The sequence below is a fragment of the Lathyrus oleraceus genome, chromosome 6, assembly GCF_024323335.1.
Source record: "Lathyrus oleraceus cultivar Zhongwan6 chromosome 6, CAAS_Psat_ZW6_1.0, whole genome shotgun sequence".
Taxonomy (NCBI): Eukaryota; Viridiplantae; Streptophyta; class Magnoliopsida; order Fabales; family Fabaceae; genus Lathyrus; species Lathyrus oleraceus.
In genome coordinates, this window is record NC_066584.1 from 187074618 (window position 1) to 187146706 (window position 72089).

A 72089-nucleotide genomic window follows, 5' to 3' on the forward strand; every position below is an offset into this window, starting at 1 on the left:
CAAAGACCTGTGCATCAGACTTCAAAGGGAAAAGGACAGCTGTGTTGTCCGAATTAGGAGTGATCATGGTACGGAGTTCAAAAATTCCAAGTTTGATGAGTTTTGCTCGTCTGAAGGAATAAGTCATGAGTTCTCCTCTCCTATAACTCCTCAGCAGAATGGGATAGTTGAAAGGAAAAATAGAACTATTCAAGAATCTGCCAGAGCCATGATTCATGCAAAGAAGCTCCCTATGCACTTTTGGGTTGAAGCTATGAATACCGCGTGCTATGTTCACAACAGAGTCACCTTGAGAAAAGGAACCTCCTCCACTCTGTATGAAATATGGAAAGGTAGAAAACCCACTGTAAAGTACTTTCATATCTTTGGAAGTAAATGCTACATTCTCACAGATCGTGAACAGAGAAGGAAACTGGATCCCAAAAGTGATGAGGGTATATTTCTAGGATACTCCACTAATAGCAGAGCGTACAAAGTGTTCAACTACAGGACCAATGTCCTGATGGAATCCATAAAAGTTATTGTGGATGATAAAGAGGAAGGAATCGATGTCATAGAGGATGTTGAAACATTCCTTGACATTTCAACAGACATTCTAGTCAAGTCTGAAGAAGTACAGGAACCTCCTCCTGAATGTGAAGTAGATGCAACCACCAAAATGCCATCTATCAGAATTCAGAAAGACCACCCTAAGGATCTTATCATAGGGGATCCCAATAGTGGTGTGACTACCAGGTCAAGGGGAATAAGCTCAAATTCCTATTTTGTATCCAAGGTTGAACCAAAGAATGTGAAAGAAGCCCTGACTGACGAATATTGGATCAATGCCATGCAAGAGGAACTTGAGCAGTTTAAAAGGAATTAAGTATGGGAGCTAGTTCCAAGACCTGAAGGGACCAACATCATTGGTACCAAGTGGATCTACAAAAACAAGTATGATGAGAAAGGAGTAATTACTAGGAATAAAGCAAGACTAGTAGCTCAAGGATATACTCAAGTTGAAGGGGTTGATTTTGATGAGACGTTTGCACCCGTTGCCAGGCTTGAGTCCATCAGATTGCTGTTAGGTGTAGCATGCATTCTGAAGTTTAAACTGTTCCAAATGGATGTGAAGAGTGCATTCTTAAACGGCTACTTGAATGAAGAAGTATATGTGGAACAACCTAAAGGGTTCTGTGATCCTAACCAACCTAAGCATGTGTACAAGTTGAGGAAAGCCTTGTATGGGTTGAAGCAAGCACCTAGAGCATGGTATGAAAGGTTGACTGAATTTCTGACCTCAAATGGATACAGAAAAGGTGGGATAGATAAAACCTTGTTTGTGAAGGATGAAGACGGCAAAATCATGATTGCTCAAATCTATGTGGATGATATAGTCTTCGGTGGAATGTCAGAACAAATGGTAAAACTTTTTGTTCACCAAATGCAATCTGAGTTTGAAATGAGTCTGGTTGGGGAACTGACTTATTTTCTTGGAATGCAAGTAAACCAAATGGAGGACTCTATGTTTCTCTCCCAAAGCAAGTATGCCAAAAACATAGTTAAGAAGTTTGGTATGGATAGTGCTAGGCACAAGAGAACTCCTGCTCCTACTCATCTAAAGTTAACCAAAGATGATGGAGGGCCTAGTGTTGATCAATGCTTGTATAGAAGCATGATAGGCAGTCTGCTATACCTAACTGCAAGTAGACCTGACATTTCCTATGCAGTTGGAGTGTGTGCTAGATACCAAGCAGAGCCCAAAGTGAGCCACTTGAATCAAGTCAAAAGGATTCTCAAGTACATCAATGGGACTTGTGACTATGGGATGCTGTACTCACATGGTTCTGAACCTGTACTATCTGGGTGCTGTGATGCTGACTGGGCTGGGAGTGCTGATGACAGAAAAAGCACATCAGGAGGATGTTTCTTCTTGGGAGACAATCTCATATCTTGGTTCAGCAAGAAGCAGAATTGTGTATCTCTGTCCATTGCAGAGGCTGAATACATAGCTGCTGGAAGCAGTTGTTCCCAACTGGTTTGGATGAAACAGATGCTCACTGAGTACAATGTCACTCAAAATGTCATGACGTTGTTCTGTGATAATCTCAGTGCCATCAATATTTCCAAGAATCCCATCCAACACAGCAGGACCAAACATATTGACATTAGACATCACTTCATCAGAGATCTGGTGGAAGACAAGGTGATTACCTTGGAACATGTAGCCACTGAACTCCAACTGGCTGACATATTTACAAAGGCTCTGGATGCTACTCAGTTTGAAAACTTAAGGGGAAAACTGGGAATATGTCTCTCTGAGAACTTATAGCAACCAATGATGTTTGGGATGTATTGTTTAATATCTCTGCCTATTAAACAATTGGAACTATGCTCTGATTGGTCAACAGATCATAGCTATGCCACTTGCAACAAGTGTGGCAACAAGATGTTAAGGAGATATCCTATCGTGAGGCGGCCTATGCACCTACAGGAGTTCAAGGACACTGTTCATGCAGGAGTGGTTCTGGATGTCAGACACAAAGTCATGGCATCTGATATGGCGGTACCTACTGTAAAGCAAAAGTGGGTGATTACTTGATCAAAGCTGTGAAGCAAGATCAAGTGGGTGCTAACTTAGTTGAAATTGTGAAGTAAAACCAAGTCTGTAATTCTGTCAGTTATGTGTAATTTTGTTTAAGTTATGGTGGTTCTGTAATTTAAAGTGTTGCTTTGGCAACATTTTTGACAAAAAGGGGGAGTAACAAACAGGTGATACCCCAGGACAACAGATTATTTTGTTAATACAGATATTCATGACAGAGTCAAGATTCCCTCCCCTGCAGCTGATGTGTGATGAAGTTTTTATTTAACTTCTGTTTGTGTGCTGATGTGTGTGTGAAGTTTTATTTAACTTCCATGTGTGTGAGTGTGCTACCACTCCAAGTGTATTAGCTAGGTCTATTTCCTGCTAGATGTGTGATTTCCGCTGCTATGAACTCTGTTGTGGGATCAAAGTGTTTTAGCCAAAAATTTGCCAAAGGGGGAGTTTGTAGGTGTTTAATTGGCTGCATTGTATGGTAAAACACTAGCTGGATTCTAAGGTCTTGACTGATGTCATGACATGCTGTGAAGGTGGTGTGTGACTGCATTGTAGGTTAGAATATCTAACTGTACTCTGATGTCTTGACTGATGTCATGACACACGTGAGTAGTTTACTACAGGATTAGCTAATACAGGATTTATTGAATGTCAAATTGGATGTGGTGACATTCATCCCTGTCAACAGATACTGAGGAATAGAACAGTTGGTGTTGTGTTAGAACTCAGTATTTATTTTCAGTCTGGTTATCAAGGAAATACCAGATCTGGCATAAGGCCTACTGTCTGAATGTCAAACTGGATGTTATGACATTCATCATTGATAGCATATACTGAACAATAGACAGAGTGGTGTTCTGCTACACTTCAGTATGTTTCTCAGTCTAATCTTCAAAAGGATAACAGAACTGACTGAAGGCTAAGTGTGTAAATGTCAAATTGGATGTTTTGACATTTATTAATGTAAGCTGTTACTTTAGAATGGACATATTGGTCCTATACAGTTCAGCAAATTTGTACAGTCTGTTTTCAGAAGAAAAAAAACAGACTTAGCATATGGTCCTTGATGTCAAGCTGAATGTTGTGACATTCATTCCTGACAGCATATGCTATATTGTAGGTTGTTTAGTTTTTCTGTTTCAGCTTTTTCTCAGGCTATTCTTCAAGGATTCAACAGCCGAGAGAAAATCCAGGAAATCAACAACCAAGCTACATTTAATGAACCTAACAAATAGCCTATTAGTTAGTAACCTAGATGTGGAATTTAGGGAAACTCGGGTGACCTTAAATTCAGGAGAATACAAGTGCAAGGCCCAAGTACTGCAATATAAAAGGAAGTCATTCCTTCATTCAGAACTGGGGATTTTGAGGCGTGAAGATTTAGTGTGTCCATCATACTTCACTGCTGTATTTTTGTGAGTCTTGTATTAGACATATCTTGTAAACCAAGCTATTATCACGTAGATGATTGCTTTGGTATAGGGTGTTCATTGAGTTGTAAGTGTTGTGTCACTCTAAGCTTTTAAGCGCGAGTGCTGTGTATCTTGATTAAAGTTGTTAAGCACAATCAAGAGTTGTTTGAAGTGTGACATCAAAATTTTCTTTAATATTGATTAAAGGTAGTAATCACTGAGGTGATTGAGGGGGAGTGAGTAGGAACTCTGATCTTAGTGTAAGATTGAAATTGCATTGGGTAGGGATTAAGTGAAGAGTTGTAAACGGGTGAGTTTAGCTTTGAATTAATACTACTAATAGTGGATTTCCTCCCTGGCTTGGTAGCCCCCAGACGTAGGTCATGTTGGACTGAACTGGGTAAACAATTACTTGTGTTATTTACTGCACTTACTTTTAAGTTCTGCATAATTCTTGTCTGTGCAGAATTGGATGTCATAACAACCCGTGTGACATCGAAAGTCTGATAACTAGAATTTCACTTACTATTTCAGTTGCAAATATATATGTTTATAACAACAATTGAAACAATTTGATATGACCATAAAAAATCTCTTTTATTCATATAATTGGAAGGATTACACTGAGTACAATTTCAGAAACCAAAATACAAAATGCAAGAGGAAAGGAGACTAGTCATCCTAAGGATCCCTAATAACAACATCAGAAGATCTGGCTGCAGGCACGTATTTCCTTCGGATGAGTCAAATCTCTGACTCAAAAGAAGTCTTCATCTGAGTCTTTTCAAGGACTAGCTGATAAACAATCTTCTTCCAAGCAACGGAAGGCCGAGGCATACTAGAGGAAGATGAAACCTCTGGTTCTCTCTGTCTCTTCATGACTCGATCTTCATGAAGCTCAATAAGTGCAACTCTATCCTTAGACTCAAGCTGCAACTCCTCATGTTTTCTGCTCAAAGCATGGAAACGCTCTTCCCACGTGTCCTTTTCTTGCTTCATCTTGGAGAGTTCGTCTTCCAACTCCTCTACATCTTGGTTAGGGAGAGTCGATGGCTCAGCCACAACCAAAGACATAGGTCTCTCACAAGCATAAGGCATCTTCAATTCCAAAGCTCTCTTCTTCACCCAAAGAGTGTAAGCTTCCAAAGTTACACAGTTGCATGGACCAAGCTCGGATCTTCCTTTCGTATGCATATTATACCAAGCATGCATAATCTTCTGCTTCAAATGTTGGGGGTGTTTACCCTCTTGATAGAAAAGACCTTCTAACAAAGTTTTATTAGGTTAGTCTCTCAAGGGGAACCCAAGTTGACGACGAGCCAAAGAAGGGTTGTAGTTGATTTCTCCTTGTGTACCAATGAGAGGCACATCAGAGAATTCACCATAAAAATCAATAATCTCCAAGCTATTCAATGAGGAATCATACCAAACTATATCATCATTAGTGAGAGACATAAGTCTCTGTGACCACCTTAGACATTGTTTGTTCTCCACAAAAGTAGGCGTTTGAGGCAAGTGCGAAATAAACCACTTGTATAGAAGAGGAATATATCACACAATCATTCCACCACCTTTAGAATTCCTTAGATGCAAAGAGAAGTACATATCACCCAACAGAGTAGGCACAGGATTTCCAATCAGGAAGATTCTAATGACGTTAACATCAACAAAACCGTCAATGTTACGGAAGAAAGCTAATCCATATATGAGCAACACAAAGATAGCTTCAAAAGCATCCACACTACCGGCTTGATCAAAGGAAGTAGCTTCCTTGATGAGGAACTCGGAAGTCAATCCAAACAATCCTCCTTTCTTCACCCAATGATCCTCAATCTCAGACTTCTTCAAGTGAAGAGCTTAAACAATGATGTGAGATCTGGGAATCTCCTCCAATCCACTAAAAGTTACTTTGCTAAAAACAGGTATTCCCAAGAAATGGGCATACTCCTCTAGCGTAGGCAAAAGCTGATAATCAGGAAAAGTGAAGCACCGATAGGGAGGGTGATAAAACTGAACCAACACACTCAAGAGTCCTTCAACCACATCAGCAGACAAAATAAACAGAAGCTTCCCATGGCGTTGCTTGAAGTCCAAGGGATCTAAAACAAAATATGCTAGCTTCCTTAACTCTTTCAAATCGGGACATCTAAAATTGCACTTCTTAGTGTTCCTTCGTCCACAATCCATGGTCTAAAAATATTTGCAAATAAGACCTCAGATCCTTGAAATTTTTGTGTAATGAATGTTATGATGCGCGTGAATGCATGAATGCAACAATCACAAATAAAGGATCACACACAAGGCAAATAACCAAAGGTCAAGGGATGACTCAAGTCATTGTCAAGATCAATCATCCATTTTGGTGGATTATGGCATTCACCTTATCAACACCCAAGTTCCATTGATATTGACAAGACTTAATTGGATCAACCAAGAATCAAGGGTTTGTTGTGAGTCACGAGCATGGAGTCTGGGTAAGAACCATCCCAAAGGAGTGAACTAAGGATAAAAACCTGTAGATCATGTTCTGAAAAGTTCCCAGAGTCTTAATTCCATCTATCAAATATTACAGGTTAGGATGACTGACTCATCAACCCGTAATATTCTCAAGAGAAACTCGTCTGAGTGTAGTATCGCGTAACAACTGTTATCAAGTTTATACTTGGACAGTCTCTGCATTACGTCCTAAATAGGCCAAAAGGGGTTAAGTGTTCTACGGTCCTCAGCTTCTCGGACCCCAAATCAGAGATAGTAATGCCTAACCACAAATGACGTATGTGACATTCATAACTCCAAAAGGGTTTCCACTGAGTAGATGGGTCTCAAGCCAACTTGTTAAGGACTACTCCGCACAAGTCGAGCATGACTATACTATCCTCTTATCTTAATTGCACTCATGTTCGGGTTAGAACTTATCTTACCACTCAGAGATCACCAAGCATAACAAGCAGATTATATCATATAAAAAAATATACAAACATCAAATATACAATTATATACACACAAAAATGTAGGCTAAACCCACTGGAGACTACTCCCCAGCAAAGTCACCATTTAATTTCTGTAGCGGTAAATTCATGACCATCAAGCTATGGATAAGCTAGACGTCAATAAAACCAGAGTCGCCACCGCACTTTTATTATTTCCACAGGAAAGGGAAAAGTACGAACAAAACCCAAAAATAAGAAGTTTTCAAATCAAAACTAATAAAATTCCAGAGATTACAGGTAAGGGGGTTGGTTACACATAGGGAAGGTGTTAGCACCCAAAGTGTCCTAGGTACTCCTAGAGAGCCCTTTCTTGTGTGCATATGTGTTTTTGTACAAAATGATGTTTGCAATAAATATAGTGGAGGGATGAGGAAAGAATTCATTAATTATATTTTTTTGTTTGACAAGACCTTCGAACTTGTGCCTACGTACCAACATATAATGAGGGATCAAAACCTCGTAGTTCGTGGTATAAATTTCAAAGTGAATGAGTTGCTTTTAACAAAGATTTAAGTTTAACAAAGGCACAAAAGGCCTAAAAAGATTTGAATGAGTGTTAGTTCTTTTTGTCTTTTGAAATTTTAAGTCAAATATAGTTAAGTTCATTTACATGTTTGATTAAGAAAAGAGTTTAAAAATTCAATGGCATAAGGCCAAAGTTTCTAATTTGCAAAATGGTATATGTTTAGAAAACAAACACAAGCAAATAAAATTTTAAAAGGGAGGGAGAGATTTGAAATTAAAGAAATGGGGAAGAGATGAAGAGACTAATCCTAAGCAAAAATTTAAAAGTCGAGAGTTGAAAAGATCTGACAAATGGGTTGCAATCCAATATACAAGAATGTCATATAGAAACCCATATTTCCCTTGGACTTTAGAATCAAGCAATATCAATACACAAATAGCAAGATGAAGAGCAAGGCATCAAATAAATATGGCCACATCCAAGCTTAGCAACTCCATGATCTTTCTTCATAATTCCCCATGTATCATGTGGCTTCAAAGAGGAGCATTAGACACAGGTTCAAAATAACAGCTTCAATATGATCATGTTGCAGATGAACTCAAATGGATCTTCAATATTTGCATCAGATGAAAGTTTTCTTCACAAGCACTTCGTTTCATAAAAGTTGGCATTGGCCAAGTCCTTTGCATAGGTAGTGTTGCCTAAGTCTAAGTCCAATGTCTCAGATCAATCCAACAATGCACACAAAATGTTTTTTGGGTTTTTGTTCTTATTATGTTCGTTAAGGTCAAAAGACCACAAATACAAACAAGTATATACAAACACAATATATTCACAAAGTATGGCTCAAATGAGCAAAGTGAAAATGACATTAAAGTAAACAAATTGAGTGGTGTGAATAAAAGCTTGAAATTAAATTGCATAAAGGTAAATGGATTAAAATTAAATGTTAGTTGTTAGTTGATTAGAAGTTAGTATTGCTTTTGTTTTTGTTTTGTTTAGGTCATTCTTTAGAGAACACTCAACCCACTTATCACAAGCATGGATCCTTGAACCAATACATCTTTCAATGGAAGGAAAAAAGGCCAAGTTTCCACAGAATACCATGAAAGAGGGGAGACTTACAATCTCACTTACTAGAATAATATGCCTTTTGTGTCAACAACTTAGCGCTATGTTAAGTAATCGTAATTGGACTTATGTAGAAGTCACAACAATTTGAGGTCGGGAAATAGATATTTTGGTGTTAATGCATGTTAGAGACATAATATAGTGAACTATGCTCATAAAACATACCACACACAGAAAGAATATGCAAAAAGGTGAACCTAATCTCATCCATACTAATGTTGATTTTGCAATCAACTAGTCTTGGGATCTAGAGATATCCTAGGCCCATTACACGAATGAATAAAGAAGGGGAATGAGATGAAGAGGGAGGGGAAATCGAATCAACACAAATTTATCAAAGGAGGACTTTTATCAAATTAAGATCATTCATTCATTTATTTTGCATTTAAATAATTAAAATCAACTAAAATATGCATTAAATTAAATTATGGTTTGTCAAATTCCTAAAGCCTCATCAAAACACCAAAGAAATGGCCATGAGATTTATCATAGGTCAAACAAGGTCAAAGGACCTTGGAGAAAAAAATTCATCTTTTTGGAAACTTAAAACTATTTTTAAACAATTAAAAATATTCACATAATCAATTAAATCATGAAAAATATTAATAATGATCAAAAAATTAATTTTAATTCAGAAAATGAAAGAGGAAATTATTTGAATTTTTTTTGTGAAACTCTCATATTTTTTGGATCAGTATTAAAATTAATATGAATTAATGAAAATAAAAACCAAATAATCAGAAAAAACGTGGACCACTTGATCTCCCTCATTAAATGAGGTGGCAGATCAAGTGGTCACAAGCGCGCAATCCACAATGGACTCTAGTCAACACGCTTTAAACTTGGTAATTCCAACCAACGCTTATGATTAAATCAATTCAAATGGATCATGTGGCTCTGAATACGCCAACTCACCACTAGAGCTACAGCTCCGGTCTCCTTCTCAGGCGAGCCTCACCGGACTGGTTCAGTCATAACCATCACCAAAATTAAAAAGAAGGACATGATTTTAAAGTAAAAATGGCACTAAGCTCGAATTTGGCCTCAATTCATCCTAACTCCAAGTATATTGAGAGATACAAGGAGTTGAAATTTGAGGTGCATGATCTGAGTTGCTTCGATTTGAACTCAAAGCAACTCAATCTTGTTGCCTACATTGGTAGGACTTCAGACAACCAAGGATCCAAGAGAATTATGAAGAATTGAATGAGAATCGAAGAGATGAAATTTTCTGGAAAGTACCTTCAATGTAGGTCCAAATTCAACTGTTCTTGCTTTGGTTCGTGCTTGATCCTGCTCAGAATGCTTGCAAGAGTAGATTGGAATGAACAAAAGGTCTTCGATCCCTGGAGATTTGAATCTCAAAACAATGAGATTCAAACTCAATTTCCAATGGAAATTCTCAGGTTTATCCTCTCAAATGGAAGGGTTTGGTGTTTGGGATCAAAGCTGGCGCCAAGGGGTCCTCATTTCTAATGCATAGGGTCTCTATTTATAGCTAATTGAAATGATATTTACACCCTTGAAGTGAACTTCCAAATTTTGCAATGAGTGATGCATGGGTGCATGGGCGTGTACAGGCCCATGAAATAATGTCATTTGGTCCATAATTGAATGTACACAAGTCTGAGATCATGTTGGAATGCTAGGCAAATGTGCATGGAAGTTTGAAGTTCAATCTTGCCAAATGATGATGCAATGTTCAAGCCATGCGCAGCCCATTCAAATCTTGTCCAAAATGGATGAAATTGGACTTTTTGGAAAGTCTAGATCAAGAGGAACAACTTTCGTGTTGGATACTTTTTCATTTGAAGATTGTATCATAATGAATTTTGAGGTGGAAGTTTGGAAAATTAAACATATCAAGCCATATGTTCACTTATTCCACCTTGGCTAACTTTTTATGTGAGTTAGAAATGAGAAACATTCCTTAATCAAAGTTGTAGCTCTCTCAAAGTCCTTCAAAATGCTCACAAATTTAAGGAAAATCACTTGTTCAATGGTATTGGTCCAAAATGACCTATAATGTATCTTCATATCACATGCTCATAAAAGTTGAATTAGATCTTCCTCTAAACATCAAAGTTTAAGTAGACATATTGAATTTGATTGTGAAACTTTGAAATCTTTCATCTCATACAAATTGAGCAAGTTATGGCCTTGGTAAGTTGACCTCTAAATTAGGGTTTAGACAAAATGACCTATAATCTTTCACCATAAAAAATGACTTTCCAAGCAAAACTAGCTCTATACCTCAACATGAAAGTTGTTTGGAATGTCATTTAGAGTAAATTTGATCTTGGAATCATTTTCATATGAAAAAATTGCAGGAGATAGGGTCTAGGGAACCCCAGTTTTGATCAGATTAATTTCTCTAGTCAACCACCATCAACCAACTTGCTAGCTTCCAATTCCCTTGACTTTGGTGACTCATTAGAGATCATATATGCATAAGATGATGAAATTTGAAGTATCCCTTGAAATATTTGATCAATTGGTGAAGAAGCTTGTTGAAGAAGTTACACAAGATACCCAGATGAATTAGGGTTTCCAAGGCAAACCAACTCCAGACTCTTGATGATTTCTTGATCAAAATATTATGTGGAGCTCATGGGGATCCATATATGATACCTAGAGCCATTTGCAGGCCATTCTTGATTGAGCTCTTAGCAATGAGGGTCTTAAACCCTAGATATGAACTTGATAGATCAAAGGTGACACATGCCTTATGTAAGACCCTAATTTTGACCCTAAGATCCCTCATGGCATCATAATATTGCATTTTGCATCTTGCCTCAAGGATCATAAGCATCTTGGCTCCTTACCTTTGGATGGGATCCCTTGTGAGTTGGTTTGAGATCACCAAGCATGCTTGAATTGTATATTATTGATTTTCTCATTTTTATTTACTAACCAAAAGCACAAAAATATGTCACTAACATCTCTTGTTTGTAGCTTGAGCAGTCACAAGATCCAAAGCTTCTAGGAGATCCTATGTGCATTGATATGGTCAAGAGAAGATGAAAGCAACCATGGCAATGGTTCCCAAATCTCTAATCCATCAAATATGCCTCCCAAGTATCTCAAATCATCATTTTTATCAAAGCAAACCAAAGGGTTTGAGGCTTGTTTCCCAAGGAAACCCTAATTCATATGTGCATCAACTATGCCTTGCTCATGAAGCAACCTCAACCCATGATCAAATGCAATCACAGGAAGTTCTTTAATTCATCATTTCATGCATATTTGAACTTATTTAATTGTCCTCAATCATCAATTCATCAAGATATGAAGTTTGGACTTGAGAAGTTGATTAGTCAATTCATCTGACTATTTTGAAATACACTGAGACCTAACGTTTTATGTGTTTGTCAAATGGAGATGACCCCAAGAGAAAAACTGTTCTCAAGAACCATATGAACAACTTTCATGTTCATCAAAAATTTATTTGAAGCTTGGAAGGTCATAATCCATTCAAGACATTTTTAGGTGAAAACAATTTCATTGGAAAGCTTAAGATGTATAATTAAAATGTTATGTTGAGAAAAATTTCAAAATCTCAAAAAAAATACATGTGATAATGCAAAACATTATAGGTCACTTTGGACCAAAAGCATTGAAATGTGAAATAGTCCAACTTCAAGTGCCCATAACTTCTTCATGAAAAATCCAAATGATGCAAAATTCAAGTCCAAATTTACTGCCCTGAAAATATCTACAACTTTGATGTTGAAGATTGTGTCATTTGGAGCTTGCATCATTGAAACAGAAGGGCTTGAACTTTGGCCAATTTTGAAAATCTCACATGTACATGTTTTGCACCCTACACTTCATGACCACTTTTCATCAATTTCTAAGGCTAAAATGAAGTTGTGATCAACATAACAAATGATCCTCATGCAAAAAGCTTTCCAACCATTACTCATGAGGTTATGTTTCAAGTTTGGACACGGCATTTTCGAAGACTTAAACATAATGGCACAATTTTGAAAATCATTTAAATTTGCATTGCATGATCCATTAATACACAATTTGCACGTCCAGTTTGTACATGCTTAGCATGAGCTACCAAATCCAAGTGGAATTGGGCCCTTCATGCGCCTGTACAGGCTCATGCATGGAGGCCCTTTCCATTCATGCAAAGTTGTGATCATGCATTTCAGCATTGCCTTGCCTATAAATACCATGCCTATGCTCTTCATTTCACTAACCTGAAGGTGCCCTACATGTTGTGCAATTGAATCCTCATCCTCACACCAAAGGAACTCTCTTATTTTTCTCTCAATTTTTAGATCTAGAATTCAATTGCATCGATTGTTTTCTTAAATCTAAAAGTTCCTAAACCTCATCACCTTGATCCACAGAGTGAATTGCAAGCATTAACACCAAGGAATTGTGACTCCAAGCTCTGCAAATCAGAGGTTCACTTCACATTTTAATTTCTTCGAATCTGCTCAAATACTGGTTGTTTCTTGTTGTTGTTGTGTGATCTGAAGTCCTCTGCATAGAGACAACATTCTTGAGCTTTTAATTTTCAAAATCTAGCAAGTTCAGTTGAACACCATTAAAATTCCACCTCTGATTTCTCTCAATGTAGAAACCTAGAGTGGATTTGGTTGGTAAAGGGGTGATGTACATCACCCCAGCTTTCGATTGGTACCTGGATCGTATCATTTGGTTAACATTTGTTTTTCTACAATTTTAAGCTTGGCTGGAAGTTGGTCGGAGAAGACGGTGGCGTTGGTCACCGTCCCTTCTCCAGATTAGATCTGAACCATCCATCTCTTTTTCCAGATCAGATCCCATATGTTCATTGTTATGACTATTTTAATGGCATGGTGCGCTTCAGTTGACTAGCGTGTATGATGAGCGTGCGCTTCCTGGCCACGTGATGATCCACGTCAATTAATGAGGTCTCATCAGACGGTCCACGCATTTTCACATTTTCTAATTTCTGATTTTCATTTCTTTTATTTCTTTTAATTCCATTTCTTTTTAAAAATTCATATCTCCTTCATTATTGGTCCAAAAAATATGAGACCAATTGCATTTTTCTCCTTTTAATTTCTAGTTTCTAAAAATGATTTTTAATATTTTTTATTTTACCATTTGATATTTTTTAGGAATTTTCTCTTTTCTGCTTAATTTTAATTCATTTTTAATAGTTTTTGATATCCAAAAAATACAAAAATATTTTTCCAACCTCTTTGAATGATGATAGATCTATGAAAAATATTCTCATCAATTTTTTAATTGATTTTAGATTTATTTGAGATTTTAATTCAATTAGGCTATTTTTATGCATTTTTAATTGATTTAAAATAGTTTCTGACTTCTAAAAATGCTAAAAAAAATTGTCAAACATTGTTTGACCTTGTTGAACTTGGGATAATTCACTTGGACTTTGGAAAGTTGATTTGAAGTGAGTTTGAAGTTTGACCTTGCTTTATTATTTTGAATCAAGTTTTATTTTAATATTAAAAAATACCAAAAATATTTTACTTGTTTCTTGACTTCTAATCTTTATCTTACTTTTGTTTACCATTGTTTGACCTTGATCTTCTCTATCTTTGGTCAATGCTTGTTGATCATTTCTTTCCATTTCCATTAATGTACTTTAATTTTCATTTTTCTTCTTCTTCTTCTCCTTCTTCTTTTTTTGATCAATGAGTTAAAGGTTGGTGGTTAGCCTTGATACATGGGAGGTTTAACCTTCCTTGATCCAAATCTAATTCATCTTGATCATAGATCAAGTGAATGGCTTTGCATTAAGGATAGGTTGCTTCCTAATCAAGCAAAGAACCTAAACCAATACAAGATCATTTCTCATCTTCTTTTTGGCATGGCAAGTTGTAGGAGTTTGATTCACTAACAAAATCTCTAACTTGTGTTGTTGCCTACATTATTATTGACCGGCCTCAGATAGTTGTGACTTTTACATAAGTCCAATTACGATTGCTTAACATAACGCTAAATTTCCTTATGGAACACTAACTCTAACATTAACCATTAACCATTAACATTTAATTATTACTCTTTACATTTATGCAATTTACTGTTCTTGTACATATTATTCATTTGCTTTTTCCCTTTGCTCACTTGAGCACATGTTTATGTTAATGCAATTTGCATTTTGCTCAGTTGAGCACATAATTGTGTATATATTATTATGCTTGTGTTCTATTTTGATTGTTGTGGACCAAAATGCAAAAAAAAAATGGATAAATGGACTTAGTTTCTAGGACATTCCCTATGAAAAATTGGAGTAAAAAGGCCTTAATGTTGAAGTTGGATTAGAAGGACCAAATCTCTAAACTCACTCTTGTCAATTCTTGATTTACTTCATAGAACTTTTGATGTGTGTGCTTTTGTGCTAGGGAATCCTATGTGGGCCAAATTGAAGAACCATTGCCATGTACATCCAAAGTGAGAGACCCAAGAGCCATTGGGGATCTTCTAAGAGCTTGCTTGATTAATTTGATTGCTTGAGCTTACATTTATTTTGCTTGCTTATTCCAAAGGATGAGAGCTACTTGGATCATCAATATGATCTCAAGAGAGGAACTCCATTTGTGTTCTTGTTTCTTATCCTTCATCTCTTGTATGATTAGGACTTTAGCCATTCTTCTTCTTCCCTCCACTATAACCCAAGCCCAAACTTTTGTGCAAACATTTAACACTTGTTTTCAAATATTAGAAACCTAAGCCTTATGCTTTTGATTTTCAAACTTTCTTTTCATAACACTTAATTTGAATTAAACCTTTAAGTCAACTTTGACCATATTTTTGTAAATACTTTTCATTGGTAAATATAACTCATTCAAATACTTTTGTGGTTTCAATGGCCACTTTCTTAATCAAAACTTTTCATAACCTTTAGCTCTTAGGTTTGAATTATCCTTGAGGTAGATGTAATACTCACCTATATCCTTAGTGATGGACAATGAGTCTTCCATGTTTACTATAGGGTTAACCCCTCACTAGCATCTTGAAGTCATCTTGAAGGCTTTTGGACCAATCAATTCACCAACATGTTTTGAGATTTTTACCCCGAACTACGAGGTTTTGATCCTAATCTTTTTTTAAGATGGTACGTAGGCAATGAGTTTATCCATCCAAACATAAAAAATGTAAATAACTTGTATATTCTCTTCTCATCTCTTTAATCATGTTTGCACAAACAAATTTTCACAAAATACCAACCTTACAACAAATGTGAAAAGGGCTCCCTAGGAGTACCTAGGATGTATTGGGTGCTTAAAACCTTCCCATTGCATAACCAACCCCCTTACCCCGAACTCTGACATTTTTACTAGTTTTTGATTCGATAAAACTTTTAGGTTTTTCTTCGCTTTCTAACCATTCCTTTGGATAAATAGAAGTGCGGTGGCTACTCGACTTTTATGGTTTACTTTTGATTTAGTGAATAAATCTAAAGGTAACGAATACCCCGCTACACCTACCTAAAAAAGAGTTAGACAAATACAAAGACATATTTTTGGTATTTTGGTTAGTAAAGATGCTAAAATACAAAGTATGATACAATAAAATGGTGCTTGGTGATCTCTCCCAATACAAACCCAATGAATAAGGAGTAAGGAGGATGCCAAGGTGTGATCCCAATACTAATGCATATGATGAGATAGCATGAGGGATCTCAGGGTCAAAATTGGGGTCTTACAAGCATGATATAGGATCAGCTTAAGATGGCGGGTTTCTAATTTTCCTTTCACTTGGTAAATAACCAGTGTTGAGTCTCAATACACCTTCATGATTTTGATCCTTAGGTCAATAGCAACTTCAATGCCTATAATGCACGGTTCATATTCAGTCATGTTGTTTGTGCGATCGAAATATAACCTTTCTATGAAAGGAGTATACCCATTCCTTGGAGAGATTAAGACGACTATAATCCCATGCCCCCATGGAATTTGATGCACCATTGAACGTGAGCTTCCATCAAGATCCTGGTTTGGGCCCTTCATCATCACTTATGACCTTTTCGTCATTCAAGAACATGATGTCTTCGTTAGGGAATTCAACCTACATGGGTTGGTAATCTTCAATTGCCTAGTGTGCGAGGTACTCTGACAACACACTTCCTTTTATGGATTTTTGGGTGACATATTGGATATCAAATTTAGACAACAACATCTTCCAATGATTTATCCTCCCAGTTAGGGAAGGCTTCTTAAAGATGTATTTGGTAAGCTCCATTTTGGATATTAACTAAGTAGTATGAGTTAGCATGTATTGTCTCAGGCGTCTGGTAGCCCATGCCAATGCACTAAAATATTTCTTGAGCATTGTGTATCTGGTTTCATAGTTTGTGAACTTTTTACTCAGACAATAGATGGCATGCTCCTTTCCTCCATTTTCATCATGTTTCCCCAGCACCCCTCCCATTGATCCCTCAAGTACTGTTAAGTTCATTATTAATGGTTTTCCTAGGATATGTGTACTCAAGATAGAAGGCTCCTGTAGATAGTGCATGATTTTCTCAAAATCCCTTTGGCATCAGCATTCCATTTAATTGCTTGATATTTTCAAAGCAATTTAAAGATTGGTTCACAAGTAGCTATGATGTGAGAAATGAACCTGGAGATATAATTCAATTTTCCTAAGAATTCTATGAAATCCTTTTATTCTCACGGAGTGGGCATATCTTTTATTGCTTTAACTTTTTCAGGATCCACTTCAATTCCTTGTTGGCTAATAATTAATCTAAGCAATATTTCAGATCGAACACCAAATGTGCACTTGGTAGGGTTCAAACGCAACCTGAACTTTCTCAAGCGCTCGAAAAAAATTCTAAGTGGTCCATATGATCCTCATTGCTCCGAGATTTGGAAATCATGACATTGACATACACTTAGATCTCCTTGTGCATCCTGTCACGAAAAAGGGTGACCATCGCTCTCTGATAGGTTGTCCTGGCGTTCTTTAGACCGAAGGGAATTACCTTGTAGCAAAATGTACCCTATGGGGTGATAAACGTGGTATTTTCCATATCTTCTAGAGCCATCTTAATTTGGTTATACCCGTAGAAGCGATCCATGAAGGAGAATACTAAGAATTTGGCAGTGTTGTCTACCAATACATTAATGTGTGGTAGAGGGAAATCGTCATTTGGACTAGCTTTTTTTAAATCCCTATAGTCAACATACGATCTCACTTTTCCCTTATCCTTCGGAACAAGCATAATATTGGTAACGCATTAAGGATATTTGGCCACAACTAGGAATCCTACATCAAACTGCCTGTTGACTTCTTCTCGAATCTTGATAGTCATGTAAGGCCTAGTTTTTCCCAGTCTTTACTTCACTGGAGGGCATTCTGGCCGAAATGGTAATTTGTGTTCCACAATGTTTGTGTCTAGTCCAGGCGTATCTTGATATGACCATGCGAACGTATCCACATATTCATGCAGGCGCTTGACCAACCTCTCTCTAACGCTTGCTTCTAGAGAGATCCCAATCTTGACTTTATTATTCTCTTACTTTGTGCCTAAGTTGATCACTTTTACCGGCTCTTTATGCGGATGAATAGCTTTGGGCTCCTACTTGAGCAGCCTTGATAGATCTACAAGAAGATCACAATCGTCCTCATATTCTTCTTCATCTTAATTAATCGGGAGCTCAAAGTTATGAGGGATAGAGTTATTAGATTCAACAAGTTCACTTATTTTTTGCATGATTTTATGATGATCTTTTTTAGAAAAAGAAAATAAAAAATAAAAATCAAAAAATGCAAAAAAAGAAAAGTGTTTGTTTTTTAGAAAGAAAAAAAATCCAATTTTCTTTAAAAGACAAAAAAATAAAAAGATGATTGAATAACAAAATGCCTTTATTAATGGTGATAATCAATCAAAACAATAGATAACCTACATATGATTCTTAAGCATTGGACAGAGCAAAAGGATTTGAAAAATAACAAATTACTTTGACATGGGAAAGATCTTAGGTATTTCAATGGCTTCCTAGTTGTCCAAAGTGGTGGATGGAGCACAACGGTAGACCAAGCTTGGCGTTTCTGTTTTTATTGTGTTGTCTTCTATAGTGACAACCTAGTTATCATGGATGAAACCAACATTGTATAATACTTCTTGAAAACTCTGGATGTCGGTATTTGTAGGACCATAGGCTTATCTCTCCATGGGAGATTCATGCCCTAATCCAAAGAGATTTCTCTTCTCAGAGATATTGATCAGTTGATCCCAACCTTCGGGGTTACCTCTTTCCAACGTCCTCTTTGCACTCTTCAATGAAGCGAATGACAAACTTGCGTTGTAGAATGGTCATTTTCCTCCATGAACACATCATTGGTGATCTTAATGGTTTTGAAAGAGGTTTCCAATGACTCCTCGCCAGGTCTTATATACGAGAACGATGACAAATGGCTCAACAAGAGGTCTTCTCTCCAGACATGATGATCAGTTTACCCTTGACCACAAATTTCATCTTTTGGGGTAAAGTGGATCTAACCGCACTAGAGGTGTGTATCCACAGTTTTCCCTATAAGCAGCTATAAGCAAGATTCCTGTCCATAACCTAAAAGGTTATCTGGAAGATGCGTGGGCCTATTTGTATGGGTAGGTCCACTTCACCAATGACAATCCTTATTGATTTGTCAAAAGCTTTGACCACCAAAGCACTGAGTCTCATCAATGTCTCTTTGCAGGAAAGTTTTTCCAAAGTGGACTTGGGCATGTCATTTAACGATGAGCCAATATCAACCAATCAAAAGACCAGCTTGTCGCATCTCGAAAAATACAATCCTTTGCGAAGTGTTTGCACGCTCATGGAAAAATGATTTGAACAGAGTCGCCACCAAACTTTATTTATTCCAAAGAGGGAAAGGGAAAGTATAGATAAAACCTTTTAAAAGAAAAAGAAATTGGTCCTCTCAACCAAATTCGGGTTCAGGATTCCATTATGCAAGAGGAAGGTATTAACATCCCTCACATTCATTGTACTAAACGGGAACCTCTTAGTTAAAATTTCGATTTAACGTTAGCGTGATATTAATTGTTTTCTTCGACTTATTATGCTAGAAAAGAGAAAGAAAGAAAATGTATTTTTGGTTTTTGATTAATATGTGCCTGGCAAGATTTCAAAATTCTGCTCCTACGTATCTCTAGGTGGTATGGAGAACTCAAGGCTATGTAGTTCTTCTTACAAAAAACTACTTGGTTGATTTATTTTAAGGAGTTATCATTTAGAAATATCGAGTGATTAAACTTTTACTTGATGCGTGCTCTTAAAGACGAAAGTCTTTGTTTGTTTCACATCGATATGGATAAAGCATACTCATTTGGTAAAAATGTCTTAGAAGTCACGCAACGGCGGAAAACAAGTTCTATGTGTTGAGTGCTTTGTTGGATGGCGATTACTCAAATGGATGAGTAAGGTAACTCGTATCCAAATAATCGAGAAGAGGAATAAAGGGCTTTAGACCATCTCCCTTTTCATCCTTAATTATAAAAATATTTAGATAAGGTTAATGTATTTGGGATGGCTGACGAATACTCGAATGGTGGAGTAATTCCACTTGTATCCAAGTACTTAGGGAAGGGAATAGAAGGCTCTAGACCACCTCATTTTTCGTCCAAGTTGTTAGAAAAATGAGTTTGACTAAGTTTATATTATGAAAGATAGTTTGAGATGAGTCGGATTAGAAGTTTTTTAATGGATGAAGATTGCTCGAATTGTCGAGTAAGGTAACTTGTATCCAAATAATCGAGGAGAGGAATCAAAGGCTTTAGACCATATCCCTTTTCACCTTTTTCGAAATGGTGTTTAAGTGTGATTAGGTATTTTAGTTTGAATTGGATAAAAGTGCTTAATGTTGATTGATGTTTTTATTTGCGTTGAATTGAAAAATGGATTAAAGGATTTGAGGGTTTGAAAATGATTGAGAAGTTGAGATAGTGGAAATAGTTTGATTTGGGAAAATTTCTCGACGTTGGATCGAGCACTATTTTTGTTCTTTTCTGAAAGTGGTTGATTTTAATATTTGAGTTAACAATCAACTGATTACAATAAAAATAAAGGAAAATGGTAAAATTATTACAGGTTACGGGAATGGGGGTAAATTTTTTTGAATGGGGATATACAAAGCGATTAACAATACAAGCATAATCAAACACACTAATAAATAACAAGGAACTCAATGTAAAAATACACAAGAGAAAAACAAGAGATCATAAATAAATCGGAGTCTAAACAAATGAGTTTAGGGTTATGTTAAGGAATCTTCGAGTGAATTCATATGTGAATCACTCTATAAAAGAACAGTCAATAAACTCTATGCATTTAAGTAGTTTTCAGAAGCTAAGTTGAATTTGAGTTTTGAAATCGCAACACACTAGAACCATACAACAACACTTTGATAATTTAAACGACATTTACAAAGATAAAATAAACGAAAACTAACAAATGAATTTAGCGTTATGATAGGAAATCTTAGAGTGAATTCATGTAAGAATCACTCAATAAGAGGCCAGTCAATATAAACAATGCGTTTTAAGCGATTTCTGAAGTTAAATTGAATTTTAACTCCGAAATCGCAACGCACTTGAATCAAACAACATAAATTCGATAATTTAAACGACATTTACAAAGATAAAATAAATCAAAAACTAAGTAATGGATTTAGCTTTATGTTAAGTTATCTTAAAGTTGATTCATGTAGGAATCACTCTATAAGAGGTCGGTCAATACAACATATGCGTTCAAGCGATTTCTGAAGTTAAATTGAATTTTAACTCTGAAATCGCGATACACTGGAGCTGATGGAACAATTCATCGAATAAACTAATTAACTATTAAAATCCAATGATAAAATTAAAATAAACCAATTAATCAAATAAATCAAATTATAAATATTAAAAAAATTAAAATAGAACACAAATACAAGGGTATAAATATAATAGGAGGGTGCAAAAATTAAAATATGTTAAACCAAAAATAATGAAAATGTTAATAATCAATGATAATAATAATAATAATAGTAATGATAATAACTAATAGTAATAATAATAGTAGTAGTAATAATAATAAAAATAATAATAATGGTATATAAATAATAATATTAATAATAATGATTATTATTATTATTATTATAATAGTAATAACAATAATAATAATAATACTATATAAATAAAATAAACAAATAATAAATAAATAAAAAAAAAAAAAGAAGGAAAAGTGCGATGGAGTTTACACAAAGAGAGAGGAGAGTTGATTTTTTCAAACTTTAAAAAATCTCCAATCAAATCATGACACTTGGTAGAGTGGTGAAAAGAAAATAAAACAAAAATCCAATCCCTCTCTTTCCTCGCGCACGAAGGAAAACAACAACAGAAGAACAAAACTTCTTCTTCAAAATTTTCTCCTCTCTTAGTAAATGCAAAACCAAAAAAGTAAACAACAAATTCAAACAACTCACTATCAACTCATGAACAAAATCAAAACAAATCTAGTGAGTTAGAGAGATTCTGTTTGTTTCCCGGTGAAATGAGGGGTAGGTCGGTGGAAGTCGCGTGTGGTTTTTGGTGCATTATTTAGAGATGGGTGTTTGGAGTCGGTTTAGAAAGACGGCAGCTCAAGGGGTCTCGTGGGTTATTTACGGTGGTTCTGCAGAAAACAGTGTCAAAATAGGTATAACGCGTCGAGGAGTATGGATGCTTCAGGGAGTCAGAAAATGGTAAACCTTAGTTTTGTTCATTCGTTCTTCTTTTTTGTTTCTCCGATTGTTATTGTTTTATGAGTGGATGTATTTGAAAAGTATTTAATGGTTGTCTGATAGCATGTCGTGTACGATTGTTGTTAGTGTATGGAGGATTGAATAATATGGTTATGTGATAGGGTGTGTGAGTTAACAGTGTGAGTCTGCTATTAGAGGAGAAGAATTCCTCCTAAGAAAATATAGAAAGGGAATTGGAATGTATTAATTTCTCAGTACTACAAATGGAGCTCAGAGCTCACTTAAATACAAAGGCAAAATAACGGAAAGATTCCCCAAATCTATCACATGGGAAAATCTAACAAACTAGCAATGACTCAGCAATCTTCTAGATCTTTTCTTCACTAGCTGTCAAAATAATCACATAATCCTCCAACCTTTTAGGAATTTTGATTATTCTTTTTGTCCTTGGGCCTTGCTCTTCATTGTTTTCCACTTCCCTCATTGGGCCAATGTCATCTCTAATGGGCTTGCCCGTATCAATACTCCCCCCAACAAAATCAACCTTGTCCTCAAGGTTGTAGTCACGACGCAACTCTTCCCAATTTTCCCATGATGTATCATCAGGAGACAGTCCCTGCCACTGAACCAGAGCGAAACGCGTGGGAATTCCCTCTATGAGTCTTGTCTGAAATTCCAGTACAGCCAAAGGAGTAACCACAGGGTGATTGTTAATTGAGTCATGGGGAATTTGATCAATAACAGTCGGAGGTACTCCCTCATGAAGCTTCAAAAGAGAATAATGGAATACATTGTGAATGCGAGAATGACTGGACAACTCCAGTTTGTAAGCCACAGGACCAACTTTGGCTAAGACCAAATAAGGACCATAATACCGTTTAGAAAGCTTGTGGTATTTGTTTCCAGATAACGAAACTTGCCGGTAAGGTTATAACTTAACGTACACCGAAGATCCCACCGCAAATTGGACCTCCCGACGGTGTTTATTTGCGTTTCGCGTCATTTGTAATTGCGCCTTACTCAAATTCATACGCAGTAAGTGAAGAATTTCGTCATGGGATTGCAACACAGAATCACAAGCATCAATTGTCGATGAACCTGCAATGTAAGACGGGATCGATGGGGGCAATTTTCTAAACATCACTTGGAAGGGGGATAAACCCGATGCAGTGTGCACAGAAGTGTTATAATGATATTCAGCCCAAGGAAGTAAAGCGACCCACTGAGATGGTTTAGCATGAACAAAAGCTCGCAAATATTGTTCCACGGTACGATTCATAACCTCTGTTTGACCGTCGGTTTGAGGGTGATACGCAGAACTCATCCTCAACAAGGTACCACTGAATGTAAAAAGGTCCTTCCAAAAGCGACTGATAAAAATCGGGTCACGATCGGAAATAATACTCTTTCGAAGGCCATGATGTTTACGGACAATGGAAACAAATAACTCTTCTACCTTGTATGCTGTGAACCTAGTAGCTAGCGCTCCTAGATGAATTGCCTTAGAAAATCTATCAACTACCACCATGATCACATTGAATCCCTTAGAGGGAGGCAACCCCATTATGAAATCCATGGAAATGTCTTCCCAAATGTGTTGAGGAAGTGGGAGAGGCTGTAACAGTCCACCTGGTTTCTGGGTTGAGTATTTTGTTTGCTGACAAACAACACATTGCCGAATGAACTCCTGCTTTTATCGCTTCATATTGTCCCAAAAAAAATTCTTAGAAAGGCGCTTCATCGTCTTGGAAAGCCCATCATGACCGCCAATTAATGTCTCATGATACTCCCGTAGAAACAAGCTTTTGAAGCGAGAATTAGAACTAATCCAGATTCTGCCTTGGCGAAGTACCAAGCCATCGACAAACCAGAAATTAGGATGGGCGGAAGGATCCTGCAGAACTTGTTCCTTTAACTGCAAGAATAGGGTGTCAGTGGATAAATCTTGCTTTAATTCTTCCAAGAATAAGACACGAGGGACCGTCAAGTGGAGGAGGCTGGAAGTTATTGGGTCACTGACACGGGAGAGAGCATCTGCTGCAATGTTGGTGGAGCCTGGTTTGTATTGGATATCATAATGGTAACCAAGTAATTTGGACAGATAGCGTTGCTGCTCCGGTGTTTGGATGACTTGAGTTAAAAGTTCCCGCAAACTTTTGTGATCCGTTTGAATAATGAAGAAATGGCCCAGAAGATATTGACGCCAACGCTTTACAGCACTAGTGATGGCATGAAGCTCACAAATGTATGTCAAAGCCTTAGTCATTCGAGGACAAAAAACTCTGCTGAAGAAGGCCAAAGGGTGTCCTGATTGTAAAAGGACAGCACCCATTGCAAAACCGGAAGCATCCGTTTGAAGGACAAAAGGAGAGGTAAAATCCGGGAGAGCAAGAACCGGAGCAGAAACCATCACTTGCTTGAGTTGATTAAAGGATAATAAAGCTTCCTCACTCCATTTAAAGGAATCCTTTTTCAACAGTCGGGTTAGTGGTAAAGCAATGAAAGCATACCCGTGAATGAACTTCCAATAATAACCAGACAATCCCAAAAATCCCCTCAAAGCTTTTAAGGTTTTCGGTACAGGCCACTCAAGAATAGCTCTAATTTTCTCAGGATTGGGAGCCACGGTGCCATTCATTACAATGTGACCTAAATATGCGATGGTAGTTTGCCCAAACGAACACTTAGAAGCTTTTAGGAAGAATTGATGCTCAGAGAGGAGAGAAAAAACCTGTTCTAGATGAATCTGATGTTGCTCCATTGTTTCACTGAACACAAGAATATCGTCGAAGAATACAATAACAGTCTTTTGAAGCAGTGGCCGGAAAATGTCATTCATGTTTGCTTGAAAGGTTGCTGGTGCGTTGCAAAGGCCGAATGGCATGACTTTGTACTCATAATGGCCATCATGGGTTCGAAATTCAGTCTTGGGACTGTCATGAGGCTGGAGGCGGATTTGATGAAATCTTGAAGTGAGGTCCAACTTGGAAAAAACTCTCGCGGATCCAAGTTCATCCAAAAGCTCGTCAACAGTGGGTAACGGAAAACGATCCTTCACTGTAATTGCATTTAAGGCGCGATAATCTACATACATGCGCCAAGTGCCATCTTTTTTCTTAAGGAGGAGCACCAGAGAGGAAAAAGGGCTGTTGCTAGGTTGAATCCACCCATTTTCAAGCAGTTTACGAATTTGAGACTCTATTTCTTGTTTCTGCGCATGCGGATAACGATACGGCCGCACGTTGACTGGAACAACATTATGATTGAGAGGGATTTGATGATCAGTAAAACGGGATGGTGGAAGGGTCGTGGGTTCATCAAATAATGGAGCGTAGCGGTGAAGGAGGTCCATGAAATTGGGGCCAAATTTTTCAGATGTTGATATGGAAGAAGAGTCATTGGAATCAAGAAGATGTAAAGAAAAAATTTGTGTCGTAGGCTCATGTTGGACCAATTTCTTCAATTGATGGTAAGAAATATTATTGTAAGATGGCCCTGTTTCACCTTGTATAATAATCTGTTTGGCACCATGCTGAAATTTCATAGTAAGAGATTGATAGTCCATTAAAACTGGACCTAACGTTTTGAGCCATGGGGTACCCAATACAATATCTGGTCCACTGAGGTTTAATGTATACAAGTCTACAACAAAACTATGACCTTGTATTTCGATTTGCACCTCCTTACAAACCTGAGCACTGGTCAAATCATCCCCATTGCCAACCATAACTCTTAAAGTTGGTGATGAACTGTGTTGCAATCCCAAAGTACGTGCCACCTGAGTTTGAATGAAGTTGAGGGTACTTCCTCCATCTACTAATACATGGACCAAATGTTGGGCTACACCTCCCAAAACCTTGATCGTTTGAGCTGTCTGGGTGCCTGACATAGCATGAAAACTCAACTGGGCCAACTGGGCCGCATCAGGTGGGTCGAACAAAGCCGAAATTGGACTGACCAGATTCCTCCGTCTCACTTTAATCTTCTTCAGCAATCAAAAGAAGAAAACGAGCTTTGCATTTGTGATAACGGGAAAAGCATTCGTCGCAGGTGAAACACAATCCCTTTTCTCTTCGTTCAGCCAATTCAGAAGCTGATAATTGACGGAAGCGAGTTTTGGGAACGGGTGTAGGTAACAGGGGAGGCACGACGGTCTTTGGTGGAGGAGAATCGTAAACAGATTTCGCCGGGAAATGGGAAATCGTGCGGGTAGTGGAAGGTGCTTGCCACGAAGATGAAGGTCGTGTCTTTGTCAAACGCAAGAGATCCTAGAACTTTTCTTCTTGTAACCTAGCAAGACCTGTAGCTTGTGACAGGGATGACGGTTGTTGAGCCAACACCTCACGGCGGATCTCAGATTTCAACCCCGATATGAAACAACTGAGGAGATCATGGAGTGACAGACCCACAATTCGATTGGCAAGAGATTCAAACTCGCTGAGGTAACTAGCAACAAAATCAGTTTGTTGAAGCTTAAACAATTAGGTTAAATCATGCTTTAGGACATAATCAATTTTAGGCTATTATTAGATTTTAATTAGAATTTAGTTTGTGCTAATAATTGAAATACCTTTGCAAATTGACCATTTTACACTTTAGGGGTTATTTTGGTGTTTAGCCATATAATCACACTCCTTTAGGATTAGAATTTAACATTAAATTTTAATCAAGAAATTTGACTAACTAAAACATGCTTCCCTAGGATTTTAACATAGATTTTCTAATCAATCATAACATGTGTCATTAGGTTAGTTTGAATTAATTTCTCACCATTAGATTAGAACTAACCTATTTCCTTAAATCAAATCAAACCCAGGATTCAAATTGATCAAAAGAAAATTTGATCAATTAAATGTTTTGAACTTGTATAATCCTACAGTCTAATTTTAGTGACCAAAAGACTCTTGGTCACTTGATAAGACTTTTTTTCTAAGTTGTGGAGGTACAAGCCTCAAGTAAAGATCTTCAATCAAGGCATCGTCAGTCACACCAAGCAGCGGATTATACAAGATAAATCAAAGATCAACACTTGGTAAATACGATTCCAATTTTACGAAATGAGCCTTAAGTAATAGGGAATGATGAGACGAAGTTTCTCCTATCCTTGTCTAGAGAGACTTTGCGTATGGGGTGTAGGCCCCAAATATTCAAACTATTCGCCCTTATTTATAGAATTTAGTATAATATGAATCGATTAAACTACCAAGTCTTCTTCACACAAACCAACATCGACATAAGGCTAACAATGAAGGTTCTTCGCCAACAACTTATCAGTTTAGAGAAGTATCATGCGCTATGAGCCTTAAGTAATAGGGAATGATGAAACAAAGTTTCTCCTATCCTTGTCTAGAGCGACTTTGCGTATGCAACATAGTCCCCAAATACTCAAAGCGTTCTCCCTTATTCATAGACTTTAGTGTGATTCCTATCATTAGACTGTCAAGTCTCTCAATTCATCTCTCCATTCTAATCATTTCAATTCAATCATTCAATCATTCTTTTACCTTCAATCACCTTGTTTTCAGCCATAGTGGGCTGAACTACGAAAGCTCTGATTTCCTTATTGCACTATAAGGATACGTAGGCAGGAGAACCCAGTTTCTTCGTGAGCTACCCTATTTATCAATCAATCATTCTCCATTGATTCAATAAATACCATCCTTTTTTAGATCAATCATACTTCTCCTTGGACTCCTTGTATATCCTTTTAGGACGATTTAGCGACAGTCCACCTTATCAATTGAGAGTTGTTTATGACTATGCCCAAACACTTAATTCAGTCTTTCTTTTTGGCTTTACCCTATAGTGGCAGTCTTACTAGCCCACGTACTGGTAAACGCCTACCTTGCTCTTCGATTCAGAGTCTATCTCCTTCTTAGATCTAAGATACTATTCTTATTTGATCTCGAACTATTTGTTCCATATTTAGTGATATACTATTCCTTGTACTATACAATACTGCAATCATTCCTTGAATTGGTGTTTATCTTGTAAGTCCTCGTTGCTTAGACAAATATCTCTATCTCTTTGTTTCATGGCAGTTAACCTCTAAAATTAGGTTTGTCTTGTGAGTCCTCGTTGCTTGGACGAATACCTTTTGACACCATTCTGTTGGTACAAATTATACTCTTCATTACTGTATGTCCCTCTCTCAATTCTCGTGGTTCCGAACTACGATTGCTCTGACTTTTTCATTGCACAATGAGAATACGTAGGCACGAGGATACAAATCCTTGGCGATCATACTTCTAATTATTATCCTTCCTCCTTAAGGCATCACTCATATGTTTCATTATTCATTACCTACCTTCGATCATAAATCTTTCACCTAGTGACCTATTATTCCTTTGACATCGAAATAAACTTTCCTTGGATATCCATATACACCCTTTTAGGACGCCTAACGTAAAGTCCACATTTATACCTAGAGTTGTTTGGGACTATGCCCAAACACTTAATTCCTTCTTTTTGGGCTAATCACCTTGTAGTGGCAGTCCTGCTAGTCTACGTATCGGTTAAAGTTCTTTCCCTCTATGGTACAAATCTCATTTCTCTTAAGGATTCCAATACACTTTCATCTTTCGATTTCAAACAATACTTCTTCAGTCACTAATCACCAAATACTCAATTATGTGACTTTGGTCACTTCATTACGTTCATCTCCATGATACATTCGTATTCTACCTTCCTCCATTCCATTTGATATACCAATATTCTTTAAGTCAAATACACTACCTCTTTGTGCTCCTTCTTGTGTCACCTTGTGAAGCAAGAGATGTTTGAGACTCTGCCCAAACACCTATTTTTTCCTCTTTTCAGTATTACCCTATAGTGGTAGTCCTGCTAGCCCGCGTACTGGTAATAGCCACCTTACTCTTGGCTTCATATTTTAACCCTTGTTGGAGTTCAAAACACAATCCTTTGGTTCAGACCATATTGTTATCAAAACAATTTTCATCTCCCGCCACTAGTTCTTTGAATCTCCCGCACCGAGCACTTTATCTATTTATCTTCCTTTCCCCATTCTTTTGCGAGTAATCATTAAATATCACTCCTATTCGAGCGAGAACAATCAAAGCGGTTCCCATGTGTCGCTCCCCGGATTTCCCGAATCCAAGTACAAACGCGAAAAGGAGTGGCGAGGAAAAAAAAGAGTAGAGACACTAGCTATGTACTTTTATCCTAAGAGGAGGGAAAGGTAGTACTGCATAACTAAAAGGGAACAGATAAAACAAAATTTACCCTTCATTTTTAGGTCATTTAACATTTCATATTGCATTTCATCATGTCAATCAGATCCAAGAAGCTTGAATATCATCCAAGACACTTTGTGGGTTCTATCTGGGTGATCAGTCAACACAAGGGAATGACTTGAGTTACTTCCAACATGTTCAAATGGGGTTTATTCATCATTCAAAACGCTAATCTTGAAATAGCAAAAGTCTGTTCCTGAGCTGTCATGCTCGCTAGGCGAGCAGCGTGGTTCGCTTAGCGAATCTGAACTGTCATGCTCGCTAGGCGGGCAAATTCTTCGCTAGGCGAAGCGCACGCGTTTTAAAAATATAACAGAAAAATCTTGGACTTGGACCTTTCTCATTTGAGCCCACAAAGCCACGAAAATCAGGTTATAAATTCTAGACTTCCATCTCCAAAAAGAGGCTGACCTAACCCTAGAAGAGAAATAGCTAAGAGAAGAAGCCAACAGAATTCAGAGCAGCCTCCGGACACTAAAGGAAAACTCCATCTCATATAAACCCTAAGATTGCTTTGCAAACCCAACGGTGTAATTCAATTTCTTTCGATCTCTTCAATCAGGTTTGCCCTATCTCCATTACTTTATGCTTTCAATTTGAAATTTCTGAATATGTGAGGCATTATGGGTGAATTTGGAAGAGTGGGTATCGTTAGGTTTCACAGGTGGTTTTAGATATGCATGAATGTATAGAATAATTCCTTGAATGCTTAATTACTTCGTTGCTGAGATGGATACCATAGGGTTTGGGGTTTCTGAAATCGTACTGTTATCAATGGAGAATCCAGAACCCGCAGGCATTCGCTAGCACCTCGCTAAGCGAACATGTAGCGAAGCTTCGCTAGCATCTCGTTAAGCGAAGCAGTAGCGATGATGACAGTAGCTGTTTTTTTTGTTTCTATTTGCTTTCTAACCTGTTTTGTGTTTTGTTGTGACATGTTTTCTATTGCATCCGTGCACTGTTTACCTGACACTGTGGTTGTTATGTTTCTTTTGTGCAACTCTTGATTGCACCCCATCTTGTTATCCTAACTTGTTTGTTGAGTTTTTGTGAGGGCTCACATGACTCTTGAAGAGATCGCTTGCTTGGTATTCCAATTTATTTGTGGGATACCATTTAGAGATTTATTCTGATTGTTTTGCTGATTTGTTTTCCTTGATGGTGCTAGCTTGAGAGATCTCCGGGTTTCTCGTTCCTTTAATTGTCGTTACTTCGGATCTTTATCCATGGGGTAGATCTCTCGATCCCTTTATCTTTACCACATTTTACCGCTTTCTTAGCTGGAAGACCTCGATAGGAGGCAATGTTTTCTTTTGTTTGTTTACTTTTGTGCCCAAAGACCTCCGAGAAGAGGCATCAGTGCTAAAGACCTCCATAAAGAGGCAATTGACGGATAAAAGGGGTTAGTAGTTAATCCCCTGTTATTCAGTGTGTCGTTCTTTATGCTCGCACTACGTGTCGATGCTTCAGAACAAAGGCCCAAGATCTTTTGTCCGGTCAGTCAGTGGAGAGGGTTCCACCTTTCTGAATCCCCACCTTTTGATCTGCTCACCCTGACGTTCAGTGTTAGTGGTTAAGAGCCCGTTTGCTTACTTTTCCATGGCTTTTTTATCGAGGGTGATATGACCCCTCTTGACTAAAGCCCTACCCATGTATGTTTAAGCCCCCTTGTTGGTTGTTTATTTATGCATGTTTGTTTTGTATGGTTTGATCGTCTCCCCATAGGATTGCTAGGCTTCGTATAGTCTCTCGTTTGCATGTCAATTAAGGTAGCACGGTTCCTTTGTCTAGGACTTCCTTTTTGCATGAGCATTCCTAAAACACAAACAAACTCATTGATTATTCTTCTCCTACGAACACGTTAATGTCGTTCAGTAGATTGCGTAGTAATGTCGTTCACCTAAAATACACAAAACAAACCCGTAGGTAGCCGAACTACGGCGTGCGCTGATTCTCATTCCAGATGAGATACGTACGCATAAGACGCGATGTCTTAGCGAGCACACTCCTCTTTATCCCATAGGTAGCCAAGCTACGAAGACTCTGATTGTCATATTCAGATGAGATACGTATGCAGTGGATGCGACATCCGTGCGAGTCATTTTCTTTCGACCCCTTTTTTAGTAAATAGTGCATTAGATAAACCCACACCCTTTAGACAAGAACAACAAGAGTGGATCCCGTAGAGTATGACGGATGCGTAGGGGTGTTGATACCTTCCCTTCGCATTATCAACTCCCGAACCCAATATTTGGTTGCGTGACTTTGTCTTTTCCTTTCCTTTTTCCAGGTTTACTTCGAGCGTTTCCTTTCCCTCCTTTGGGATAAATAACGCACGGTGGCGACTCTTCTGTCATTGTTTTTCTTCGCCGGTTGTTTTTCCGCATTCCTTTTTTTTAGGTTGCCACAGCTGGCGACTCTGCTGGGGACCCGGTTTCCCTATGCGAGTCCCTCCTAGCTTTTATAGGTTTCTTATTTGTTGGGTGTTTATTCTTTTGTACAGTTATTTACTTCCAGCATTTATGTGCTTTATCTTATTGCATTTGTGTACATATTATTGCTTGTATCTGTTGGCTCTATAGGGGTTGTTTGTTTGTTGGGGTGGGATGTTCCATGAGTGATAAGCCCACTACCCAGGCTTGAGCGTACACACAGGTGTTAGAGTGGATAGTCATGAGGCTTGCGTGGCATGTTGCTACGTTAAGTCGTTCATGAAGACCCACATTACAGACGAGGTTTCTTTTGGATATATTCTGTCATACGGGTGTTCCGTAACGGCATGATGTTCCTTTAGAAATCGTCGACTCTGGCGACCATTTCCCGAGAACTCAGTTGAGGCCTCTCCTCTGAGACGCGGTTATGTTAGCTCTGGTGGGCGCATTCTCGCTGCTCAATCCGAGGACCCCGAGACTGGGAACTTGCTCTAGGATATCCTGTTGAGAGGAGTTAGTGGAGGTCTATTATCCCGTAATAATGCCAAACCTTCAGTGGTAAACGTATTATTCTCGACTAAAGGGCTGAAGTTGACGAACTTCTGTTCTTAGAACCTACCAGCGAGGGGCGGGCTAAATTCAGGAAACCTTAACCTTCAACCAACCCGGTTTTCGGGAGCAGAGTTTTGATCTTGTATTATATTCCTCAGTGGGTTTCTCTTCAGACAGTGCGACCCAACAAATATTCAAGTAGATACAACAACCTTGATTTGCATGTCACTGCATTGCATCACATCATTTGCATTCATATCATTTAACACATGTTTATCTATTTCTAGGGGTTTACATCTTCCTTTTGATTCCGGTCGGGTTTTTCTGGTTCTCTTAAGATGGATATTGGCAGAAAGAGACATGTCGCCTACAAATTTTCTGTGGTTTGCTTGGGGCCTATTCAACAGCTGATGAAGTTAATGGATCACGGTTCTCTAGAAGGATTCCGGAAGGAGTACGGTTTGATTCTAAGTTTCGTCACGGTTCTTTCCAAAGATCAACATGATGCTCTCTTTACATTGTTGCAGTTCTATGACCCTCCATTGAGGTGTTTCACGTTCCCAGATTATATTTTGGTCCCTACTTTGGAGGAGGTTGCTAGTTTTCTTAGAGTTCCTATCAAGCCGCAGTTGCTATTCTACAATTCTGAGTTTCTGCCCGATCTCAGCATGGTTGCTTCAGCCACATATTTGGGGAAATCAGTCTTGAAGTCTAATATGTGTCAGAAGGGAGGAGTCAGTGGTTTTCATTTGAGTTTCTTACTGGGAGAAGCAAAGAAGAAGCTTGAAGATGGTGACCAGAGGGGTTTCAATATTGTGTTGGCTCTTTGTGCGTATGGGATTGTCCTATTCCCTAATGTTGCCAAATTTGTGGACGTAGATGCAACATGCCTCTTCGTGTTGGGTAATCCAGTGCCGACCTTGTTGGGAGATTTCTTTCATTCAGTGCATCATAGGAACGAGAATAAAAAAGGAGGATTGGTGAATTGTTATGCGCCTTTGTTCTATAAGTGGTTCAGTTCCCACCTACCCAAGTCAGGAGCGTTCGTTGATGTCAAAAACTCGTTGAGTTGGTCAAAGAGACTGATGGGGATAAGAGCTAAAGATATTTCTTGGTGGTCAGACCGGAGCTTGCTTCGGGCAGATATTATTCATAGTTGTGGGAACTTCCCGAATGTACCATTGGTAGGAAGAAGGGGAAGTATCAACTACAATCCTTCTCTGGCAGTTAGACAGTTTGGATATGCTTTAAGAACTCCGCCTTTGGAAAAAGATATGGAAGAATATCTGTTTCTCCATTCTTCATTCGATTTGACTGTATCCCGTAAGGCAGCTGAGGCTTGGCTCAAGGTGATCAAGAGAGGAAGAATTGTGCTTGGAAAAGGAGATTGTAGAACTTACCCTCAGTATGAAGAGTGGCTTCAAGGAAGAGTCGAAGAGTTTGGTCTGCCGTTTCCTATTGAAGAACCTTTGTATCCACCTACTCCTGAGCAGTCAACCATGGTGAGTCGAGAAGAGTATGACAAATTGAAGAATGCCATGGAGGAGCTTCAAACTGAAAACTCGGAGTTAAGTGTGAAGCTGCAAGACTGTATGCACTTGTTCCATGAGGCGGAATATCAGAAGGGAGAAGCCGTCAGATTGCAAGAGGAAGCGGAGAAGAAATTAGTTGTGGAGGTGGACTTCTTCAGAAAAACTGACGAAGCCTTGGGATCATCCAGTTCTAAGTTGAGGCGAGTTAAACAACAGTTAACAGATGCTCATGGTAAGTTAGCTGGTAGGCAAGAGCAATGGGATACATTTTCAGCTTCTAGGAAGGTAAAGGAGGAGGAGATGGTGGCCGAATTGACTTGTCAGATGGAGAAGTTGAAGATTTTGCTGAAGGAGAAGAACAATGAGCTTCTGTGCCCCCGTTCAACCAATGGTTATATCATGGATCAACTCAACAAAGCATAAGGACAGATTGAGGAACTCAAAGTGCTGGCAGGTTTGAAGAAACCCAGACTTGAAGAGGTATTCGGAAAAGATGATGGGAATTACTACAAAGAGCACATCAACGGGATGGATGGAGTTATTCACAAGAGGAATCTGCTTATCCGGCGTTTGATAGAATCTCCAGATCATCCTGACACAGTGGTACTACTGGCTGAAGTGAGGAGTAGTCCTTATGGGTTGTATACAGGAGGCTGATCCCTGATTTTTGTTCCTCTCTTTACTTATTGTATTGTAGTGATGATCCACAGGCTTGTTGTGGAGATCTTTTTTGATGTACTGTTGGCTAAGGCCTTTCCCTTCTTGAACCCATTCATATGATGGTTTTCCTTATTGCATCTTGATCTCAGAAGTTTATCCACAACTCGGTCTTCTTGCGCTTTCTGTCTGATGCGAGACTGGAATCAAGGGGGTAGAATACCCATTGGAATGGATAAACATGTCATTGCATTTACATATTCATTTGCATATCTTGCATAACAGGTACCGCTGCGGTGTTCTCATATTATTTGGTGTTCCAATAGCAGGATAGCTGACTCGGGCATTCACCGATACGGTACCTGCAGAAACCACCAGAGAGCAATGGAAAGCCTACAAGCAGAGCTCGCCGAGATGAAGATTCGCATGAATCAGTTCATGGATGTGGTTCAAGGGGTGGCTCAGGGACAACAAGAGCTCAGGAAGATGATGCAGAGGAATCCCGCCACTACTCAACCAGAGACGTTGACTGACCCTCCAGCTGGAGAGGTTAACGGAACCAGTGGACTAGGGCCTACCCCGATCCCGCATGTCAACTCCGGTCAATAGCCTGTCCATGATGATCAGGACGACCAATTCCCCTTGCTTTCGGAGGACTTTGGCATGGGCCATGGTATGGACCCTATGTTTCGGAGACTGGAAGAGAGGCTGAAGGCAGTGGAAGGACAGAATCCTCTGGGAGTAGACGTTGCTGACTTGGGATTGGTCCTAGGCGTGAGGGTGCCACCGAAATTCAAGGTCCCGATATTTGACAAATACAATGGCAACTCTTGCCCGAAGACCCATGTGCAAGTCTATTTCCGTAAAATGGTTGCATATTCTAACGATGAAAAGTTGCTCATGTACTTTTTCCAGGATAGCCTAGCTGGGGCATCCCTGGTATGGTATATGAGGCTGGACAGAGCCCACATCCGCTGCTGGAGGGATTTGGCTGAGGCTTTCGTGAAGCAATACCAGTACAACACAGACATGGCTCCGGACAGAACTCAACTACAGAATCTGTCTCTTAAGAGCAATGAGTGCTTTAAGGAATACGCTCAACGCTAGAGGGAGACAGCTTCCCGTGTGCAACCTCCTATGTTGGAGAAGGAAATGGCTAACATGTTCATGAACACTCTGCCCGTACCTTACTTGGAGCGCCTGGTGGGTTGCAACGCCTCCAACTTTGCTGATGTAGTCTCTACCGAAGAGAGGGTGGAGAATTACCTGAAGACATATAAGATCCAGAGTGGAGGTGGATCTTCATCAGGGGTGAAGAAGTCGTTCATTCAGGGACAGAAGAGGAGAGAAGGGGATGCAAATTCCATATCTTCTTATCAGAACAGGGGTAACCGGAGGAATAACTTTCGGAACTATCATCAACAACCGTATGTTGCGGCTGTGACCATTCCGGCTGCAGCACCACTACAACAACAACAACCACAACGTCAGCAAACTCAGTACCAGTAACAACAACCGGGTAACAGACCCACCTATCAACAGAGGCAAAGGATGATGGCCCGGCATTTCGACACTCTTCCAATGTCGTACGCTCAGTTGCTTTCTAGTCTTCAACAACTACAACTTGTGCAATTACGCACTCTGGCCCTCCTGTTGGAAGGCTTCCAGTGGGATATGACGCCAACTCTAGGTGTAGCTTCCACTCTGGGGCACCTGGCCATAATATTGAGAACTGCAAAGCTTTTAAGCACGTAGTTCAGGACCTCATAGATTCAAAGGCCATCGACCTTGCACCGGCTCCGAATGTCGTCAACAATCCCATGCCCCAGCACGGTGGTGCGAATGTTAATGTGATGGAAGGGGAAGCTAGATCCATCAAAGATGTGTCGAAGCTGAAGACTCCGTTGTTGGATGTCAAGGGCTACTTGTTGAAGGCCGATGTTTTCCCTGGTTGTGGGAAGGGTTGTGTGGATTGTGCTACTCAGAGTGGAGGTTGTTTGAAGATGCAACAGGGTATCCAGGCCTTTCTCGACGAAGGTACCCTCCAGGTTGAAGATTTGTCTGTCCAAGGGTCTGTGGAAGGGGTTGAGGAAGAGGTGTTTGAAGATGCTACTGATGAATTCGCAGATGTTGTTCCTACTGATTCTGTAATCCATGATGATGTATTTATTTTTTCCAATGCTGTTGCTGATATTTCAAGCTATGTGGTTGATTCTGATGTAATTGAACTTGATTCCGATGTCTCGGATGTTTATGTTTCAATGAATGAGATTTCAGAGTATGACTATGATGTTGCTACTATCACCATTTTCTACCCAACTAATCAGATCAATGTACCAGAAGCGCAACCGGTGCCACCAGCGCGACCGTCCACTATGACTATCACAACCCCTGGTCCTTTGCCTTTCACTAGTGAAAGGGCCATTCCTTGGAATTATGGGGGGAGTGTATACACGCACGATCATGGGGTGGAAAGGCCACTGAAGGTAGAAGAGGGTCAGAAGTCTGAACTTGAAGTTGAAGGTCCCGCAGTGGACAATGTTGGTGGAATCGGGCGATTCACTAGGAGTGGTAGACTGTTCTCACCACCCGTTACCCAAACTGATAGTGCTAACGCTGCGGTAAAAGCCAAAGGCAAACAGGTTGTGAATGAGGGTACCTCTACACCCCAGGCTGATTCTGAGCCCACTTTCGCAAAGGATGTGGATGAGCTCTTGAGGATCATAAAGATAAGTGATTACAAGGTAGTCGATCAGTTGATTCAGACTCCACCTAAAATATCCATCCTCTCACGCCTATTGTGTTTAGAGGCGCACAGGGAGGCGCTGCTGAAAGTCCTAAATGCCGCATATGTGCCTCAGGAGATCTCAGTGAACCAACTGGAAGGGATCGTTGCAAATGTTCATGCAAGCAACGAGTTGGGTTTTACTGATTCTGACTTGACGCCAACTGGACGCAATCATAACAAGGCTTTGCACGTCTCGATGGAATGCAAAGACACCGTGTTATCTCATGTCTTGGTGGATTTAGGTTCCTTGCTCAACGTGCTACCCAAGAGAGCCCTGTCAAGGTTAGATGTAGGGAGTTTGGTTCTGAAGCCTACAGATCTTATTGTGAGAGCCTTTGATGGATCTAAGAGGTCGGTGTTCGGAGAGGTAGAATTTCCAATTCAGATTGGATCACAAACCTTCAACATCGTCTTCTATGGGGTGGATATCAGTCCTTCCTATAGTTGCCTGCTGGGTCGTCCTTGGATCTACAACACTGGGGCAGTCTCTTCAACCTTACATCAGAAGATTAAATTCCCAGTAGATGGAAGGATCATCACTGTCTGTGGTGAGGAGGACATTCTGGTCAGTAACCTATCTACATTCAAGTATGTAGAGGTAGAAGGTGAATTTCAAGAGACCCTATGTCAGGCCTTTGAGGTTGTTCAGATCAAGGATGCAGCTCCGGTGGAAGAGGTTAAAGCGGGTGCCTCTATGTCATCCTTCAAGCAGGCACAGGCCTTGGTGGATTCGGGTACTGCCCCGGTTGGGGACATCTGTTGGTGTTACCAACGAAAGACGACAAATTCGGGATTGGGTATCAGCCAGCCCTGACTTCTACAACTTCAACACTTCAGACTCGTCAGGGGCCGATTACTTTCTCCAGTGCTGGCATCATTCAGTACGGCCAGGTTTCTACAATCAATGATGAAGATGGGGATAGTGATTGCGACATCGATAATTGGGTGTGTCCGAGGATCCTGGGTGAAGTCATCAACAATTGGTCTTCTGAGGAGATTGTCCAAGTCACTTTTCTTGAAGAGTAATTTTTCTTGTTTATCCATGCATGTCTAAGTCTTACGTTCCGCCCAGGGTGTAATGACTCATTGTAGGGCTCATCTATGTGGATACCTGCATTTTTTTATCATAAATAAAGGACGTCCTTTTTGCACTCAAATATTTTGCTCACTGTCTTTCTATTTTTGTAGTTTTCAAAAATCCAAAATAAATAAATAAAAAATACATTTGGAAATGTTTTGTTTAGTTTTCACTCTTTTTTCACACTCATAAGCACATACCATCACTCATGCAGATGCACATCACCAGATCCTATTGATAACGGTTCTGCTATGGCTCGCTTCGACTTTGGAAATCCAATATTTCAAGCTGAAGAAGAGGGTGATGAAGACTGTGAACTCCCTGAAGAACTTGCTAGGCTATTGAAGCAGGAGGAAAGGGTCATTCAACCGTATCAAGAGTCTATTGAAGTGATTAATCTTGGCACCGAGGACGTCAAGAAAGAAGTCAAGATAGGGGCTGCTTTGGAAGATAATGTGAAGAAGGGGTTGATTGAATTGCTGCAAGAGTATGTTGACATCTTCGCTTGGTCTTATCAGGACATGCCCGGGCTTGACACAGACATTGTGGTACACCGTTTGCCTCTCAAAGAAGGTTGTCCTCCGGTCAAGCAGAAGCTCAGAAGAACAAGACCAGAGATGGCTGTCAAGATAAAGGAAGAAGTGCAAAAACAGTTGGATGCAGGGTTTCTAGCAGTTACAAATTATCCGCCATGGGTTGCAAATATCGTTCTGGTACCTAAGAAGGATGGAAAGGTACGGATGTGTGTCGACTACCGGGATCTAAACAGAGCTAGCCCTAAGGATGATTTCCCATTACCTCACATCGATGTTTTGGTGGATAACACAGCTCAGTTCTCGGTATTCTCCATCATGGATGGATTTTCTGGCTATAATCAAATTAAGATGGCACCAGAAGACATGGAGAAGACAACATCCATAACCCCATGGGGCACCTTCTGCTACAAGGTGATGCCGTTTGGTCTAAAAAATGCTGGGGCAACATTACAACGAGCTACGGTGACTCTTTTCCATGATATGATTCATCATGAAATCAAGGTTTATGTTGACGATATGATTGCCAAATCTCAAACAGAAGAAGAACATTTGGTGAATCTGCAGAAACTGTTTGAGCATTTGAGAAAATTCAAGCTGAGGCTTAATCCGAACAAGTGTACTTTTGGGGTGAGATCTGGAAAACTGTTGGGTTTTATTGTTAGTGAAAAAGGGATTGAGGTGGATCCGGCCAAAGTGAAAGCGATACAAGAGATGCCTGAGCCAAGAACAGAGAAACAAGTTTGTGGTTTCTTAGGGAGGTTGAACTACATTGCAAGGTTCATCTCTCACCTAACAGCCACGTGCGAGCCAATTTTCAAGTTGCTGAGAAAAGATCAGACTATCAGGTGGAACAATGATTGCCAAAGGGCTTTTGAAAAAATAAAAGAGTATTTGCAGAATCCTCCAATCCTTATGCCTCTAGTCCCAGGGAGACCGCTGATTATGTATTTGACAGTACTTGATAATTCCATGGGTTGTGTTCTCGGTCAACACGACAAGACAGGTAGGAAAGAGCATGCCATCTACTACCTGAGTAAAAAATTCACAGATTGCGAGTCAAGATACTCAATGCTTGAAAAGACATGTTGTGCACTTGCATGGGCTGCTAAGCGTTTGAGACAATACATGCTGACTCACACAACCTTACTGATCTCCAAAATGGATCAAGTCAAGTATATATTTGAGAAGCCAGCTCTCACCGGAAGGGTTGCTCGTTGGCAAATGGTACTGGCAGAGTACGACATCCAGTATACATCCCAAAAAGCCATCAAAGGGAGTATTTTGTCAGACTATCTTGCTCAACAGCCGATTGATGATTATGAGCCGATGAAGTTTGATTTTCCAGACGAAGACATCATGTTCCTCAAGATGAGAGACTGTGAAGAGCCAGTTGTTGAGGAGGGACCTGATCCAGACAAAAAGTGGACTTTAATGTTTGATGGGGCCGTCAATGCTAAAGGAAGTGGAATTGGTGCTGTCATTACTACTCCGAAAGGTGCCCACATGCCTTTCACCGCTCGTCTGACTTTCGAGTGCACCAATAATGAAGCTGAGTATGAAGCTTGTATCTTGGGTATTGAGCAAGCCATTGATTTGAGAATCAAGACTTTGGACATCTTCGGAGATTCAGCTATTTATCCCTGTTAGGATAGGTCAGTTATTTATCCCTACTGATTTTGTTGTCATGGACATTGAAGAGGATGTTGATATACCAATCCTTCTGGCTAGACCATTCTTATCAACTGCAGGAGCCATAATAGATGTCAAGAGAGGAAAGTTGACCTTTGAGGTAGGTGATGAGAAGATAAAATTTATACTTTCAAAATTTCTTATGGCACCTGTGATTGGAGACGCATGTAATGCCATAAATATCATTGATGAATGCGTTAGGGAAATAGAACAAGAAGAAATCATAAAAAAAATTAAGCTACCATCAACTCTCATACTGAAAGATGATAACTTTAGGAAGCCCTACATCGATGGTAACCTTTATGAATGTTTATCCCTTACCCCATATCCTATGCCATGCCCTAAGAAACCAACCTTAGAACTTAAGGAACAACCTAAGAACCTGAGATATGAGTTTCTTGATGAAGAGATGAACCGTCCAGTTATAGTCAGCGCTACCTTGAGCCAAGGGGAAACAGACCAACTCTTATATGTTTTACGAAGATATCCCTCAGCCTTAGGATATAATATCTCTGATCTAAAAGGTATAAGCCCATCTGTATGCATGCATCGGATTTTGCTCGAAGAAGATTCAAAGCTCTCCAGAGAACATCAGAGAAGAATAAACCCTATATTGAGTGATGTTGTTAAAAGAGAAGTTCTTAAGTTACTTGAGGCAGGTATAATCTATCAAATCTCGGATAGTAAGTGGGTGAGCCCTGTGCATGTAGTACCTAAAAAGGGAGGTATCACAGTGGTGCAAAACGATAAAGGCGAACATGTAGCAAAACGGATAGAAGGAGGATGGAGGATGTGCATAGACTACAGAAAGTTAAATAAAGCAACCAGGAAGGATCATTTCCCTTTACCATTTATAGACCAGATGTTGGAGCGTCTAGCCAGACACTCTTACTTTTGCTATCTAGATGGATACTCTGGATTCTTCCAAATACCTATCCACCCCGAAGATCAAGAGAAAACTACCTTGACATACCCTTATGGAACTTTTTCCTTCAAACGAATGCCATTCGGACTCTATAATGCCCCAGCAACTTTCCAACGTTGCATGATGTCAATATTTGCAGATTACCTAGATAGTATCATGGAAGTATTAATGGATGATTTCTTGGTTTGCGGATTTGATTTCCAAAATTGTCTTGCTAACCTTAAGAAAGTCCTGGAGAGATGCGTGGAGGTGAACCTTGTGCTAAACTGGGAAAAGTATCATTTCATGGTCACCGAAGGGATTGTTTTAGGACATATAGTTTCCGAAAAAGGTATTAAGTTAGATAGAGCTAAGATAGAAGTCATAGAGAATCTAAAACCACCCAAAACTATCAGAGAAGTCCGAAGTTTCCTTGGACATGCTGGATTCTACCGGCGTTTTATCAAAGACTTCTCTAAAATAACTAAACCTTTAACTGGCCTTTTAATGAAAGATGGTGAATTCATTTTCGATGAAAAATGTAATAAAGCATTTAATCTTTTAAAGCAACTGTTAATTTCAGCACCCATCATGCAACCCCCTGATTGGTCAGAACCTTTTAAGATAATGTGTGATGCTAGTGATTATGCCGTTGGAGTCGTTCTAGGACAAAGGAAAGATAAAAAATTACATGTGATTTATTATGCCAGTAGAACCCTAGACTCCACCCAACTTAACTACGCAACAACTGAAAAGGAACTACTAGTTGTAGTTTTTGCTATAGACAAATTCAGATCTTATCTAGTAGGAGCCAAAATTATAGTTTACACCGATCATGATGCCATTCGTTACCTATTAAGTAAAAAAGATGCCAAGCCCAGGTTACTCCGATGGATTCTGTTACTACAAGAGTTTGATTTAGATATCCGATATAAAAAAGGCACTGAAAATGTAGTAACTGGTAACCTTTCTAGGCTAGAACACCTAAAACCAGACTTCATACCCATAAATGATGATTTTGCCTATGATAGACTGATAGCTAAACTAGAAGCCATTGAAGATGATAGCCTAGGCCCTCATGAGCACTTCCAAAAATCCTTAGCTGTAAGTAACATGCCATGGTATGCATACTTTGTTAATTATCTAGCTGCTGATATCATACCCCCTGATCTTGACTACCATCGGAAGAAGAAGTTCTTTAACGATGTAAGAAACTTTTATTGGGACGAACCGCTCCTTTTCAAAAGGGGTAAAGACGGCATTTTTCGCCGTTGCATTCCAGAATAGGAGGTAAAAAGTATAATTGAGCATTGTCACTCTGCACCCTATGGTGGACATGCGAGCACCTCTAAGACATACACCAACATTCTTCAAGCTGGCCTATTCTGGCCTACCATGTGGCGCGATATCCATGTTTGCATTGTCAAATGTGATAGATGCCAACGCACGGGAAATATTTCAAGATGTGACGAAATGCCTCTAAGAAACATTCAAGAAATAGAACTCTTCGACGTTTGGGGTATAGATTTCACGGGACCTTTCCCACCATCCCTAGGAAACAAGTATATCTTAGTAGCTGCACCCACAAACGACACTCGAGTGGTGATCAAGTTATTTAAAAACTATATATTCCCCAGATTTGGAACACCCCGTTTAGTCATAAGCGATGGAGTATCGCACTTCATATCGAGAATATTTGATAAACTTTTAAGCAAATATGGAGTTAGGCATATAGTAGCAACACCATACCACCCACAGACTAGTGACCAAGTAGAAGTATCCAATAGGGAGATAAAACAAATTCTAGAAAAAACTGTTTCTATATCTAGAAAAGACTGGTCTCAGAAGCTCCAAGAAGCATTATGGGCCTACATAACCGCTTTCAAAACCCCTATAGGAACAACTCCCTACCAACTAGTCTATGGAAAATCTTGTCATTTACCTTTTGAATTAGAGCATAAGGCCTATTGGGCCATTAAAACTTTGAATTTGGATTACCTGACCGCTGGTGAAAAATGTATCCTTGACATCCACAAACTGGAAGAACTCAGGCAATCTGCCTACGAGAATGCCATAATATACAAAGAGAGAACCAAAGCTTGGCATGAAAAAATAATTGTGAAAAAAGATTTCAATATAGGCGACCCTGTTCTCCTGTTCAATTCTAGGTTACGACTTTTCCCTGGGAAGCTGCGTTCAAGATGGACTGGCCTTTTCAAAGTATCTAAGATTCTGAGATCCGGAGTTGTAGAAATCAAGAACGAAACCTGTAGTCCATTCATTGTAAATGGGCAAAGACTGAAGCTCTATGAAGGAGGAAACATTCCAACAGACTACTCCATCCACACTCTGATAGATCCACAAATTCCTACGACAGATGTATAAGTTCCGATCGTCAAGCTAACGACGTTAAACAAGCGCTGCTTGGGAGGCAACCCACGGCTTTCTTATCTTATTTTACTTTTTCTGCATTTATTTACTTTTTTGTATCATATTCTCGTCAGGACTAAATATCATTTGCAATGTTTGTGTTTTCAAGATCCTTTTCCCTAACCTTTGCAGGATGAAGAACTTTGATGACATGCACGTGGCCTTCAGAGATGACACCCAGAGGGAGCATTATATAGTTTTCTACCAGCGCCCTATGGCACCTACACGCTATCCGGACCAGGATTGCATGGACACCCTAGGCATTGAGCCGAGCATCAGATTCCTGTGCCACCAACTCCAATGGGATGAATTCGCTGATGACCTGAACAACACCTACATGAACCTGACTTTGGAGTTCCTTAGCTCGTTTGCTTATGATCCTTACTCCTGACAAGATGGACATGCGATTTTCAGGCTATTCGGGACTGAGGAGTTCCTTTTCTTATTTATGCTTATATTATTTTCTGCATTTCCCAGCCTTATTTTATATTATCGCATTTGGTACATTTCAAATTATGTTAGCACTTTGATATTTTCATATATATATATATATATATATATATATATATATATATATATATATATATATATATATATATATATATTATGTGTGTGTTTATTTCCTTTATATTCTTATTATAGTCTAATAATATTATTTATTTATTTGTTTAATGTTTAAATTTTATTTTCATTGTGCAAGCCTTATTCTATTAGGAAAAACAATGAGAATGCTATCCGGACCCCCAGATAAAAAAAGGCTTGGAGAAGCCCATACCAAAATCTTCAAATTTCGGCCCAGCTTCAAATGTTGCTCTTGTGGCGCCCGCCGTAGACCCTATAGCGCCCGCCACGACGTCTGGTATATGCGGGGCAGATTCAACTAATTCACCATTTTTGGCCCTTAAAACTTCCAAAACCCATTTTTTTCCTCTTCCAAAAACTCCCTTGAACCCCATAAAAGCTCCTACATTTATCATCTTCCCACCATACAATTTACCTTTCCAACTTCCATTTTAATTTTCATCCATCAATATCCATAAAAATCCATAAAAATCCCACCTTTACCACCCGATATATATATATATATATATATATATACCCATTTTCATCTTCTTCAACACATTCAAAGAGCAAAATAATGGAGTTCAACGAATATATTCTTCGTGAAGGGAAACCTGGGGATAGGTAGAGAAGGATTATTGAAAGGTTACAAAATCGGGAAATTCTCCCGACGAGGTACGTGGACGATAACTGTCTGTATACTTTGGGTATCTACCACAGTGTTTTTTGTTTGTTAGATTTTTTAGGCTTGCACACTATTTTTTCAAACAGAGAGCCTACCTTTGGGCGATTGACAGTCGGGTTTTTAAGTTCTTTAATTTATATTGTCAGTCTTAACACTTCTAGTACAATTGGTACTGTTAAATTTCGAATGTTTGTTGTTGAGTATGAGTATAATACCAACGAACTAGCAGGTCTGTTAGGAACTCCTCATGGGGAAGGTGCTATTTGTGAGGCCCCTTTGGATTCAGACTGGTCGGTCGAGGTGTTTTCCTTCTGGCAGAGATTGTCTAATATTTCAATAATTTCTTTTGAAGGAATTCTTGCCTCGGCCATCCATAACCCGGCCATCATAGTTTTTAGATATATGTTGGCATGTACTATTTTTGGCCAGGAGAATCCAAACAAGGTTAATGCTCGGGAGCTTCTCTTTTTACAAGGAAGCCTCACAAATAGGAGGATTAATTCGGCCCCGTTTATGATTGCTCATATGGCTTTAACTCTTAATAAAGCGAGACCTATTGTTTTTGGAGGACTCATTACGTCTATTGCTCGGGCTCTTAACCTGAACAATGAGATAGCTACCTTAGTTCCCTTAGCTCCTCGCACAATCAACCTAAAATTTCTAAAAGATATGAAATTATGCCAAGTGAGAAGAGAGGGAGGTTATGTGCTTATGATTCATGGTGTAGCTTTCCCATCTATTGCCTTACCATGCACTAGACGTACTGATGTATGTAATGAAAGGAACTGGACCTATGATTTAGATGCTCCACCTGTTTTAGGTCCACTTCCTCCTAATGTTCCTGATGAGGAGGGACACGACACTGATGTAGAGCTTGATCGGAGAGAGAAATCTCCCGTACCTCATGTGTCCCCCCATCACCCTTCACCACCACACACCGCACCATCTTCTTCTTTTGCAGGTTCTGCTCCTGGATTCTATATTACTGAGGAGATATGGCGCGACCACATGGCTAAAGAACAAACGCGTGATGGCCTACTCTCTACCATTCAGCAACAACTGGCGGACAACATGAGCTTCATGCAAGAATCGCATCGGAGGACAGATTGATCATATGCGACTGTTTCACAGACCCTGCTTGCGATCACAAACGAGCAATCCCGTCAGTGGAACTACCATCGTGAGCATTTTGTGCTGATGGAGGCCACTCAGGGTTCCATTTTAGGCAACCTTAGAGAGGTGAGGACTGCTCAGGCTGCCTTAACGGCCAGGATGGACCAGAGAGACCGTCGCCGCAGCAGATCCCATCGTCCACCTCAAGATGGCGAAGGGACCAGTGGTCAGCAGTAGTATGACATGTTACTCTCCCCTTATCTTATTTCGAAACATTGGGGACAATGTTCGATTTAAGTGTGGGAGGAGATTTTATCGCTTTCTATTTTCCTTTGTTGTTTTTAGTTAGATTGTTTATTTTTATTGCTCTTTAGTTGTTTACTTTGTTTTATTTTGTTTTTAGTTAGTGTGTTTTAGAAAATACATGTGTCTGACGAGTCACCAGTATAGTATATCTTTAGTACATCCTCATCTCCCCATTCCTTTAGCCCTACCAAAACAAAATTTGCAAAAGAAAACGGTGTTGTTCTGAAAGTTTTTGGGCTTTAAGACATGTTTGAGTTAGGATGTGGTGACTCGGGAGAACTTTTTGAAACATCAGTATCGTTTTAGCACCATAGACTTCATGAATATAGGAATCACTCCCGAAACCCCATATACCATGGCCTTAATCATCATTTCAGTATAGTCCTCAGTAGTTTATTCCAGTAGTCAACTCCGGCCTAAGCATACTCTACGTAGGGGATCGATGAACATAAGTGAATGATCCAGTGCAATAAAATAAAGAAAAAGGCAACTCCGGGATAGGTGACCCTCACAAGATCATTTAAACCAAAAATTTGTAAAAATTTGTTGCAAAAGAAAAAAAGAAAAAAAGCTCACCCACTGTTAGTTGGTTCAGAGGTATCTGGCGCTGAACTCGGTAGGGCGGATTACGATCCGATCCCCCACAACTGCATTTGGGTCAAATAAAAGGGTTCACAACAGATTTATGTGCCAGAAACCCCATGTTTTAGGATCAAAATCACTAACCGGACACTCTACTATGAAGCATGTACGGATAACAGGCTTAATGTGATTGCGCCTGAATGAAAAGGACCCAAAAAGAGATGAAGATGTAGGCCTAGGTATTGTGGGATAATATGGGTTGGTTAATATAAAAATGGAGTTTATGTCCGTGTCTGCGGATAAGTGTCATCACGATACCCTTGGGTCACTCAGTTAGTACCTATCACTGCATCCCGACTTGAACTTAGAAGCCCTTTTAGCCCCAATCACTCGTCGACACCGGTTTTTCTTTTTTGAGCTTTTAAGTGTTTTGCTTAAGGACAAGGAAGGGTTTAAGTGTGTGAGAATTTGATGACACTAAAATTCACCGTATTTTCGACTCCGATTTCGCATCCATTTTAGTTGTTTTATTGTTATTTAGTTATGTTATTACTATGTTTTTCTTTGTTTTCAGGTTTTCAGTATAATCTGAGCCCCTATCGAGAAAATGAGCGAAAATGAGCTAAAGAGCCAAAAAATCAGCATTTTACACTTGTGTCTCCCACTGTGGCGGGCGTCATGGGTCCATCCATGACGTGTCCCAGTTTCAACCTCTTCTCAACTGCCACGTCTCCCACGATCTCCACTTGGGCGCTGCGATTTCCTCCTGTGACCGGCACCATGATGTTGTGGCGGGCGCCACAAGAACAAAATGGTTCCCTCCCATTTTCAAACTTAGGGGCATCCTTGTAATTTCCATTTTTCTCCTTGCCTATAAATAGAACCTTGATTTCATTTGTTTCATCATCCAAACTTAGTTACAACTAGGCATATATCAGTATTGTGTAAAAGTGGTCATCGCTTCACATCGGAGTGGTGCCACAATGTGTAATCGAACTTTGATTTCATTTTATTTACTTTCCTGCACCCGCACTACTTTCATTTATTTTCCGCACTCGCACTACTTTTATTTACTTTCCTGCACTCGCACTTATTACATTAAAATGCATTTTTACTTTACCATGTCTGGTTAAACCTATAAAGGTTAGAATGTAAGGATCGTAATTGAACCGATAATACGTACAATTTTTCGTAAAAACACTTAAGGTCTATTTTGACTTTCAACTTAAGTTTTCCCACACTTAATTTCCGTTGGGTAAGATCGAAAGTTGTCTGACGTCTGTTTAAACTTAGTTTTTTTTAACTATTTCAAATACAACGAAAGCGCTTTGTTTAGTTCATTAGGAGTTTTTAACTTAAAAAGAAAAGTGATTTTAAAACTATTTTCGGACGCGTTTATAAGTTTAGAGTCTGGTTCGTGAGAACCTCTTTTGGTTAAGAAATCCAGGTCAAAATAATTTTCAACTTAGTCAAGACACTATATTTCTTAAAAATAGGTTTACTACCCTAACGCAATGCGTGCCTTTTTATAAGTGACAATAAGAGGGTTTGATTAGGGAGTACAACTCGGTTCTGAATACACGAAAGCGCAATTTCCGTTAAATTGGTTATTTTCAAAGTAGGAAACACTGCCCATAAGTAATTCTATTAGCAAGTACTTGGATTATTAATTGATTATGTGAATTACATTCGAACTTGTCTTTATTAATTGAATTTAATTTAACACTTTATTTTTCATTGTGCACTCTTAAAAACCCTGTTTCGATTACCTTAGATAAACACCGTAACAATAGATAACGATAGATTGAAATTTGGTCTCTGTGGATTCGACAATCTTTTATATTACTCTGACGCGTTCCTATACTTGCGAAAAACACGCCTAAAAAACGTATCATATTTTTGGCTTCATATGCATTGCTTTTTACTTGATTAACATTTATTATTACACAGTATTTTATATTTATTGCAGGTATTTATTGATTAAAAGGTTTACAAGAAAGCAAAATTGAAAATAGAAAAAAGGAAAGAAAAAGAGAAGAAAATGGAGAAAAACATAGAGAATGGACCACCACGCCTAATGTGATTGTGGCGCCCATCATCTAGGGTGTATGGCGCCCGCCAGATGATCCAAAGAGGATGGTGGCGCCCGCCACAAAGAATTGAGATTGTGGCGCTCAACCCTATATTGGTGGCGCTCGCCACGGAGTCAAAGACTAGGGTTGTGGCAACCACCACAACCTGGTCTTCCCTATTATTTTTCAAAGTTTTTAGACACAAATCCACCCACCTTTAGCTATAAATCAGGGATGTGGAAAATATAAAAAGAGGGTTGTTTCTACACGTCAGTTCTCTTCCTTCTTCCAGTTTTCAACTACCAATTATTTTTAGTCAAAATCATTTTCTTTTAGTTTCCTAGGCAGTTTTCCCTACTTTATAACAGTAATAGTTTCTCTACATCGGGGACTATTGTGATTTATTATTTACGCATTTGAGTTCAATTGTAACGGTTGCTCATTGCCAAAGCCTGCCGACATTATTTTAATCAAAGAATCAAGATTCAGTTCAAGTTTTCAATTCGTAATCCAGGTTTTATTTTGATTGCTATTTTATTTATTTATGCCTTATTGCATGTTTGATTTTCCTAATACCATGTCTGTTACCGGATCTATGTCCGGCTAAACCCTTAGGTATCAGTATGTAAAGACCGTCGAAACGACGGGATTCATAGAAAATTGGTGTTAGTTTTTATAAAACTTATTTTTACGGTTTTTAGTTTCTTATTTTAATCAAACTGTTTTTCGTACAAGAGTACAAAACAACATAAGGTTACGGTTAACAAGAATGAGAGTTTGAGATTTTAACCAGATAGCTGAAACTAGGCATTAATTCTAAACACAACGAAAGTGGTTTAGGATTAATTAGACTTTATTTATATTCAAAAATTACTTTTAAAGTCAAAATGAGACCGCGAGAGCCAAGCATTCTTGTTTAGGAGTATGGGCAGAGTCAATAAAAACGAGAGTGTGAGACTAAGTCCTTTCTATAAATAATTTCTACTAAAGAATATTTTCACCAATAAGATTACACCAACTATCTATCGAATCCCCAAAGTTTGATGCGTTACGTACCGATATCCCCTATATCATATATCTTTATCAATATTCTATTTACGTTTTAGCTGTTTTTCTTCATCCCAATAAAAACGAGAGTGTGAGACTAAGTCCTCTTACGTACTATGCAATCCCTTTGCAGGATGAACCATATAACAGCATCACTGCCCCTGCCATCGAGGCCAATAATTTTGATCTAAAACCTTCGTTGTTGTCAACTGTACAGCAAAACCAATTTTCATGTAGTCCCACGGAGGATCCGAATCTACATTTGTCAGTATTTTTGCAATACGCAGACACAGTGAAAGCGAATGGTCAGAGCCCAGAAGCTATAAGACTATGTCTTTTCCCATTTTCATTAAGAGATAGAGCTAGAGCCTGGCTCCAATATTTACCATCCAACTCTGTCACTACGTGGAACGAGTTGAAGAAAGTCTTCTTAGCCCGATATTTCCCACCTAGTAAGACGGATATGCTAAGAGCCCAAATAAACGGGTTTAAACAAAAGGATAATGAATCACTTTTTGAAGCTTGGGAGAGATACAAAGACATGATAAGGCTTTGTCCACATCACAATCTAAAATAATGGTTGATCATCCATACCTTTTACAACGGTCTCTTGTACAATACAAGATTGACAGTAGACGCCACCGCAGGTGGCGCACTGATGGATAAACCATATAATGAGTCCTATCAACTCATCGAAGGTATGGCCCAAAATCATTACCAATAGGGAAGAGAAAGAACCTCTGTAGAGAAACCTCAAACGAAGGGCGGCATGTATGAATTAAGCAGTCTTGACCATGTCAACGCCAAGGTAGATGCTCTTACTCAAAAGATAGACAGCTTGATCATAACACCAGCAGCCACCGTGGTTGTCGTAGCACTAAACTGCAAGATATGCGGAGTTCAAGGGCATACTGCTCTAGAATGTCAACTCTTGATAGGAACCTCTACTTACCAGGTGAACTATGCTCAAGGAATCCCTTAATCAAACACCTATAACCCAGGTTGGAAGAACCATCCTAACTTTTCGTACAAAAAAAACAATGCATTGTATGCACCTAACCAAGCACCTCCTGTACAACCAGGATATCATAAAGCTGCCACAAATACTCAAAATGCTCCTAGGAAATCAAACTTAGAAATAATGATGGAAAACTTCATAGCTACCCAAGCCCAAACAAATAAGGATTTCCTAAATCAAAACATGCACACTAGTGAGCAAATCAAGCAGTTAGCAAACAAGGTAGACGCATTAGCTACCCATAACAAAATGTTGGAAACACAAATCTTGCAAGTGGCTCAACAACAAGCACCTACTTCTGCTCCTGCAGGCACATTTCCTGGACAACCGTAACCAAACCCGAAAGGTCATGCAAATGCTATTATACTACGAAGTGGGACAGAACTAGACAGACTGACCGACCCTAGAACTAAAAACCCATCCATGCATCAAGACCCTGGTAAGGTAACTGAGAAGGAAGACGAACAAGAGGAATATAAAAACGAAGAGGCCGTAGAGAAAGAAGAACCTTATGTTCCTCCACTACCGTATAAACCCCCTATCCCTTATCCTCAAAGACTTGTTAAATCTAAAAGTGTAGGACAATTTAAAAAATTCGTAGAGCTTCTAAAACAATTGAATATCACAATACCCTTTACATAAGCCATCACTCAAATTCCCTCGTATGCTAAGTTTCTCAAAGAAATCTTATCTAATAAGAAGAAGATAGAGGATAACGAAACCGTTAACTTACTGCTGAGTGTAGCGCCATAATACAAAACAATATGCCTCCTAAGCTTAAAGTCCCGGGTATTTTCTCCATACCCTGTGTAATCGGAAAGTTTGTCATCGACAAAGCACTATGTGACTTAGGAGCCAGTATTAGTTTAATGCCCTTGTCCATATATGAAAGGATAAAAATGGGAGAACTAAGACCTACGAGGATGTCCGTACAACTTGTAGTTCGTTCTGTTAAAATTTCCCGTAGGTATGCTAGAAAATGTTTCGGTGCACATAGGACAATTCTATATTCCTACTGATTTTATAATCATGGATATAAAAGAGGATTGCAACATCCCTATCATATTAGGAAGACCATTCCTAGCTATAGCTGGAGCTATTATAGATATTAAGAAAGGCAAGCTAACCTTTGAAGCTGGTGAGGAAAAAGTCGAATTCATTTTGACGTAATTCCTAAAGGCACCAGTTATAGACGATACCTGTTGTCTACTAGATGTCATCAACGAATGCATAAGAGAGATGGAGAATGAACAAACATCATACTCCGAAATACTGAAAATTCTAAGGCCTCCTACATTTGAAGATGAAAATTTAAGTAAGGAATACCAAGATGACAACCTAAGTGAATGCCTGGCACTAACGCCTGATCATATGCTCTGCCGAAAGAAACCATCCCTAGAACTTAAGACGTTACCCAAATATCTAAGATACGAATTCCTAGACACTGAACTTCAGCGACCTGTAATAGTAAATGCAGACTTAGGGCAGATAGAGACCGAAAAGCTTCTACACGTTTTGAGAAAATACCCCACTACTTTAGGCTACAATGTCTCAGATCTAAAAGGAATAAGCCCTTCCATATGCATGCATCGCGTAATGTTATAGGAAGACAGTAAGACCTCTAGAGAACATTAAAGAAGGATAAATCCCATTCTGAGTGATGTAGTAAAGAAAGAAGTGAAAAAACTGTTAGAAGCAAGTATTATCTACCCGATATCCGATAGTCAATCGGTCATCCCAATACATGTCGTACCAAATAAGAGAGGCGTCACATTTGTGAATAATGATAAAGGAGAATCTATAGCACAAAGAGTGGTTACTGGAATTAGAATGTGTATTGATTATAGAAAATTAAACAAAGTCACTCGGAAGGATCATTTTCCTTTACCGTTTATCGATCAAATGCTTGAAAGATTGGCTAAGCATTCTCACTTCTGCTACCTAGACGATTATTCGGTATTTTTCCAAATTCTTATTCATCCCGACGACCAAGAGAAAATGACCTTCACATGCCCCTATGGTACATTCGCCTACCGACGAATTCCATTCAGACTGTGTAACGCTCCTGCAACATTCCAAAGATGCATGATGTCAATTTTTGCTGATTTCATAGATGACATCATGGAAGTCTTCATGGATGATTTCTCTGTATGCGGACAGAGCTTTGAAGGCTGCCTATCAAATCTTGAAATCGTATTAAAAAGATGCGTAAAAGTGAACCTCATACTAAATTGGGAAAAATATCATTTCATGGTCCGACAAGGAATCGTACTCGAACACATAGTATTCGACAAGGGTATTGAAGTCGACAAGGCTAAAATAGAAGTTATAAAAAACCTCCATCCTCTAAAAACTGTAAGAGAAATACGAAGCTTCTTAGGACACGCCGATTTCTACCGGCGATTCATTAAAGATTTCTCAAAAATCACCAAACCACTGACTGGCCTATTGATGAAAGACACCGAATTCTTCTTTGACCATAAATGCCTAGCGGCGTTTGAACAACTGAAAATAACTCTTATTATCGCACCTATCATGCAACCACCCTATTGGAGATAACCCTTTGAAATCATGTGTGACGCTAGTGACTATGTTGTAGGCGCAGTCTTAGGACAAAGAAGGGATAAGAAACTTCATGCAATATACTATGCAAGTAGAACCCTAGACCCTGCACAGATGAACTATGCCACCATAGAAAAGGAACTTTTAGCCGTAGTGTTCGCTCTAGATAAATTCAGTTCCTACCTGGTAGGAGCAAAGATAATTATTTATACCGATCATGCTACAATTAGGTACCTGTTAAACAAAAAGGACACCAAACCAAGACTCCTAAGGTGGATCTTACTATTACTAGAGTTTGACCTAGAAATCAAGGATAAAAGGGGAACTGAAAACATCATGGCCGATCACTTGTCGAGAATGGAAGGTATTGAACCTGAACGAGTGCCTATAAATGATGATTTTCCGTACGAAAGACTCATAGCCCAACTCGAAAGCAATACAGCTAAATATGCGTTAACCCATAAGCATACCAAAACAAACGAGGTAGTGGAAGCAATTTACACCAAAACCACACTACCATGGTACGCTGACTTCGTTAACTACTTAGCAGCTAGGATGCTTCCGCCAGACATGACATGCCAACAAAAGAAAAAATTATTCCACGATCTTAAACATTACTATTGGGATGAGCCTCTACTTTTCAAAAGAGGCGCCGACGGCATTTTCATTCGATGTGTCCCCGAGGATGAGGTAGAAAACGTAGTCTCCCATTGTCATTCTGCTCCATATGGAGGACATGCAAGCACCTCGAAGACTTGCGCTAAGATCTTGCAAGCCGGTCTTTTTTGGCCCACTCTATGGAAATATGTCCACATCGCGATCACAAATTATGATCGGTGTCAACGCACTGACAACATATGTAGACGCGACGAAATGCCGCTTAAAGGCATTCTATAAGTAGAAGTATTCGATGTTTGGGAATCGATTTTATGGGACCTTTCCCATCTTCTTTAGGTAACAAGTATATCCATGTTGCGGTCGATTACGTATATAATTGGATTGAGGGCATAGCCTCTCCAATGAACGACACATGAGTGATAATTAGACTCTTTAAGCGTATAATCTTTCCTAGATTCTGAGTGTCGAGACTTGTCATTAGTGATGCTGGCTCCCATTTTATTTCAAGGATTTTTGAAAATTTATCACTGAAATATGGAGTCCGGCACCGTGTAGCAACACCCTATCACCCACAGATGAGTGGGCAAGTAGAAGTCTCAAACCGAGAAATTAAACAAATCTTAGAAAAGACGGTTGCCACCTCTAGGAAAGATTGGTCCTCAAAACTACCAAACGCCCTATGGGCATATAGGACAACTTATAAGACCCCAATAGGAACCACACCTTTTAAGCTAGTTTATGGGAAATCATGTCATCTACCGGTAGAATTAGAACAAAAAGCATATTGGGCCATTAAGACCCTTAATCTCAATTATACTACCGCAGGCGAAAAAAGAATATTAGATATCCACGAACTAGAAGAACTTAGACTAGATGCATATGAGAATGCCTGGATCTATAAAGAAAGAACAAAAAAATGGCACGATAATCGCATATCAAGGAAAGAGTTTAAGGCAGGCGACAAAGTACTTATGTTTAACTCCCTCCTCAGACTCTTTCCCAGAAAACTTCGTTCTAGATGGTTTGGTCCCTTCGAAATTACCAATATCTTTCCAAATGGAGCAATAGAGATAAAAGGAAAAACGAGCGAACCATCCATAGTAAACGGCCAACGTTTGAAACATTACCACAACATTGATAACAATGATTTCATTGAAAATGTAAAGCTTGCAGAGCTTCACGCTCATTCAAAAGAATAACATATATCCTATTTCTGTCGAGCTTACGACAATAAACAAAGCGCTTGGTGGGAGACAACCCACACTCTGTCTTTAACTATTTAATTTCATTACCCAAACTTATAATTATTACTACTACTTAATTTTTATTCCTTCTTTCTTTCTTATTTCTCATAAAGTTAATTGGCACGTTTCTTTATTATTGACCATTACTAACTTAATGATGTTATCTACTTGATTTTATCTAGCTACTGACTATCACAATGCAACAAGTAGATTACATGGATATAGTCTTCAGAGACAGAGCTCAAAGAAGACGTTTTGAGGCTCTAGCTCAGAGAGAAATGACACTAACCTTATACCCATATGGACGCACCATGACCAAATTAGGTATAATGGACAGTGTTATGTTCCTAATTAACCAACTAGGCTGGGACACCTTTGCTATCAAAAGAAAATTTAGTTCCTACAGTAGGTTGACTTTAGAATTCCTAAGCTCCCTAGTGTACCTTCCAAACCATGATATGGGATTTAACAAAGGCCTAATCACCTTTAGGTTGTTTGATAATGACTACCGTTACACCCATAGAGAAATGGCTGAACTCCTAGGATGCCCTAATGGTCCTGATACCTTTACCATTACCCAGGAAGACAGACTTGTAGACCATCATTTAGATCTCTTTTGGGGTAGCATTACAGGAAACGACCATCACAAGCCATACCTTATGCATTCAGAGAACATCCATAACCCTGCCATTCGTTACTTTCATAAGATCATAGCTCACACCTTATTTGGAAAGGAACAGAACAGAACCTTTGCATCCAAAGACGAACTCTTTATAATGTACTGTGCATCACAGGCCCTACCTGTTAACGCTGCTACAGTCATGATATCTAATTTGTACCGTATAGCACGGGAAGACTATGGACCAATCCTAGTGGGAGGCTTAATGACCATGATAGCAAATGCCATCGGACTGAGACAGCCACTTATCAGGCTCACCCCTTTAGACGGAATACGAACAATGAATATCGACTTTTGCCTCAACACCGGGATCATTAGGAACCTAGGTCCAAATGTGTTTGAATTTCTAATTAACCGCGAATTAGTACACCTGTTTACCCTGCCAGATCCTAGGATGAGTCTACATGATAGGAACAATTGGATCTATGATTTTGATGGACCACCAGATCCACCACCTTCTCCTCCAGAGACATCCCAAATCTATGATCACTATGACAATTATCTCTCTGACGCTGAATCACACGCCCCAGTTATACCTGTTGCACCTCTCACCGATCATGTTGTTGCCATCGAAGATATTCACACAGACGTCGCCAACATGAGAGGCGAGCTGAGCACCCTGCGCGTGGAATTCCACGGCTTTATGGATGTAATGACAGAGAACCTGGATCATATTAACCAACACTTCTACTTGTTCGCTCCTCCTACCAGCAGTCGCCGTAATGGCTAATTTATTGGAGTATTACAGATTTACTGACTTTTATTTTATTTTCTTGTTTGGAGTTTTATTGTTATTTGTTTTTACACATTGGGAATTTATTTAATTACTTCGTTTATTTTTATTCCAGTTGACAAATTATATTACCTTTTCCCGTCTACTCCATCCTTTTATTCTTCAATTTGCGTTTTAAATTTCATTTAACTATATCATGTTCATTGTTCCTACCTATATATTATATTGGTTCTCTTCTAACAAGTTATTAAACCATTATTCCATGTCGGTAAACTAATATTCAATTGAAAATTATGGTCAAAGTAACTATAAAGGCACACACATGGGGAAGACCATACTGCATGTGGCGCCTGCCACACACAGCTGTGGCGCCCATGTGAGGGTTGTGGCGGCCGCCACGAACATTGAAAGTGGCGCCAGCCACTACACAAGCCTTCTTGCGCACGATGTTGTATTATTGTCAGATCAAATCACTTAATGGTTTTGTCCCTTGCATGCTTGACAATGCCTTAAAGCCTTTTCAACCATTTTCAAAAAAAATTGACCAAGGCATTGAATACCATAAGTGCAATTTATTTCATCAATAAATTTCCAACCACCATCACCTCTATATAAACCACCAACATAACCTCAACAAATCACACCTCTCATAAGCATAACTCTCCTCTCTTTTGTTATATTCTCACTACATTACATATGAAGTGTGAAATTCATCATGGCACAGATGAGGGAATACGAAATAGTGTTCAGAAAGGATGAGCCAGGTGAATTACAGGAAGAGACTTACATGGCTCTAAGCGCAAGAAAGATCGAATCAACAAGGTACGCCGATGAACCTTGTTTATTTGCCTTAGGAATTCTAGATAGTGTTGACTATATGCTAGACACTTTAGATTTAAATTATTTTCTATCCCTTAAGGACCCTGTCTATGCTCAATTAACACTAGAATTCCTAAGCTCGTTATTTTTTAGTCCCACTCCCAACACAAACTGCTCCAGTGGGACTATCCAGTTTCTTTATTCAACATCGAATATGCCCTTACATTTTCCCAACTAGCGGGTCTGCTATATCTCTCCCATGAGGATGGTGCAGTAAGTGAGGTCCCAGATACTGAGGGTTGGCAACGTGCCTTCCAACCATTTTGGAGGGAAATAACCAGTACAGTAATGTAAGACCCCAATTTTGACCCTAAGATCCCTCATGGCATCATAACATTGCATTTGCATTTGCCTCAAGGATCATAGCAACTTGGCTCCTTACTTTTGGGTGGGATCTCTTGAGAGTTTGTTTGAGATCACCAAGCATGCTTGAATTGTATATTATTTCTTTTCTCATTTTATTTACTAACCAAAAGCACAAAAATATGTCACTAACATCTCTTATTTGTAGCTTGAGCAGTCATAAGATTCAAAGCTTTTAAGAGATCCTATGTGCATTGATATGGCCAAGAGAAGATGAAAGCAAGCATGGTAATGGTTCCCAAAGCTCTCATCCATCAAGTATGCCTCCCAAGTATCTCAATTCATCATTTTCATCAAAGCAAATCAAAGGGTTTGAGGTTTGTTTCCCAAGGAAACCCTAATTCATCTATTCATCAACTATGCCTTGCTCATGAAGCAACCTCAACCTTTGATCAAATGAAATCAAGGTAAGTTCTTTAATTCATCATTTCATACATATTTTAACCTATTTGAGTGTCCTCATTCATCAATTCATCAAGATATGAGGCATGGACTTGAGAAGTTGATCAGTCAATTCATCTGACTATTTTGAAGTACACTGAGACCTAACATTTTATGTGTATGTCAAATAGAGATGACCCCAAGAGAAAACATGTTCTTAAGAACCATATGAACAACTTTCATGTTCATCACAAATTCATTTGAAGCTTGGAAGGTCATCATCTATTTCAAAACATTATAGGTCATTTTGACTGAAACCCTAATTTTGTGTCAACTTCTCAAGAACATAACTCATTCATTTTTCATGATTTTGAGGTGGGATCAAATGCCTTGGAAAGATAAAGATGTATAATTCAAATTTTGTGTTTAGAAAAATTTCAAAATCCTAAATAAATACATGTGATAATACAAAACATTATAAGTCACTTTGGACTAAAAGCATTGAAATGTGAAAAGTCCAACTTCAAGCACCCATAACATCTTCATAAAAAATCCAAATGATACAAAATGTAAGTCCAAATTGATTTCCTTGAAGAGATCTACAACTTTTATGTTGAATAGTTTGTCATTTGGAGCTTGAATCATTGAAACCAAAGGGCTTGAACTTTGGCCAATTTTGAAAATCTCACATGTACATGTTTTGCACCCTACACTTCATGACCACTTTTCATCAATTTCCAAGGCTCAAATGAAGTTGTGATCAACATAACAATTAATCCTCGTGCAAAAATCTTTCCAACCATTACTCATGAGGTGGTGTTTAATGTTTGGACATGGCACTTTCGAAGACCTAAACATATTGCTCCATTTTTGAAAATCATTTAAATTTGCATTGCATGAGCCATTAATACACAATTTGCACGTCCAGTTTGTACATGCTTCACATCAGCTACCAAATCCAAGTGGATTTGGGCCCTCCATGCGCCTGTACACACCCATGCATGGAGGCCCTTTCCATTCATGCAATGGAATGATCATGCATTTCAGCTTGCCTTGCCTATAAATACAATGCCATTTCTCTTCATTTAACTAACCTGAACGCGCCCTAAATGTTGTGCAATTGAACCCTCACCCTCACTCCAAAGGAACTCTCTCATTTTTCTCTCAATTTTCAGATCTAGAATTCAGTTGCATCGATTGTTTTCTTAGATCCAAAAGTTCCTAAACCTCATCACCTTGATTCATAGAGTGTACTGCAAGCATTAACACCAAGAAATTGTGACTCGAAGCTCTGCAAATCAGAGGTTCACTTCACATTTTATTTTCTTCGAATCAGCTTATATTGTGCTTATTTCTTCTTGTTGTTGTGTGATCTGAAGTCCTCTGCATAGAGGCAACATTCTTGAGCTTCGAATTTTTGAAATCTAGCAAGTTCAGTTGAACACCATTAAAATTCCATCTCTGATTTCTCTCAATGTAGAAATCTAGAGTGGATTTGGTTGGTACAGGGGTGATGTACATCACCCCAGCTTTCGATTGGTACCAGGATCGTAGCATTTGGTTAGCATTTGTTTCTCTGCAATTTTTAGCTTGGCCGGAAGTTGGCAGAAGAAGACGGTGGCACTGGTCACCGTCTGGTCTCCAGATTAGATCTGAACCATCCATCTCATTTTCCAGATCAAATCTCGTCCATCCAACATTATGACTTATCTAAAGGTCATGTGTTATTCAGTTGACTCGTGCATATGGTGAACGCGCGCTTCCTAGCCGCGTGATGATCCACGTCAATTAACGAGGTCTCATCAGACGTTCCACGCATTTTCACATTTTTTAATTTCTGATTATATTTTCTTTCATTTCTTTTAATTCCATTACATTTTTAAAAATCCATATCTCCTTCATTATTGGTCCAAAAAATATGAGACCAATTGCATTTTTCTCCTTTTAATTTCTAGTTTCTAAAAATGATTTATAATAATTTTTATTTTATCATTTGATATTTTTTAAGAATTTTCTTTCTGCTCATTTTTAATTCATTTTAAATAGTTTATGATATTCAAAAAATACAAAAATATTTTTCCAACCTATTTGAATGATGATAGATATATGAAAAATATTCTTATCGATTTATTAATTGATTTGAGATTTATTTGAGATTTTATTTCAATTAGGTTATTCTTATGCATTTTTAATTGATTTAAAATAGTTTCTGACTTCTAAAAATGCTGAAATTTTTTGTCAAACTTTGCTTGACCTTGTTGAACTTGGGATAATTCACTTGGACTTTTCAAAGTTGATTTGAAGTGAGTTTGAAGTTTGAACTTTCTTTATTATTTTAATTCAAGTTTTATTTTAATATTGAAAAATACCAAAAATATTTTATTTGTTTCTTGACTTCTAATCTTCATCTTACTTCTGTTTACCATTGTTTGACCTTGATCTTCTCTATCTTTGGTCAATGCTTGTTGATTACTTCTTTCCATTTCCATTAATGTACTTTAATATTCATCTTCTTCTTTTTCTTGTTCTTTTTCTTTTTTGATCAATGAGTTAAAGATTGGTGGTTAGCCTTGATACATGGAGATTTAATCTTCCTTGATTCAAATCTAATTCAACTTGATCATGGATCAAGTGAATGGCTTTGCATTAAAGATAGGTTGCTTCCTAATCAAGTAAAGAACCTAAATCAATACAAGATCATTTCTCATCTTCTTTTTGGCATGGCAAGTTGTAGGAGTTTGATTCACTAATCAAAATCTCTAACTTGTGTTGTTGCCTACACTATTATTGACCGGCCTCAGATAGTTGTGACTTCTACATAAGTCCAATTACGATTGCTTAACATAGCGCTAAATTGCCTTATGGCACACTAACTCTAACATTAACCATTAACCATTAACATTTAATTCTTGCTCTTTACATTTATGCAATTTACTATTCTTGTACATATTATTCATTTTCTTTTGCCCTTTGCTCACTTGAGCACATGTTTATGTTAATGCAATTTTCCTTTTGCTCACTTGAGCACATAATTGTGTATGTATTATTGTGCTTGTGTTTTATTTTTGATTATTGTGGACCAAATGAAAAAACTGGACAAATGGACTTAGTTTCTAGGACATTCCGTATGCAAAATTGGAGTAAAAAGGGCCTTAATGTTGAAGATGGATTAGAAGGACCAAATCTCTAAAGTCACTCTTGTCCATTCTTGATTTACTTCATAGAACTTTTGATGTGTGTGATTTTGTGCTAGGGGAATTATATTTGAGCCAAATTGAAGAACCATTGCCATGTTCATCCAAAGTGAAAGATACAAGAGCCATGGGGGATCTTATAAGAGATTGCTTGATTAATTTGATTTCTTGAGCCTATACTCATTTTGCTTGCTTATTCCAAAGGATGGGAGCTACTTGGATCATCAATATGATATCAGGAGAGGAACTCCATTTGTGGTCTTGTTTCTTATCCTTCATCTCTTGTATGATTAGGACTCTAGCCATTCTTCTTCTTCCCTTCACTCTAACCCAAGCCAAAACTTTTGTGCAAACATTTAACACTTGTTTTCAAACATTAGAAACCTAAGCCTTATTCTTTTGATTTTCAAACTTTCTTTTCATAACACTTATTTTAAATTGAATCCTTAAGTCAACTTTGACCATATTTTGTAAATACTTTTCATTGGTAAATATAACTCATTCAAATACTTTTGTGGTTTCAATGGCCACTTTCTAATAAAAACTTTTCATAACCTTTAAATATTAGGTTTGAGTTATCCTTGAGGTAGATGTAATACTCGCCTATATCCTTATTTATGGACAATGAGTCTTCCATGCTTATTATAGGGTTAACCCCTCACTAGCATGTTGAAGTTATCCTCACATGGTGGATTTGTGGTTTTAGGTTGAGTTTTCTCCCTTGGATAACAAAAGACCTTAAGGCTTTTGGACCAATCAATTCACCAACTTGTTTTTTGAGATTTTTACCCCGAACTATGAGGTTTTGATGCTAATCTTTTAAAATGGTACGTAGGCAATGGGTTTATCCATCCAAACACAAAATTGTAAATAACTAGTATATTCTCTTCTCATCTCTTCAATCATGTTTGTACAAACAAATTTTCACAAAATACCAACCTTACAACAAGTGTGAAAAGGGCTCCCTAGGAGTACCTAGGATGTTTTGGGTGCTTAAAACCTTCCCATTGCATAACCAGCCCCCTTACCCCGATCTCTGGCATTTTTACTAGTTTTTAATTCGATAAAACTTTTAGGTTTTTGTTCGCTTTCTAACCATTCCTTTGGATAAATAGAAGTGCGGTGGCGACTCGATTTGAATGGTTTACCTTGGATTTAGTCAATATGTCTAATGGTAACGAATACCCCACTACAGAAAAGTGACGACTCTGCTGGGGACATTTGCCTAGTGGGTTTTGCCTACTTTTCATATTTGTTATATTGTATTGTATATTATTTTGCGACATATTTTTGTGCAATTTGGGATTACTGTATTGTGTGTAATGATTGAATTGCTTGAATATTAATTCCTTGTATGCTTGGTGATCTTTGTGAGATGAGTTCTATACCCGAACTCACTACGCCAAATAAGGGGAAAGAGGGCGCTTATTTTGGCCTATAACAGCGCTTTTAAGCGCCCTCTAAAGTGGCGCTGGCATAGGTAAAGACAGCGCTTTGTTTTCCTGGAGAAAGCGCTGTCTAAAGGGCCACATTATAGTGCACTTTATGAAAAAAGCGCCCTCTGGAGTGGTCCATAAAGGGACACCTTAGAGGGCGCTTTCTGGAAAAAGCGCCCTCTAAAGTTGTCAATGTAAAGTGTTTAGAGGGCGCTTTCTGGAAAAAGCGCCCTCTAAAGTTGTCAATGTAAAGTGTTCAAAGGGCGCTTATTTTTTTAAAATAACTAACACTTTAGAGGGCGCTTTCTGCAGAAAGCGCCCTCTAAAGTTGTCAATGTAAAGTGTTTAGAGGGCGCTTTCTGGACAAAGCGCCCTCTAAAGTTCTCAATGTAAAGTGTTTAGAGGGCGCTTCCTACAGAAAGCGCCCTCTAAAGTGTTAGTTATTTTAAAAAATTTGTTTGAAAAACAGTGGATATTTAATTGGTAACCTGTTCGCATGCTGCAAAAGTGTAAAATTCATATTGATTTCATCCTTTAATCCAATGTTATACACCATTAATCCATTGATATATACAACATGAATCCATTTATATACAACATTAATCCTCCATATATACAACATTAATATATGATTCTTTGATCAACAATATACAACAACATATTCATGATTTAGTAAAAGTACAACAACAATATACAACATATATACAACAACAGCATACAACAACAACATTCAATACATATATGTACAACAATATACAACCTAGCTATATGATTCTTTGATCAACAATGAATTGACACAATTCATCCTTCATTTCATCCAAATGAGCTCTTGAGTAAGATTTGTATTCCTCAAAGTACTACAATTAAGAGAATAAAGCATATTCATGATTTAGTAACAAATTAGATGAGTTATCCGATAATATTAAAATAATCCCTAAGTTATTATTCCATACCATTTTTGGGATGTCTATACGATTCAATGCAATGATATCTCTCATAAATCTCAATACAAAAAATCCGCAATCGACCGAATTATTTTGCTGAGGACACTACACAGAAAAACAAACAATATATATATATAGTTAATTTCTTACAAACACTATTATAAGCAAAAAAACAAACACTATTATAAGCAAAAATAAGATACTTAATATATACCTGAACTCTGACCCAGGTAATGTCCTTCCTAATGCGGTAATTCTTTTTCGATCTAAATTTTATTATTGCCCTAACAAAATAAAAACGTATATTGAGATCAATCTGACAGACATAATTAAATATAGAAATACACACGAATATTTATGGGAATTTCACTTACGTGTCAACCGTCTTCTTCAAACCCGGATATTTACTCCAATCACCCGATAACGAATCGAGATAATACACTATTAGTCTCGAAAGATCCATAGCAACCAACACCCAGTGACCACTGTAAAATAAAACAAAAATTTATATGAATGAAAATTTTCTACGTAAAAGATATACATAGATTAGAATGAAATTATTAGAAAGAAAATCTAACCCGTTGCCAGAATTAAACGGTAAAAAATACAAACTGCGTGTAGTATTATCGCCGGCCGCCATGAATCTATCGACTAGATCATTCTTTACGGATGTTGGATTTTTCGATATTAATGTTGCGTTGACACGGGAAGCAGCAATAAAATTGAAACGGTTACACAATTCAGTTCCCCGCATCAATTTGTCATACATATACCTTAAATAGAAACATAATAAATATTAGACTACTCATTGAAATGTGTAAATAAATTGTTCAACTAAGTAAATTATAGATTGATCGGAGTACCATATGTATGTATGAATGATAGCGATGCCCAATTCATCGTGCTCAAAAAGTTGTTGCATGTCCTCCTTTCCAATTATTTCGAAATGAGCTTTTCCGAAAACACCTTCATCAAAATCTATACTACGAATGGACCCGTCCATAATATCGGACTCTTCCACCATTTTCTCAAGACGCATCATAATTTGAGATTTTGTCCCGGCCGTCGTTGGAATATCCTTCGTTGGAATATCCTTCGTTGGAATATCCTTACCATCGCTTTTCAACTTTCGACCGGGAACCTAAAAATTCATATAAAATAAATCATTACTTTTTGTGATGCAAAAGAATCGTTGTGTATATAATTCAATGGGTATATATATTTGTACCTCTTTTTGAGATGCAACCGACTCGATGCGTCTTGAAATCCCTTTACAAGCTTTAGGGGTGGGTCTTGTAGGAGTCTAACATTACCATGTAATAAGGATTGATTAAATATCATAATTGTAGCTGAATTGAAATGTGAATACTAAATATTCATAATCATTTAGAACATATATACCTCGGCATCAGGGAAAATTAGATCTGACGGCCAACCAACAAAGGATCCGACTGCATCTCGCATCGACGTTGTCTCTGAAACAACGTCGGGTAATGGTAGACGGGCTTCCGTATCTAATACGAGGTCAACCAAAACTTTCATAAATCCCACCGGGAGGGGATTATGGTGAAGTAATTCACCCGAAGTATTGTGCACTTTTCCCTTGCCAACCATGCGATAAGTTGGTGACGATAGATACAGCTGACAAGGTGAAATGCCCTAAACCAATAATAAATGTTATTGTTAACTTGTATATGTGTCAAGTAAAAAAGTGCTATTTTAATTTCATAATAACATATATAATTACCTCGGGAAATTTCGGTTGATGATTGATACTAGCTCGGTCACTAGTATCTTTTGCCTCGGAAGCGCACCTTTCCTCTCTATACCTTGCATTCTCGTTTTGCAGTTGGAGTACTTGTGCCCTTAACTCCGCCAAGGTCTCCATCACCTCTTTGTTGGTAGGATTTTTTGTTTTTGTTTTTTTATAAAATGACGACGGAGTCACACCAAAACCCTTACCCCTCACACGACCGGAATACTCAGGAACATTTAGTACTCGACTAAGTACGCTCCTGCAATCCTGGACCTCGGTTGAAGGTACGGTTTGGGATAAAGTCTCCTGAAATATTATTAGAGGAGATTAAAAATGAATTATATGTCTAACAAAATTTTCGATATAATTAAAGAAATAATGTTACATATACTTACACATTCGTCATAAACATTTTGGACCGCTTCAACGACAGCCTCATCCTTCCCAACCCGAGCAGCCTTCCATAATACGTGATCCGGAAGAGATGTTGCGTCACTTTTCTCCTCGGCTAGCTACACATTGAATTAGATTATAAGATCATCAATTATAACATATTGTGACAATGTATAAGCTCATAGCATTTGAATATACTCACAATTCTTTGTTGTAACCGTGCATAACCCGTACGCCCTTTTTTGTACGGATACGCGGGTTTTGATGCCCTTTACCTATTTATGTCGCTTACTTCCTGGATAAAAAAGTTTAAGGCATATTAGAACCAAGTAACTTAACAATTGTATAATACCATAATTAATAGACATTACATGGAATTTTTCGTTTCTTCGTTTGGCGACAAAGTTATCCCATTCATCGGCTGAAATAATCTTGGCATACTTCATTGGCCGTTCTCCTTCAACAAATTTTCCTTCCTCATCCTTGAGAAATTTGTTGCACAAAAAGGATCGAAATCCTCGGAGTCTTTTTCCGGCCAATTGAATACAATATTTTTGCCGGCTTTCATCGATGTGAAAGGATCTCTAAAAAACATACAAATGGAGTGTGTTATTATAAAGTAATATTATAACAATATATGGTTAACAAAGAGTCAACAAAAAAACATATAACAATATATGGTAAGTACCTGTATCTCCGACCATATTTTTTCCTTGCCAACCTTCAAGTCCGGACTTCTCCAATTATCACATGTAATCGGAATATGTTGGCGAACAAGGAAACCAATGTAACTTGCCAACATTGAACCGTTAGGCTCAATTAGTTGGTCTTCAGCACTCCAATGTACTTCAAATTTTACACCCTTGTCTCTTGCACGAATGATTGACTTCATAACAGTCAATCCTCGTTTGATTTCTTTTTCAACATTATTACGTGATTCATTCGCGGCATGGGTATCGTCTTGGTTAGCCATTTTATCTGTAATATAGAAATGATTCAATAAGACCCAAGTAAGACAATGATTCAATACGTGAACACATTTACTGCATGCACAAACTTACTGCATACACATTTACTCACACACACCTACTGCATGCAAAAGACCAATGCAAACTTATGGTGTTTGGAACATGAACAAACTTGCATCCATAATCATCAAACTTCCAAGCACAAGCTCAAACACACTTCAAATATATCAGTTTTCAATCAGAAATAAAAAACTCAGTTTGCCCTAAACAACATTAATCAACATAATGCACAAAATGAAAAACTAAGTTTAGAAAATGCCCTAATCAAACACATGAAGAAAGTGAACGGTAACGATGGAGAAGAGAAATACCTTAAAGGTGACGGTAACGATGGAGAAGAAAGTGAACAGTGACGGTGGAAGAGGTTAACGCAGTGAACGTGAACGGTGAGGGAGGGAGAACGAACGGCGACGATGACGGTGAGGGAGGGAGAACGAACGGAGGACGAGAGTAATCGCAGTAGAGAGTAATCGCAGTTGAGAGAAAACCCAGTTACGTAAATGAAATAGCTTATAGAGAGGGAAAATAAAGAGACATGCAGTATATGTTATAATTTTAATGTTTACTAAAGGGGACCTTAGAGGGCGCTTTTTTAAAAAAAGCGCCCTCTAAAGGGGGCCTAAGAGGGCGCTTCTGAAAGCGCTCTCTAAGGCTTTCCAAAAGCGCCTTCTAAACTGGAAATGTACATGGACTTAGAGAGCGCTTTTTCAAAAGCGCCCTCTAAGGGTAACCTTAGAGGGCGCTTTCACAAAAGCGCCCTCTATTGTTGTCCCTCCATTTTTTTTTTGGCTTCACTTTAGAGGGCGCTTTGTTACAAAAGCGCCCTCTAAACGGGGCCTAAGAGGGCGCTTCTAAAAGCGCTCTCTAAGGCTTTCCAAAAGCGCCTTATAAACTGAAAATGTACATGGACATAGAGAGCGCTTTTTTAGAAGCGCCCTCTAAGGTTACCCTTAGAGGGCTCTTTCAATAAAGCGTCCTCTATTGGTGTCCCTCCATTTCCTCATTATTTTTTCGCTTCACTTTAGAGTGCGCTTTGTTACAAAAGCGCCCTCTAAAGTGCGCTGTCTATTCCAATAGTATGCTCCTTATTTTTTCTCTTTACTTTAGAGTGCGCTTTTGTAATAAAGCGCCCTCTAAGGGGCGCTGTCTATTCCAGTTTTTGGCGTAGTGACTCGAGTGCACTTAGGATAGGAGAATGGCATAGTCTTGTTGACTTGTGTGGAGTTATTCCTTAGCAAGTTAACTTGCAAGCCCATTCACTTAGTGGAGGTCATGTTGGGATCAATAATGTCACACGAGTAGTCGTGGTTAGGAATTACTCTTTCCAATATAGACCTTAGAAACCAAGGACCTTAGTTTACCAAGCCCATCTTGGCCTATTTTTAGGATGTAGTGCGAAAGTCGTTCAAGTATAAGATTTCATATGATTGCTACACGATACTACACTCATAAGAGTCTCTCTTGAGAATATTTTTGGAATACGAGTAGTCGTTTATCCGATAATATCCAAAAGATGGGATGATGACTATGGGAACCTCTTGTAGAACATGTTTGGCAAGTTTAAACCCTAGTACACTCCCTTTGGGTGGTTCTTAACCGAGACTCCATGCTCGTGACTTGCAACAAACCCTTGATTCATGGTTGATCCGTTCTTGTGTATCCTTAATATCAATGGAACTTGGGTGTTGATAAGGTGTAAACCATAATCCACCAAAATGGATGATTGATATTAGGGATGACATAATCCATCCCATGACCTTTGTGTGGTGTGCTTTGCTTGATCCTTGAGTGTGATTGTTGCATCCATGCATTCATGCACACATTTGCATCCATATCATCAATAATGAGAAAATTTTCAAGGAACTTAAGAGGTATGTAGCGGGGTATTCGTTACCATTAGAGATATTGACTAAATCCAAGGTAAATCATACAAGTCGAGTCGCCACCGCACTTCTATTTATCCAAAGGAATGGTTAGAAAGCGAACAAAAACCTAAAAGTTTTAACAAAAACTAGTAAAAAGAAACAGAGATCTGGGTAAGGGGGTTGGTTATGCAGTGGGAAGGTGTTAGGCACCCAAAACATCCTAGGCTCTCCTAGGGAGCCCTTTTCACATTTGTTGTAAAGGTTGTTGTTTCGTGAAATTTTGTTTGTGCAAACATGATTGAAGAGATGAGAAGAGAATATACAAGTTTATTTACATTTTGTGTTTGAATGGATAAACCCATTGCCTACGTACCATCTTATAAAAAGATTAGGATCAAAACCTCGTAGTTCGGGGTAAAAATCTCAAAGAAGTTGGTGAATTGATTGGTCCAAAAGCCTTAAGGTCTTTTGTTATCAAAGGGAGAAAACTCAACCAAACCACAAATCCACCATGTGAGGATAACTTCAACATCCTAATGAGGGGTTAACCCTATAATAAGCATGGAAGACTCATTGTCCATCACTAAGGATATAGGTGAGTATTATATCTACCACAAGGATAACTCAAACCTAATAGCTAAAGGTTATGAAAAATTTGATTAAGAGAGTGGCCATTGGAACCACAAAAAGACATTTGAATGGGTTATATTTACCAATTAGAAGTATATACAAAATGGTCAAAGTTGACTTAAAAGTTCAATTCAAAATAAGTGTTATGAAAAGAAAGTTTTAAATGTTTGCACAAAAGGTTTTGGCTTGGGTTAGAGTGGAGAGAAGAAGAAGAAGGGCTAAGTCCTAAGTAAAACAAAAAGAAGGGATAAGGAAATGAACCACATTAGGAGTTCCTTTCTTGAGATCATATTGATGATCCAAGTAGCTCCCATCCTTTGGAACAAAGCAACCACAAAGCAAATATTTCAAGCAATCAATCACAAGGTCATGCTCCTAAGAATCCTTCAATGGCTTTGGCATCTCTTTCTTTAGATGAACATGGCAATGGTCCTCCAATTAAGCTCAAATGGGGGCTCCTAGCACAAAAGCACACACATCAAAAGTTCCATGAAGTAAAACAAGAATGGACAAGAGTGAGTTTAGAGATTTGGTCCTTCCAATCCATCTTCATCATTAAGATCCTTTTACTCCAATTTTGCATAAGGAAAGTCCTAGAATCTAAGTCCAATTCTCCATTTCTTTGCATAGGGGAAGTCCTAGAAACTAAGTCCATTTCTTTGCATAGGTTCACAACAATCAAAACAAAACACAAGCACAATAATATATACACAATTATGTGCTCAAGTGAGCAAAAGGCAAATGGCATTAACATAAACATGTGCTCAAATGAGCAAAGGAAAAACAAATGGATAATATGTGCAAGAATAGTAAATTGCCTTAAAGTAAATTGCATAAAGTAAATTGCATTAAGTAAATGTTAATTGTCAATAGTAGTGTTAGTAGTTAGTGTGCCATAAGGCAAATTTAGCGCTATGTTAAGCAATCGTAATTGGACTTATATAGAAGTCACAACTATCTGAGGCCGGTCAATAATAATGTAGACAACCTATCCTTAATGCAAAGTCATTCACTTGATCAATTGATCAAGATGAATTAGATTTGAATCAAGGAAGGTTAAGTCCCCATAATCAATGCTAACTTATCAACCCTCAACTCATTGATCAAAAAGAAAAAGAAGAAGAAGAAGAAAGAGATGAATAATGGAGAATGGAAATGACAAAATAAAATGCATTAAATGGAATAAAATGTATCAATCCTCATATGTTGACCAATAACATTGAAAGTCAAGGTCAAACAATCAAAAACAGAAGTGAGATGAAGATTGGAAGTCAAGAAAAGAATAAAATATTTTGTTAGCATTTTTATATTAAAAATAAACTTGAATTAAAATATTAAAGAAAGGTCAAACTTCAAAATCACTTCAAATCAACCTTGAAAGGTCCAAGTGATTTTATCCTAAGTCCAACAAGGTCAAACAACGTTTGACAAAAAACTTCAGCATTTTTAAAAGTCAGAAACTATTTTTAATCAATTAAAAATGAATGAAAATAACCTAATTGAACTAAAATCTCAAATAAATCTCAAATTAATTCAAAAATTGATGAGAATATTTTTCATAGATCCATCATCATTCAAATAGGTTAGGAAAATATTTTTGTATTTTTTGAATATCAGAAACTATTTAAAATGAATTAAAAATAACCAGAAAAGAGAAAATTCACAAAAAATATCAAATGACAAAATAAAAAAAAAAATCTGAAATAGAAACTAGAATTTATTTGGGAAATAATGCAATTGGTCCCATAATTTTTGGATTAAAAATGAGAGAGATATGATTTTTTGAAATAAAATGGAATTTAAGAAAATGAAAACAGAAATTAAAAATTAGAAAAAACCAGGAGCGTCTGATGGAACTCATT

The 72089-nt window shown here is 38.3% G+C and overlaps 1 protein-coding gene and 1 non-coding gene across 2 annotated transcripts; both read right to left on the minus strand.

Moving 5' to 3' along the window:
- Positions 1 to 22654: 22654 nt before the first annotated feature.
- LOC127094672 (uncharacterized) lies at positions 22655 to 23851 on the minus strand. The gene is made up of 2 exons (XM_051033476.1): positions 23320 to 23851; positions 22655 to 23136 (listed from the first exon to the last, which is right to left on the minus strand). The coding sequence occupies exons 1-2, from the start codon at positions 23849 to 23851 to the stop codon at positions 22655 to 22657; spliced, it is 1014 nt and encodes a 337-aa protein (XP_050889433.1).
- Positions 23852 to 50967: 27116 nt separating this feature from the next.
- On the minus strand, positions 50968 to 51074 carry LOC127098796 (small nucleolar RNA R71). Its single transcript, XR_007793491.1, has one exon. It is a non-coding gene; the product is annotated as a small nucleolar RNA R71 (small nucleolar RNA).
- Positions 51075 to 72089: the final 21015 nt, after the last annotated feature.

Bases quoted from the DNA above. Each gene is read 5' to 3' on its own strand.
- LOC127094672 (XM_051033476.1), bottom strand. From the start codon at position 23,851: ATGGGGTTGCCTCCCTCTAAGGGATTCAATGTGATCATGGTGGTAGTT. The intron at 23,137-23,319 runs GTATGAATTTGA...ATTTGGTCTTAG, and splicing joins CGAAATTCTTCACTTACTGC to CCAAAGTTGGTCCTGTGGCT.